General features: G+C 29.0%; 3 protein-coding genes, 1 long non-coding RNA gene and 2 pseudogenes across 7 annotated transcripts; 1 reads left to right on the forward strand and 5 right to left on the reverse strand.

The window, feature by feature from the left end:
• Positions 1-5,900: 5,900 nt before the first annotated feature.
• On the reverse strand, positions 5,901-8,917 carry LOC111277597 (uncharacterized). The gene is made up of 4 exons (XR_016343734.1): positions 8,027-8,917; positions 7,369-7,487; positions 7,199-7,287; positions 5,901-6,252 (listed from the first exon to the last, which is right to left on the reverse strand). It is a non-coding gene; the product is annotated as an uncharacterized LOC111277597 (long non-coding RNA).
• Positions 8,918-15,679: 6,762 nt separating this feature from the next.
• On the reverse strand, positions 15,680-16,636 carry LOC149518267 (uncharacterized). Its single transcript, XM_089763452.1, has 2 exons — positions 16,206-16,636; positions 15,680-16,175 (listed from the first exon to the last, which is right to left on the reverse strand). The coding sequence occupies exons 1-2, from the start codon at positions 16,494-16,496 to the stop codon at positions 15,765-15,767; spliced, it is 702 nt and encodes a 233-aa protein (XP_089619578.1). The 5' UTR covers positions 16,497-16,636; the 3' UTR covers positions 15,680-15,764.
• Positions 16,637-23,100: 6,464 nt separating this feature from the next.
• LOC149518268 (uncharacterized) lies at positions 23,101-33,438 on the reverse strand. The gene is given in 7 exon segments (XM_089763453.1): positions 23,101-24,450; positions 25,491-25,610; positions 28,621-29,112; positions 29,390-30,133; positions 30,256-30,717; positions 30,828-32,509; positions 32,512-33,438. Coding segments are annotated over 7 exon segments (5,310 nt in total). The 5' UTR covers positions 33,344-33,438; the 3' UTR covers positions 23,101-23,472.
• A 4,628-nt stretch (positions 33,439-38,066) lies between these two features.
• LOC111277595 (putative protein S-acyltransferase 17) lies at positions 38,067-40,674 on the reverse strand (annotated as a pseudogene). Its single transcript, XR_016343443.1, has 6 exons — positions 40,509-40,674; positions 39,722-39,821; positions 39,220-39,331; positions 39,081-39,133; positions 38,755-38,880; positions 38,067-38,596 (listed from the first exon to the last, which is right to left on the reverse strand). The product of XR_016343443.1 is annotated as a putative protein S-acyltransferase 17 (transcript).
• LOC111277593 (uncharacterized) lies at positions 38,437-57,003 on the reverse strand. Of its 3 annotated transcripts, XM_089764071.1 has the most exons (17): positions 53,612-57,003; positions 52,345-52,809; positions 51,184-51,648; positions 50,344-51,081; positions 49,226-50,062; positions 48,593-49,036; positions 46,645-47,109; positions 44,060-44,551; positions 42,250-43,086; positions 41,284-41,739; positions 40,955-41,175; positions 40,684-40,874; positions 40,468-40,570; positions 39,877-39,994; positions 39,220-39,796; positions 39,081-39,133; positions 38,807-38,880 (listed from the first exon to the last, which is right to left on the reverse strand). In XM_089764071.1, exons 1-11 carry the CDS (start codon positions 56,147-56,149, stop codon positions 41,065-41,067), a joined length of 7,848 nt encoding a protein of 2,615 aa, XP_089620197.1. In that variant the 5' UTR covers positions 56,150-57,003; the 3' UTR covers positions 38,807-38,880; positions 39,081-39,133; positions 39,220-39,796; positions 39,877-39,994; positions 40,468-40,570; positions 40,684-40,874; positions 40,955-41,064. The 3 variants fall into 3 exon arrangements, with proteins under 3 accessions (XP_089620198.1, XP_089620196.1, XP_089620197.1); XM_089764072.1 differs by lacking the exon at positions 38,807-38,880 and adding an exon at positions 38,437-38,596 and having other exon boundaries at positions 39,081-39,796; XM_089764070.1 differs by having other exon boundaries at positions 38,785-38,880; positions 39,081-39,796.
• A 701-nt stretch (positions 57,004-57,704) lies between these two features.
• On the forward strand, positions 57,705-58,659 carry LOC111277598 (putative CCR4-associated factor 1 homolog 6 pseudogene; annotated as a pseudogene).
• The last annotated feature ends 12,131 nt before the right edge of the window (positions 58,660-70,790 follow it).

The raw sequence follows: 70,790 nt of genomic DNA on the forward strand, positions 1-70,790 counted from the left end.
TATCTAAAAAGAAAATGGCTTTTTTTTTTAGTAAAAAGAGAGATTTCTATCGATCCTTGTTTAGAATCGTTAGCGACCGTATCACCAGATAGTTTTTCTATATGGCATTTAGATCAAGGTTGGAATTGTTTAAACCAACTTGTTTTATAAATCTCATATGGTTTGATGAGTTGTAATTGTTTTAGTTTTTCATCAGAAATAAAATGAGTTTTTCTTATAATATTTTTAAGTTTAACCATTCTGTCTTCATTATTGGTAGTTGTTGGACCTGTAGAAGAGGTTACTGAAACATTATCTTGGTTAGAGTCAGTATTTATCATAAAAATAAAATCTGATTCATCTTCAGAAGAACTATAATCAGTTTTTGAAAAAACTTCATAATAAATTTTTTCGTCAGATAATTCATCAGCAAAATAAATTTGAAGAAAAGTTTTATCAAGTATTTTGATAATTTTCTTCGTAATTTTTCCTTTGTTAGGACAATTGTTTGCATAGTGGCCTTCTTGATCACAAAGAAAATATTTATAGTTATGTTTAGAAGATTTTTTCTTCTTTTTAACAACAAATTTACCTTTTTTTGGTTTAAAAGTTGTTGTAGGTTTCCACTTTTTTCAAAAATATTTTCGTTTTTTCTTAAAACGATGTTTCTTTGAAAAAGACTATTTATTGCAGCCAAATTCAAATTCATTTTCCAAAATCTTTGTACATTGCTTATACGAAAGTTTAGATTTTACCTGCTTGGTAGCTTTTTGCTTGAGGCAGTATTCGTTGACCTGATTCTGAATGTAGTGTATTCTACATCCAAGAGTATCATAAAGTTCTATAATGGGATTTACAGCATGAACTGTTTTGAGTTTTAATTCTAAATAAACAGGATAATTTTGTGAACATAATTAATCCCATGGTGAAGGAAGTTTGAGAAAATATTATTGTAACCAAAAGTTTGAATGTTTTTCATCCAATTTTTGATATTCAGAAAGATATTTTTTAGAAAAATCATCAAGATACTGAATATCACATAATTTTAATTTTGATAAAATAAATTGAGCTTCTTGAGTAGGATTCAGAGATTCTGTACTACCATAAACTCATTTTTTAATATTTGTGTTAAATCTTTTAGAAGTTAAGGTATATTTTCTGTGACTAACAGAGTTGATTTCTGTTATTCTCTGAGGGTTGTAGTTTCTCATTTTTTGATAAATTGAAGGACATCACCTTGTCATGTGCCACAAAAATAATTAAGGAATCTTTCTTTATTCCATTGCTCTTTGTATCCTATGACAACAATAGACATAGATTGTGTCCAATCATCTATGGTTTTTCTATAGTCTTTAAGATGGACTTTTGTTAAGTCTAAATAAGTACCGTCTTGAGAAATCGTTCGTTTGTTTAACGAATCGATAACAGGGGTTTCGATCTTAACCTGACCGGGTTAACCAGAATTAGATGTTTGTTTGATTTCATCCTTGTTTAGGTGAGAATATTTTTCTTTTAAATGAGGAAGATGTTGATTCATTATATCGAGATCAAGTAAATCTGGAAATCTTAAAGTATCATCAATATTTGGGTTAGATATTGCTTCTGCTTTTCTTTTCCCTCGCTCCTCTATTTGAGGGATAAGAATTTCACTTGGTTTTGGATTTGGTTGATCATCAGAACTATCATATTCATCTGATGTGGTTTCATCTGATGAAATTGGTTCATCCTTGACTATTGGGTTAGTAGCAAGAATTTTAAAATTATCATTTACTGTATCATTATTTGCTTCTTCACTACTGGCATTGATTGTGTCATAGTTAAGCATATAATGATATTTATACTTAATAAAGAGTTCTTTATGTTCTTCATAAAGAGTCTCTATTGCTTGAAGATAATCAATCTGTTATTGCAGATCTTCAGTTTTTTCCATTTTATATTTAAAATTTTCAATTATATATTTATAAGAGTCAAAATCAAGTTGTCCTTGTTTTGCCTTTGCTATAGAAGATAAATGTTTATCATTATTCATCATAATATTGCCATAGTAAAGAGGTCTAAAATCTATAGATATATCTGGAGGAACATGTTTTTTATCCATCTTTTCTACAAGCATGTCTACTTTATCTTCTATATTATTTATTTTTACAAAAAATTTATGAAAAAAAGAAGAAGTTAAGTCTATTAAACCATTACAGTTCTACTTATGCTAATATTACTAGATTCATACTTAGGATCTATATATAAGTCATGATTATAAGATATATCTTTACAAATACAAGTATTTTCTTCATAAGCTTTCATGTTTCTGGTGCTTAAAACCGGTGTGTTGTACTGAAAACGCTAGCCAACAAAGGTAACTCAAGCCATAAAAACCAGCAACAACTCAGATATGTACGTATGAGCTTTGAAACAAAGAGCTTAAGAAGAAGATACAAGTAAGAGGAAAGAAAATATTATAAGATGAAATTCAAGTATACCTTTATTGCTGAATCTGTAATACAATTTAGTAAACCTTTGTACAAGCCTAAAGCTATGATACCATTTACAAGGGGGTGCGAAAAGGATCTATGTATAAATGATTACAAAAAGCTATATATATATATAAATTTACAAGTAGAGGACAATAAACAAGAGAGAGAGAAAGGAAGGTGAAGTGAGAAATGAAAGGGAAGAAGAAAGGCATTGGCCTCATCGAGCTTAGATAATAACTTTGTACAGTTGCCGCTATGATTTCAACATGTCAATAGTGATTTATGAATATAGTTTGTCAATTCAAAAAAATATAAGTCATTATTTTTTTTTTTTAGATAATGATATAAATCTTAAAAATAAAATGATCAGTGCTCAAATATATATTGACTTGAATAACTATTGTAGTTATTATTAAAAAATATACATTTGATTTTACATTGACATTTATGAATAATGAAAGTTATTTGTTGTTGAAATATACCAATGATTGTGGATTCTAATATTCAATTTTCATGATCATGTTCTTAAATATTAAAACGATATATTTTTTCAAGGATCCATAAAATATTTTCTATACAAATTTTATCATAACAAGATATCTACACATGATCTTACTTTCAAGTTAATTTCACCTCCTTTACTATTTTTTTTTTGTTATCTTTTTTTTTTTTGGCTTTCAAAGATCTTTCAGATAATGTCAAAACCATGCTATGTATATATAAATAAAGGGTGTAACCTTAAAGGAAAAAAGCCAACTTTTTTGCCTTAATCTGATCTAGCTGAGTCATTAATTTTTTTATAAAATTCACTTAGCAAGATAACCAAAATAAGAAAATGGAAATTGAAAGCTACTGTTATCACTTTATATCTTCTTCATGATCTTTTTCATTCTTTCACATATATTCTTGTACCTCATTATTAAAGTTTAAGCCAAAAACCTTCACACCATATTAGGTTTAAAATTTATATATCAACTCGCAATTTAATTTGAAATTTGGTGCAACTAGCAATTTTAAAAAAATAAATAATGAAAGTCTGCAATCGCCGATAGAATTACTTGCCAACAAATCATGTGAAACATCAATTTTAACTTGCCAACAGAAAAAAGCAATGAAATAGCATTTGGTCAAACCAAAAAAAAAAAAAAAAACAACGTACTTGCTGTAACTTTTCCTATACTCTTTGATAAAAGTTTTTTAATTTATTTGATAATTTATTAAAATTTAAAAATTTTTAATAAATCTATTTTTAATACGTTTGTTAAATCATTTTCAAAAATCATTTAATTAAAGATTTTCAGTAAAAACTGTTAAAAGTGTTGAGTAATTTTTAATTACTTTATGTATTAAGAAAAAAAAGCTAATAGTATTAATTTTATATTCTTTTTTTAACAATTTATTTTTATTTTTTAATTTTTATCAATTGAAAATAATTAAATTTACAAAAATTGTGTTATTTATTGGATTCTAATATATATATATATATATATATCATACATTAATATTAAAAAGTTAAAAAAAAATTTCTTGAACTTACATTTTGTAAGGAGTGAAGCAGTCTTTTGGCTTCAAAAGGATTAAAAGAATGCAACAATTGGGCAACATCTATCTTGCTTGACTGAAAAAAAATCATCTTTCTGCTGGCCAATTATTTCAAGTTATATAGAAAAAAAATATCAATTGCTATTCAGTTATTTTAATTTATACAATAAAAAACTTGAATCTTTTTTTTTTTTGGTACGAAACAAGGAGCCGCATAAATTAAAAAATGGTACGGTACATAAATAAAAGCCCCCAACAAAACAAAAGCTTGGTGGAAGCATAAGGATCCACTCACCATGGAACTTTCCCATCAATCATGAATAACGAAAGCAAAACCACGCAGGTCAAGATTCCAAGAAAAATGAACTTTGCCGGAAGAATAAGGACCCACAGTAACTTTTCCTTTTCACAGCTTACACAAATGCAACATATTTATCTTCAGTCTTCTTTGTATTATACTAGCCTAATAAACATGCGCTTTCAAGTGAAAATTTTTTTATTTTATTATTATTATTTTTCAATTTTTATTATAAAATTTATCTAATAAAAAAAATAAAAAAAATTTAAATAAAATGATACGTAATTATCTTAATTAATTTTATTTTTGATAAAAATTTCTAATTAAAAAAAATTAAAAAAATTAAAAAAGCCTTCTAAAAGATGCCACATAAATACCTTGTTAAACTTAAACATTACTTTCATAGGTTAAGGTATCAAATAAGTTAAGGATGCCAAATTAAAATTTATATATCAACTCCATTTCTTTTTAGCCTCTAAATTATTGTGTGACTTATTTGTTTTGATACATAAAAATATTTATGTCTCCTTTGTAAATTTACTTATTATTTTTCATAATTTCTTAGACCTATTTATATGCTTAGTGTAAATTTTTATGTTTAAGTAACATGTTATGAAATAATTTCAAGCTTTTAATTGAGAAATATTGCTGAATATAAAAAATAAAATGATCAGACAGAACATATTAAATTTTATGCAAGTGCCAATATATGAGCCTAATATTTGATATTGATATAGAATATGACATGCATGCCTTAATTTATTATTTTGGAGCTTTCAATATTCGTCCATTTTGAAAGAATTTTGAAATTGAATTATATTAATAAAATTTTTTAACTTTAATTAAAAATTTATATTTTCTAATTGATGATATATTATATAAAGAAAACTGAATTCATAAAAAATATATATCCCGTGGATTATCATTATACTAATATATTAAAATCAACTCTTTTTTATTTGAATTTTGGTGCAACTTTGCAATTTAAAAAAAAATTAATTAAAGTCTGTAATTGCTGATAGAATATGATTTGCCAATAAATAATGTGAATTAATACTTTTAACTTGACGACAGAGAAAATCATGAAATAGATTTGAGTTAAAAAAAAAATTTACTTGCTGTAACTTTTCTTATACTCTTTGATAAAAGTTTTTTTTTTAATTCATTGAATAAATTATTAAAAAAATTTTAAATCATTAAAAATTAAAAATTTTTAATAATTTTATTTTTAATATATTTGTTAAATCATTTTCAAAAATTATTTAATTAAAGATTTTCAATAAAAACTGTTAAAAGTGCCGAGTAATTTTTAATTACTTTATGTAAAAGGAAAAAAATTAGCTAATTGCATTAATTTTATATTTTTTCTTTTTTAAAATTTATTTTTATTTTTTAATTTTTATCAATTGAAAATAATTAAATGTACAAAAATTATGTTCTTTATTGGATTCTAATGTATATCATACATTAATATTAGAAAATTACAAAAAAAAAATTCCTTGAACTAACATTTTATAAGGGGTGAAACAATCTGTTTAGCTTCAAAATAATTAAAAAAATGAAACAACTTGACAACAAAGTACGAACAAAATAAATACTTGTTGTCTCAATCATTTCTCTTGGTTTCGAGGCTGATAAAGAAAGAAAATCCTGTATAACAAAATTTTTATGTAATGCTTCTTCTTTATTGGTTGGTACTAATGTAATAAAGTTATCCACAGTACAGATTAATAAATGTAATGTTTCGTTTAATTCTCGAATCAACAATTAAACTTTTAAAATTGCATTAATTGAGAATACAACAGGACAAAAAAATTACTTTATTTATAAATTTCACCTTTAACGAGTGGAAATTTTTATTTTGCTTGGTTGAAGAAATGTTTCATTGAGTCCACACGGTGCTGCTAGGGTCAGAACTGAGAATGTAGAAAGAAGACAATTGCTACTCAATTATTTCAACGCCTGCAAACATCAATTACCACTCAATTATTTCAATCTACAGCAGAAAAAGCATTAATTGCTACTCAACTGACTCAGGAAAAAGCATCAAATGCTACTCAATTATTTCCACCTATACGTCAAGCATCAATTGTCACTCAATTATTACGCAGAAAAAAGCATCAATTCCTAGTGAATTGTATGTACCGACACCTGCTAGCATTAATGGCTACTCAATTATTTCAACCTACAACTGTTAGGATTAATGGCTACTCAAACTACACGGGAAAAAGCAGTAATTGCTACGCAACTATTTCAACGTACGGCTGCCAGCATCAATGCTACTCAATTATTTGAACCTACACAGAAAAAAACATTAATTGCTACTTAATTATTTCCACCTATACGTCAAGCATCAATTGTCACTCAATTATTACGCAGAAAAAAGATCAATTGCTAGTCAATTATATGTACCGACACCTGCTAGCATTAATGGCTACTCAATTATTTCAACCTACAACTGTTAGGATTAATGGCTACTCAAACTACGGGAAAAAGCAGTAATTGCTACGCAACTATTTCAACGTACACCTGCCAGCATCAATGCTACTCAATTATTTGAACCCACACAGGAAAAAACATTAGTTGCTACTTAATTGTTTCAACGTACACCTGCAAGCATCTATTGCCACTCAATTATTTTAATTTACACGGAAAAACCATCAATTGCAACTCAATTATTTCAATCTACAAAAAAAAAAAAAAATCAATTGCAATTCAATTATTTTAACCGACATAAAAAAAAGGATCAATTATTATTCAATTATTTCAACTTACACACTAAAAAACATGAATCATGATTTTTGTTTGGTACGAAATAAGGAGCTGCATAAATTAAAAGATGGTACGATACACATATAAAAGTACCCAATAAAAAACAAGGTTGGTGGAAGCATAAGGATCCACTCACCATGTAACAGGTGAAATAGGCTTCCGGAATGCTGAAACATGGCAGCTTGGAAAGGGTTGGTGGTAGAGCAGAGGAGTTCCCCATTCATCCTGAAAGAAAGAAGCATCGCACCGACTATAAAGAAATTGTGACAATATGAGAAGACAAATGAAGTTTCTGCAAAAGAATACCTTTAATCCTCAAAAGAACATGAGGTGAAGTTCTTCACTCAAAAACATAGAAAACATTGTTTTTATCCAGCTCGAGCTTGTGTTAGACAACCTTCCTCTGCTATAGAATTCTGGACATTCTGTCGACATAACAACATATTAATAAAAGCGAAACCAAACACTGTTAAACTAAACACATTTTCAGAGAATTCCATAACAAGGTGGCATATATAACCACTATATTTTGAATATGCAACAAATGTTTAAAATATCATGTTACTTCTAATTACATGATTATAATCTTCCATTCTATATAAATTTTATTAGAATTTTATGAGTAGGCATCAAATAATAATAATAATAATAATCTTCATTGCCAGAAAAAGAATACAGGTGTGTTTAGTCCATCATATATATGTAGTTTTGTTGCATGCTGAAAAACACTTATCCATCAACTGAAATCATAAACTTCTTTTCAGAACGATTAAAGTTAATTAGTCTGCAATTACACTTTAAGACGTTCTGCTTTAGTGTAACATGTCAGAACATAGAAAAGCAATCATAATTAAGCACAATTGCAACTAGTTAGAATGGTTAGCTTTAACAGAGTGTAGAAGCAAAAAGAATAAAAATTTCTGCAATTTTGCAAAAAAAATAAAGTATTTGAACGAACAAATACCATTTCTATGAAAATTTGTTCCATGGTTGTGTTTAGATTGCCATCGCAATGCTCTTTTTCTTCAGCAAATTTCACTCTCTGCAAACTTGGTTCAGTCAACTCTCCTCGGCAGAAAATTTTCATCTTTCGACTGTTTCTCAATAACCACTTCCAAGGAAGGGAATCCAAAGGCATAATTCCCTAAGCAGAGGCTTGATAAGCTCGGAAGACTAACAATCTCCAAAGACTCCAACTGGGAGAACACGATGCCAACCTTCACATCATCAATTCCATGAGCTATGATTTCTTCTATCATTTGGCAATTAGTAATAATCATTTTTGTGAGTACCACCAAGCTTTTTGCCGTTGGGAGTGAAACTAAATTCTTAAGCCCGTGATAATTTGACACTTACAGAGTTGTCAAATTTTTAAAGTATACAGAGGATGGCACTAAAGTCTTTAATCTGTCACATTTCGACACTTCTAGAGTTTCCAGGTTACTGAAAACTTCTCCAACTTGGTAGTCTCCCTTCCAGATATCTGTCAACTCAGGAAGCTCTATCAACGTTAATTCACTCAACCGAGGAGGTGCCTCTGGATGTTCCTCCTCACCCCCAAATCCTTCGCATTGAAATATTTCATTGAAGGGAGCTTCTTTCACATGAAGTGCTTCAAGATTTGGTAATGACTGGGAATTCTTTCAAGGGAAAGAAGAGTTAGTTTGCCAAAATATTGGGTTAGAAGTTGTCCATGCCATATCTTTGTCATAATGCCATTCTCTTCCAAAAATAAGCATTCTGAATTGGAGAATGTATCCTGGGAATCAAAATTAGGAAACATGTTAAACAAAAGCAAAGGATTTGGAATCAGTAAATTTCATTCATGATCTCTAACTTTTATTCTAGTTTTAATCCCTCCTGTAATTTTTGAATTGTTCTATTTAGATTCTTAATCTTTTAAATTTTCATTTTGATTATTTTATCACATTGTTCACTAAAGATTGCAAAAAAAATATTCAAATGGTAAGCTAAGGGAATGTCCACATTGCATGTTACATGGTAAAAACTTTACTTGGCGTAAACGCATAGTGGTGGAAGTGGAACAAAAAAAAGAAAAAGCAAACTAAACATCATGGATGAAATTTATCATGCATATAAAACATACTACTTGCAACCCCAATGATCAACCAACCTAACTTGTATTAACAGAGCCTTTTAGAAGGTCTAAATCTTTGTTGTTTGTTCAAAAAAAGCTTAATCCATAATTTGGTACTAAAAATTCAGTACTCATAGCTAATGTTATTGAATTATCTATTATCAATTATGGATTATGGATTATGGATTCATATCATAATTGAATACATCATTTAGAATTATTAATTATATAAATATTATAAATTTAATTTAATTTAATATCTATATAATTATTACTTTTTATTTTTTTAATTTAATTAATATTTATAACCTTGTTATTTAATATTATATTTAATTATAATATTATTTAAAGGACATTAAATCAAATATAATTAAATAAAAATATTTAATATTATTATCTATCGTAACGGTTTTGGGACTGCCAGATGTAAATGAGTTTAAAAATCAAAATAAATGAAGGGAGTCATCACCAATCTTTGTTAGAGTGTGAATGGCCACCAAAAAGTTTATCTTTTTAATAAAACTATAAAAACGGATTTAAAGTTTATCAAAAAGATAAATTTTGGTTTACAAAAAATCAGATTGGGTCCGAGAGTCGGTTACGTGTAAGAAAGGATTAGCACCTCACAACGCCCATAAATTGACACCATTTAATTATGCGCTATTTTTGGTGTTAGATAAAAATGGTTTTGACTTGAAATTTAATATTAATTCTCTTCATTTTAAAAAATATTTTTGCTAAAATTTTTATTTAGAAATATTGAGAAAATCTTTAAGTTAAAGAATTATCTTAAAATTCTTTAACATCTAGGCAGAATTTAAAATAACTCTTTTCGCTTAAGATTTAATACAATAATCCTTAAAATGAAATAACACTCTTTATAAAAAATTATTGGTGACTCTTCAACATCTAGGCAGAGTACCAAGAATTATTTTTTTTAGAATTTTATTTTTATTTTGTAATATCACAAATTTTTTTAAGTATTATTCTTTTTTTATTATAAAATATTTTATCACCAAGTAGTAAATAAAAATTAAAGATAGAATAGTGCAAATAATTACTGATAATAACATGCTAAAGTATGTATGCCAATGAATGTTATGTAGGATGAGATGCAATTTAAAAGTTGGATTCTTAAGTATAATGAGGCCACCTGACTTTCCAACATCTAGGCAGAGCTTTAGTGCGACTGTTTATATCTAAGATCTCAATTTACTATTATACTTTTTATTTATTAATCTTATTATTAATGCGAATTAAGAAATCGTATGAAAAGACTTAACGAAGTAAAATTTCCTAAATACCCCATCATCTAGGCGGCATTCGGGAACAAATTGCTTTAAATGGGATTTTCACACGTGTCCTTAAGATTTTTAGGATGTTTTGAGTAAGGCTTGAGTAGAGGTTTTAAAGATTAAGTTTCAAGATTTTGAAGATTTGGATTTTAAGGGTTTGGATTTAAGGATTTTGGATTTTAGGGTTTGGTTTTAAGGTATGGAAGGTTTAGGGTTTTGCTTTTAGAGCTTGAAGATTTTAGGGTTTCGGTTTTAAAATTTGAGGTTTGGGGTTTTGATTTAAGGGTTTGGATTTTAGGGGTTTTGATTTAAGAGTTTAAAGGTTTGGGATTTCGAATTTTGGGGAGTTTGGATTCAAAGAATTTTAGATTTTTAGGGGTTTCGGATTTTAGGATTTAGGATTTTAGTATTTTGGATTTTAGGGGATTTTGGATTTTAGGGGTTTTAGAAACCTAGGATTTTAAAAATTAAGAATTAATGTTTAAGGTTTCATTTTTAAGAAAATACAAACATCTCTAAAAATTTCTAACATCTAAGAGGATTTTCGAAGCAAGTTCGATTTTAATAATTTTTGAAAATTAATTAAAAATTTCTTATATATTTCTTTTTATGAAAATTTATTAATAATAATTTCCCAACATTTAGGCGAAATTATTTCTTTAAAAAAATATTTTTTTTATTCCCTCCAACATTTTAGGCAGGGAAAAAAAGAAAGAGAGAAAAAAAATTTTTTATTACGTTTAGATTATTACTATTTTTTTAAGCATTTTTTAGTATTTTTTAGTTATTATCCTATTTTATCCATTTTTATTATTATTAAAAACAATTAAACATTTATTTTAACAAATTTAAAAATTTATCATGCAAGAATAAAAAAATAAAAAAAATATTCAAACAAAAAAATAATAATATAAAAAAATTTAGAAAATTCAAATTTTTTTTTTTTTTATCTGAACTGGACCGGTCAATGGTCCGGTCAATGTTGGTCCAGATCGGTATGATCGGTTCTACGGTTCAGTCAACGGTTCAGGCTAGCGGTTTACGGTTCAATCCGATTCAAATGGACCGATCAGCAGCTGTTGGAAGAACGGGTCTACGGGTCGGGTTGCACGGATCTCGGGTCGGATCTAGGCCAATGCGCGGATCCCCCTTGGTCTAAAACAATGTTGTTTTGCTCATTAGTCTTTTATATATAACTGAAGTTTTTTTTTGTTCATTCTTTTTGTATTTCAAAAAAAAAAAGGACGAGAGCTCTGGGGAGAGCTTTAGGGCTCTCCGTCATCCGATCGTCAGACTGCCCTGTCGGTTGCCGTCTGGATCATCGTCGGCGATCATTGTCGGCGGTCGTCGGTGATCGAAAAATGCCAAAATACTCTCAGAAGCTCTTTTCAATGCACTCTTTCTAGATCTGACCTTCTTTTTTATAGAAAACAGCCTCGATCTATGTTGATCGGGGCTTAAAGTTTCTGTTTCCCCTTTCTTCTTTTTTTTTTTTGTTTTGTTTTGTTAAAACAAGATTGACGTGATTTTTTTTTGCTTTCGCAGGTAGCTTTGGCACTAGGTTCCTCCTTGCGGGGAGGAATGTGTTTGTCTCTTTTTTTTGTTTCTGTTTTTCTGTTTATTTTTTTTTTTTGTGGTTGGTGTGGATTCTGTTTGGGGTTGCTGAAGGAAGAGGTTTGGTGTGGTGTTTGGGGTTGTTGAAGAAAGAGGTTTCGAGGATCTGTTCGAAGGTTTTTCGAGAGGGGTATATTCTTTGTCTGAGAGTTTTCGGAAAGAGGGGTCCGAAGATTTTTTGAGAGGAGGTCCGAGAGAGAAGTTTTAAGGGGAAGAATCTATGAGGTTTTTAAGAGCTTCAAATAAGGGGATTTGGGTGGCTGTAGGGTGGCTAGGTTGAATAGGGGCTGGACAGGGGGCTGGTTGGGGGCGGCAGTAGCGGCGTACACCACCGGCCACCCTACTTTTTGTTTTTTCTTTCTTTTTCCTATTTTCTCTTTCTTTTATTTTTTTAATAATTAATAATTATTTTTTAAAAAAGATATATTTATTATTATTAATTTTAATAGTAGACCTAGACAAAATCGGTGTCTACACTATCAAATCTATTAAATAATATTATGTAAATAATATAATTTTATTAATAAATACATTATTATTAATATTTAATTGGTAAGATTTTATTTTGTGTATTGAATATTACATTTGCAATAATTTAAGTGTTTTTTTTTCATATGTAACAAAATTACTTACCAAACATATTTATATTTTCAAAACAAATTTTTTAAAACAAAAAACTAAAAATAAAAAACACATAGATATTATGGGTTCATACCTCAATGACCCAAAACAAGGGTTGTTGAGAAGAGATAATTTCCTCTTGGCTCTCTCCAAGTGTTTTTGAAATGCTCAGGTACTGCCTAGCAAATATCTCCACATTGTCACATCCTATCACCTGCAATTGTTTTAAAGATGGCCAGCTTGTAGTATGCGACTTGGAGTAGAAATTCTTCAATTTGGGTAGCCAATGAAGTGACGAGAATCTTATTTTAGGAAATATAAACAAGGTGGTTGATTCAATGAAATTGAATCCATGATCAGGTCCAATTATTTTTATCGAAGATTTACAATTCAATATTTGAAGATGTTTGAGTTTGTCAAGTCTTTCCATTATATGAAATAGGAATATATTTAAGAGTTTTTCACAATTTTTTCACTATAAGAAGAATTAGTTCACAAAAAAAACCTAAGGTGAGTTTATTGTCTCATATCTTTTTCCAATATTCACCATCAAGGATTGCCATTTTTCTTAAGTTAGAGAATGCCATCTATAAAAAATTTATTTAATTGCATTAATGAAAGAAAATAAATTACTACTACACATAAGATGAGGACAAGTATCAATTTCAAGTTCTAACAAAATTTAAAAAGGTGAAATTAGTAGAGGAAAGAAAAGCTAGCTGCAAGTATAATTAAATGAAGCATCTAAATCTACTAATTTTTTCTATATTTGTGTTGCTGATGGATCATTTAACACATCAATGTAATAGTTATAATAAAATAATAAGTACTTTAAATGTATATAATGTACAAATTGAGAAAATTAAAGTTATACCTAATCTATTATTTGGATAATTAATTTTTTATGGACTAACTTATTAAAACCCTAAATTAGTGCTAAAGTGTGATGTATTTGTTTTTTTTTTGTTTTGTTTTGTTTTTTGTTTTTTTTTTTGTTTTTTGGTGTAAAAAGAAGATCAAAGCCAAAGTAGAATTGAGAAACAAGAATTTGCAATTATTTCGAACTATGGTCTTGCTGGAATCAACTCCTAAAGGAGATAGGTGATCCATTTAAGCTAAGCACTAGACTCAATGATTTTGTAATTTTCTATCATCCCCTCGCATGCAAAAGAAAAAAGAAATACACACAAAAAGATAAAGATTGTCTTATACAACATTTAAACTAATAAATAAATTTAAATTGGTCAATGTGTATTTTCTGGAGTTATAACTTCATAATTAGTTAATAATATACATATTCTATGAATTATGTTTAATTGCCATCCATTATTTCACTTTTTAATCTTATATTTTCCTTATTTTGTTAAATGATTTTAAAGAAAGTACATTAAAATCAATTTATTAAGCTATTTAAAATTTATTGGCTATTTTTGTATGTTATGGGACATAAATTAAATTTATCAAATAAATACCATAATATCTTCATTAATATTTTTGAAGCATATACTTAATAAAAAAATTAATTGTATTAATAACTTCATCAATACATAGTAGGACATGGTTTTTTAAATTAATAATTTAGTTGTTTTTTGTCTTTTATAGTTGTCAAATAAAAGTCCTAAAATTATCTTCACCCTCAAATTTTTTATTTAAAGCATATAAATATATAAAGTTAATCCATTTAAAAAGACTAGTTAATAATGAAAAACACTAGAAGGATAATTAAAAAAATAGTAATGAGAAAAATAATTAAATTCAAAGGACATTAAATAATAGAAAAATAGACATTCATAAAAAAGAAAAAAATACAATGAAGAAAAAAAATAATCCTTTGGTATCTAATTCAATAACAATATATACAAAAATACATTTTGCAACATTTATTATATATTAATAATAAATCTTATACATAATTAAACTCTTTAATGCTTCAATGGAATAAAGATTAAATTTGATTAAAAATAGTTTAATTTGATAAAGAATTCAAGATTAATAAGGAAATAAAATAGAAAAAATAATTAATATTTAATTCAATAAGAAAATTGTCAATTAAGATAATTTTATTTTAATAAAATTTTGAATGTTAGTAAGAAAATAAATAAATATTAGCCAACATTTCAATTTTAATAAAAAATATTAATTAAGGATAAAATAGTTAATTTAATAAATAAACAAGTAAATAAATATTATCCCACATTTCAATTTAATAAAGAATCATTAATAAGAAAATAAAGAACCATATGCACAAACAAAAACTAACCTCTTCACTGAACAATGCCGCAATACCAGCAATCCCTATATTTTGCTCTTTCGGAGATGAAGTGAATGCAACCATCTTCGGACAATCATCTATCAAAATTTCTGTCAAATATGGACATTCCACTCTTTTACTTCCCAAATAAAAACTTGATAAGTTTGCACATGACGCAAGACTTTGGATTGAAGGGAAGGGAACATGAATGTGTTTGTTGTCGCTTCCTCTGCACCATCATTTTGGATAATTTGCTCCATCATCGGACAATTTTTTACTTTCATCTTCTTCAATAGCACAAGATCCAGAGCCATGGAAGTGTTAAATATATGTGTCAAGCTATTACAGTCATATACTTCCAAACATTGAAGATTTTTTAAATCTAAACTTTTTTGAAGATTGTCTCTCCATATCGCTATTGACTTAGAAAACTCAGACGGTACTAGATAACTCCATTCCTTCATAATCAACCTACAAAATCTAACATATGACTCCAATTATTTTCAAAACAAATAAGAAAAGTAGAAAACTCAAGTATAATCAAACCTTAAAAAATTATAATCAATGGTTGAAAATAACACCCATTAATAAAAACCTAGCCTAAAATACCCCTCACAAGACAAATATTTTCAAAGATAAAAGAAAAAAACTTTTGTAAATAAATAAGTACCTTTTCTGTGTACAAATGTTGGACGGTGCTATTCAGGTCACCACCCCAATATCCCTTCTCATCTTTGCCTATAATTACTTGTTCTCTTTGCAAAATTGGTGCATTCAATTCTTGCAAAAAAATCTCCAATTCAGGACACTTGATAAAAATTACCTAGTCCAAAGATGGGAACCCAAATGTGTGATTGCCTGAACAAAAGCTTTTAAGGCTTGGTAAATGTCGAAGTTCTAGACATTTCAACCTATTGAAAATAACGTCATAGGTTGCTTCATCATCTCCTTCATTTCCAACAATTTCTTTCATTGAAACACAGTTTCTTATCCTCAAAATTTTTAGCTGCAGCAAACTTTGGACAGCTAAGGATGTAATTAAGTTTATCATTGCTTCACACTCCCATACATCCAAAGTCATGAGATTCTGAAAAGGTGTTGAGGACAATCCTAAACTAATCATATTGCCACAACTGAAAACCTCAAGAGTTTCAAGATTGGGAAGAATGCAGTCTAGTCGTGACTCTTGCATCCATATATGTTTTAGATGATGAAGGCTGTTCAGTCTTAAGTTTCTAATTGGTAAAACTATCTAAGCTTTTGTCTCATTTCCAACATCTTCATAAGAGAACACCTCTTTGAATTTGCAGCAAGTTACCTCAAGCATTTCCAGATTGTTGAATCTTTCCAGAAAAGTAATTGGGAAAACAGCAGATGAATCATGGTGGCAGATGATTTGAAGAACTTTAATTTTATGGAAAAGGCCAGTGGAAAACTTGTTATCACATATCATTGCAATGTCATCACTGTTTAAAGACACTTCTTCTAATTTAGGGATGACTTGCAAAACCAATGAAAAGTCAATTACAATTTTGTACTTTATGAAAAAAATCATGAAAAGCTTATTCTACTAGCGTTCAAGGGAAAAATAATTACATTCATACATGTGAGACATGTGAGTCTTTGGATACGTTCAGGTCGTATCTTAAACTTTAGTTCACTTTTTGTAATCACAATTGTTTTAAATTTTCCTAATCCAATTGAAACATATTTGAAATATAGGGAACTGATACGATCACATTTGAATCAAATGAATAATGATATATATTCTAGGTTACAAAGAAAAAAAATCAAGTATATGTTATTGATGGGACCAACTGGCAACTTAATTTTAAGTATGAGGTAGGTTTCATAAATTTTCAACTAAGAAAAGTGGTGGTTGGATTGGGGACTCCAATTGGTCATCCTCAATTCATATCTGGCAAATTAAGACATCCGATGTCAAGTATCTTCACTTCGTTGCAATGGTATGTTTTCAACTTTTTTAACACTGGCCACTTTGTTGTAAGCATCCCTGAATAGAAGCATTTGAGTTTTGGCAGGTTCCAGAGCATAAGGGAGGACACTCGATCAAACTCAAAATTAGTAACAGTCGTTTCCCATCCTTCTGCTTTCGAAACAGTCTCCTTCATCGCGCAGCTAGCTATTGTATGATCTTTCACCTGTGGAAGAACTCTAGCTACTAAAGCTGGAAACACATTCTCCAGATTCCAACAGTTCCAAACAAATACTACATTTAGATTTTGAAATATTAAATTCCTTGGGGATCCTTGTTCCAAACATTCTTCAATTTTGGTAGATTAACAACATACAGTTCTCTTAGTTGAGTAGCCACAGCATGTGTTTCTTTCATATTTAACTTTTGGAGTTCAAATAAATGTTCCACTGTACCACAATTAGATACCTCTAGAGTTTGCAGTTGTTGAAATGTATTTAATAAATCAAATGGAAAAATGGTAAAGATCACATTACAGAAATCAACTGCCATTTTTTCCAGTTTGCAAAAGGAATTTAAAGAGAGTTGATTGTGCCATGTCATCTTTATATTTCTCAAGCAGGAAATACTCAGTCTCTCCAAACTAGGGAACGCAACCTACGTGTAATGCGAAAACAAGAGCAATTAGTTCCGAAAATAAAGGTAAAATAAAATAGGATAAAGCAAGTAGGGCAAAGAACTTTACAGCAATAAATCTACCTTTTCATCAAAGAGAGCTTGTGGAGAGAAATGTTGGTTCTCCTCCATTGTAGATTTATATATGAATCCCCGCAACTGAGGACATTGCTCTATCTCTAGAAACTTCAAGGATGGGAATTCAATAATATAATTTTCCGAACAAAACCCAATGAGATGTTGAAGATTCCTTATCTTTAGAGAGTTCAATTGAGGAAATGAAATCGTAGCTTTGCCTTCTTCTTCTAAACCCTCTGTGAATATCACCTCTCCTAAGCATTTGCATTCAACTATCTTAAAGCATTTAAGACGCACTAGGCTTCTAGCCATGGAAGATGATAATAGATGTTTTAAGTTGTCACAAGCCTCAATAATCAAACTTGTTAGATTTTGAGTGTAGTACTCAGATATATTTGAAAACCGATTGTGCCATATCCTTTCAACATTGATTGAAGACAAATGAAGGTTCTCCAAGCAAGGGAACACTGACTACATTCATGAAATTATACTAAATTAATAGAGAAATTAGAAAATTAAAATGTAACAAAAGAAAAAGACTAGTTTGAGTATAAAATGCTATGACAAAAACTACGAAATGGTATTTGCCAATGCAACGGCAGGCAGTGCATTTGAACAGAAATTACTTCCCTACCTCAAGAGAAACTGATTTCGTGTTATCAATTTTTTATTTGAAGATTTAAATGATTATTCTAATCAATTTTAGATCAGAATCAGATTAATGATGGTCACTAATTTATGATAATAAATTTACTAAAAAAATCTGAATAGAAATAATACGTTAAAGCATCCACATTCAAGTAATGGCCTTATTGTCAATCAAAAAAGGATTGCATTTATGAGCATATATAGTTTTAGGGGAAGTTGGAATTGAGACCAACATTTGAATTAATATATAAACAAAAAGATTTATATTTGATACACTATAAGAATATATATTTCTATATACTATCAATGAATGAAAGGTTTTTTGGATGTTAATGTTATAGTAAAATTTGTGTTAAGGTAGAGATTTGTTTGATATTATCTCAAATCTATTTGAGAATCAGTTTGAATTCCAATAAAATTCTATTAGTTAAAAAATTACTTGGTAATTAATAATAAATATTCTTAATGGATAAGAGTTCTTAATAAATAAGAATTTTTTATGATCAAGTAATGAAGCTTTATAAATATGGAGAGAGTATTAACTTTTAAAATTTCATCGAAATTCAAATTGATTGCCAATCAGAATTTGAGTCAATATCTAACAAATGCTTCCCATCAATGGAAGCAGCTGGATAAAGCACTTAGATGGTTGGGTTACACAGAAAGTCAAGCAGGTGATAAAGTTAGATGGGCTGCAGTGAATACTATCTAATTCTTGCACCATCATAATGAAACTGGATCACGACTGGCAGAGGCAATGGCATTGGGGAATCTAAATGCTGTTCTTACAATTAAAATAAGATGTATCGTTAATCCTTTTACTTGAACAATAATTCTACAGCCAGTGAAGAAGCTGTACAATGGACTTTGCTCCATATGCAACTCTTGAGATTTAAACCTGATCATCTATCTTGAATTTCTGGCTGACATCTTGATGACTGGAGGTGAAAGCCGAATGAATGAATAGCTATTAACAGCTGACAATCTTAGCCAAATTTTGTTACGGTCTGCAAAAATGATGCTTTTGTCGAAACCGGACAAATGACCTCAAAGAAATTGTGAAAGAATCCATTGTCATACGCATTATTCTTTACAACACCTTCAGTCTCCTCTAGAGGGGACCTTCTGAAGAAGGATTTACATTTGCTCTCCAGAGGCTTTCCATTGCTACTCATTCAGGTGATGCTTGCTTTTAATGCTGCAGGGATTGGCTCTTGCTGCACTCAGTTTCTTCCGCCAGCCAAAGTAGTCTTGCCGCTTGAAGGTCCGCTTTTTCAGACAGATGAAAACATATGATTATAGTTTCATGGTTTCAACAACAACTCAATTAGCGTAGCCAGCTATTTGAAGGTTTATGTTCGGTCAAGGCTGGGTTGGCAAATTCATGTAACAAACTACTGGACAAGGTTTTAACGGATCTAACATTGTTTGTTGTGGTGTTTGTAAGACAGATTAGCATGATACGCTAATAAGAGAGAAACTATAGCCATGAAAACCATAAGCAGTACTTGGGTGTTATACAAGCAGAACAGCCACTGCGACAAACCAATAGACAATTTATTGAACTCAAAATATCTACTGCAAGATCCAAAACATAAAGCAGAAAACATTTCAAAATAATGAAGACACTATAGGAAGTTAATCTTGCTTTAGTTGTTTCAAAACAAAAGTTGTAGTCTCACATCAAGCAATAACCCTTGGCAATAATTCAGATTACAGAATATATAAAAACTCACCTGTACAATGTGAGGAGCTGAACTGCCAAAAGAATTATCTACACCATAATAAATTGGTAAAACAAAGAAAATGGCGTGGAACATTTAGTATGTAGAGCATTAAGAAACTAGAAAATCTTAGTACAAATCGATTTACCTGTTAAAATATATACTACTTTCAATTCTTTCAATCGCCCAGCAAGAACCAATCCAATAGCAATTGTCCCATAAATGCAAAGAAGGATATGACTGCAGAATGCTAAATATAATCTTCAGTCTTCTTTAAAATTGTGGGTTTGAAGTAGTAATTAGGATTGACTAATTGAAGGACAAAATAAGAATTGTTGATACAACTAATTACAAATATCATACAAAAATCCACATTGTCAAAGGCTGAACCAGTAAAGCATTAACAGAGGAAATGCTAGCTTAGAATTTGATGTCTATGGTATCCATCTATTGACGGTGGCCATGACAGAACACAAGAAAGATCAATATCATGCGACGAAATTTACGGTTAAATAGATGCTAGGTGTCTCCATATACATATTCGTAAAAGAGATCTTTAGGTAGAGAAAAATCCAAACTACGGTTAAAGTTACCTAGAAATCAATAGAGACAATCCAAATCAATCGAAAATAGAAAAAATTTAAAAACAAACATTGGTAGGTAGCGAAATAGGCTTCTGGAACCCTGAAACATGGCAGCTTTGACAGGGTTGGTGGTAGTGCAGAGAGTGCTCCATTCATCTTGAAACAAAGAATTGCCACACCAACTATAAAGAAATTGTGAGAATATGAGAAGACAAATGAAGTTTAGCAAAAGAATACCTTTAATTCTCAAAAGAACATAAGGTGAAGCACTTCTCTCAAAACCATAGAAAACATTCTTTTTTATTCAGCTTGAGCTTGTGTCAGACAATCTTCCTCCGCTATAGAATTCTGGACATTCTGTAAACATAACAACATCATAAGAAAAGTGAAACCAAACTCTGTTAAAAGAACCACATATTTCAGAGAATTCTACAAACAAGGTGACATACATAACCACTAAGTTTTGAATATGAAACTAAAAAAATATTTAAAATATCTGATTACTTCTGATTGCATGGCTGTAATCTTCCATTCTATAAAAATGTTACTATGGATTGTACACTTTTATGAGTGGGCATCAAATCTTCATTTGAATAATGATAATCTTTATTATCAGATAAAGAATACAGGAGTATCTACTACATCCTATATATGTAGTTTTGTTATCTGCTAAAAAACACTTATCCATAAACTAAATCCATGAATTATTGTCAGAAAGATTAAATTTAATTAGTCCGAAATCACACTCCAAGACGTTCTGCTTTAGTTAACATCTCAGAACATAGAAAAGCAACCATAATTAATTAAGCAAAATTGCAAGTATTTAGAATGGTTAGCTTTAACAGAGTGTAGAAGCAAAAGGAATAAAAAATTCTAAAATTTTGAAAAAAAAAAGGTATCTGAATGACCACATACCATTTCTATGAAAAGTAAGAGTGTAGATTGCCATCCCAACGCTCTTTATCTTCAGCTATCTACTGTAAGATCTTTAAGTTGTGGAAGAACTCTGGCTACTAAAGCTGGAAACACATCCTTCAGACTCCAACAATTCAAAACAAAAAATAAATTTAGATTTTGAAACGTTAAAATTCCTTGGGGGTCCATGTTCCAAACATTCTTCAATTTTGGTAGATTAACAACATACAATTCTCTTAGTTGAGTAGCCACAACATGTGTTTCTTTCATATTTAACCTTTGGAGTTCAAATATTTGTTCCACTGAACTACAACTAGATATTTTGAGAGTTTGAAGTAGTTGAAATGTACTCAACAAATCAAATGGAAAAATGGTAAAGAGCCCAACAGCCACTGCGACAAACCAAAAGACAATTTATTAATCTCAAAATATCTACTGCAAGAAGCAAAACCTAAAGCAGGAAATATCTCAAAATAATGAAGATAATATAGGAAGTTAATCTTCCTTTAGTTGTTTCAAAACAATAATTGTAGCTCACATCAAGCAATAACCCTTAGCAATAATTCAGATAGCATATGACACTCACCTGCACGATATGAGGAGCTAAACTGCCAAAAGAATCATCTACACCATAATAAACTGGAAAAACAAAGACAATTACATTAATTGTTTAGTCGATGGATCATTAAGAATCTAGAAAACGTTAGTCCAAATCGATTTACCCCTTAAAATATATACAACTCTCAATTCTTTCAATTGTCCCGCAAAAATTGTCCCGTACATGCAAAGAAGGATATGACTGCAGAATGCTAAATATGATCTTCAGTCTTCTTCAGAATTGTGGGTTTGAAGAAATAACTAGGATTGACTAATTGAAGGACAAAACAAGAATTGTTGATACAACTAATTACAAATATCATACCAAAATCCACATTGTCAAAGGCTGAACCAGTAAAGCATTAACAGAGGAAATCCTAGCTTAGAATTTGATGTCTATGGTAGCCATCTATTGACAGTAGCCATGACAAGAACACAAGAAAGATCAATATCATGTGATGTAATTTACAGTTAAATAAAATATACATATTCGTAAACAAGATCTTTAAGAATATCAAAATCCGAACTACTGTCAATGTACCTAGAGATCAATACAAAAATCCAAATCACTCAATATTGCAAAATTTTAAAAACAAACATTGTTAGGTAGAGAAATAGGCTTCTGGAGCCCTGAAACATGGCAGCTTTGACAGGGTTGGTGGTAGAGCAGAGGTGTGCTCCATTCATCCTGAAACAAAGAAGCACCACACCAACTATAAAGAAATTCTAACAATATGAGAAGACAAATGAAGTTTTGCAAAAGAATACCTTTAATTCTCAAAAGTACATGAGGTGAAGCACTTGTCTCAAAAACATAGAAAACGTTTTTTTTTATTCAGCTTGAGCTTGTGTCACGCAACCTTCCTCCGCTATAGAATTCTGAACACTCTGTAAACATAACAACATCATAATAAAAGTGAAATCAAACTCTGTTAAAAGAACCACATATTTGCAGAGAATTCTAAAAACAAGGTGACATATATAACCACTAAGTTTTGACTATGCAACTGCAAAAAAGGTTTAACATATCAGATTACTTCTGATTTCATGGCTATAATCTTCCATTCCATAAAAATGTGACTGCAATTTTATGAGTGGGCATCAAATCTTCATTTCAATAATAATAATCTTTATTACCGGATAAAGAATAAAGGTGCGTCTACTCCATCCTGTATATGTAGTTTTACTGTCTGCTGAAAAACACTTATCCATCAACTGAATTCCTGAATTTCTTTTCAGAAAGATTAAACTTAATTAGTCCGTAATTATTCTCTATGGCATTCTGCTTTAGTATAATATGTCAGAACATAGAAAAACAATCCTAGTTAATTAAGCCAAATTTCAACTATTTAGAATGGCTAACTTTAACATACTTTAGAAGCAAAAAGAACAAAAAATTCTGAAATTTTGTAAAAAAAAAAAAAGAAAAGAAAAGAGAGTATTTGAATGAACACGTACCATTTCTATGAAAATTTGTTCCATGGTGGTGTTTAGATTGCCATCCCAACGTTCTTTATCTTCAGCAAATTGCACTCTCCGCAAACTTGGTGTAGCTAACTCTCCTCCGCAGAAAATTTCCATCTTTGGACAGTTTCTCACAATGACCTCTTCCAAAGAAGGGAATTCGAAGGCATAATCCCCTGAGCAGAAGCTTGATAAGCTCGGAAGACTACAAAGTTCCAAAGACTTCAGCTGGGAGAAGACGATGCCATCCTTCACATCATCACTTCCATAAGCTATGGTTTCTTCTATCATTTGGCAATCAAGAATTCTCAATTTTGTGAGTGCCACCATGCTTTTTGCCGTTGGGAGTGCTACTAAATTCTTAAGCCCTTGACAATTTGACACTTCCAGAAATGTCAAATGTTTAAAATACACATAGGACGGCACTAAATTCTTTAATTTGTCACATTTCCACAGTTGTAGTGTTGAAAGGTTGCTGAAAACTTCTCCAACTTGGAATTCTTCCTTCCAGATATGTGTCAACTCAGGAAGCTCATGCAGCGTTAATTCACTCAACCGAACAAGTGTTCCTGGATGTTCCTCCTCACCCCCAAGTCCTTCGCATTGAAATATGTTACTGAAGGGAGCTTCTCTCACAACAAGCTTTTCAAGATTTGGTAATAAATGAGTGAAACTGTTTAAGATAGTAACTGATCTATTGGGAACTCTTTCGAGCCAAAGATCTGTTAGTTTGCAAAAGTATTGGGTCGGAAGTTGTCCATGCCATATCTCCATCATAATGTCATTCTTTTCCAATAGTAACCTTTCTAAATTGGGGAATGCATTCTGAGAATCACAGTTACAAAATATGTTAAAACAAAAACAATGATTTTGAATGGTAAATTTCATCTATGATATTTAACTTTTAAGTTGCTCTATTTATATCCTTAACCTTTGAAATTTCCATGTTGATTATTTTGTCACATTTTTTCAATAACAATTGAGACAAATGTTCACATGGCATTCAAAGGGAATGTCCACGTGACATGTTACATGGTAAAAGCCTTATTTGGTGCAGTGGCGGTACCAAAATAAAAAAAAAAAAAATTAAAAATCATAGATGAAATTTATCATGCATGTAAAACATATTATGTTTAACCAACCTAACTTGTATTAACGAAACTTTTTTAGTATTACATCTATATATAAGAATTTTTTTTTTGAAATTACAAGTAAAAGAGAAATTATAATTATAATAAAATACTACACCTATATATAAGAAATCATTGAATAATCAAATAAATAAATTAATCAGCAAATTAGAACTTAACTAAACAAATTCTACAAAAAGTTAAAACTTTTGAAAGGTTTAAATCCTTTGTTGTTTCTATAAAAGGATTTTATGTCACTAAAAATTCAACAATCGATAGCTAATATTATTGAATTTTAATTATGGGTTATAGGTTCATTTTATTATAGAATATATCACAATTAGAATTATATTAATTCATTTAAATATTATAAATTTAATTTTATTAATATTAGTCAAATTATTATTGTTTAAATATTAATTTAATTAATATTTTCTAATTTTATTATTATGTATATATTCAATTATATTGTTATTAAAGGACATTAAATTCTAATATAATGAAATCAAATATTTAATATTACTATCAAATGGTAATAAAAATATTATGCAAATAATATAATTTTATTTAACAAATACAATATTATTTTTATTTAGTTCAAAATTTTATTGCGTATTGAATTATTATTATTATATTTGTGATGATTTAAGTATTTTTTTATATTTAACAAAATTACTTATCAAATATGTTTTATGTTTTCAAAACAAAATTTTCGAAAACAAAAAAAATGAAAATAGAAAAGAATAGTATAACAATCTTTAAATGCTTACATTGTACATAAATATTAGGGGTTCATACCTCAGTGACGCAAAACAAGGGTTGTTGAAAAGAGATAATTTCCGATTGGCTCTCTCTAAGTGTTTCCGAAAAGCTTAGGTACTGCCTAGCTAATATCTCCACATTGTCGCATCCTTTCACCTGCAATTGTTTTAAGGATGGCCAGCTTGTAGTATGCGGCCTGGAGTAGAAGTTCTTCAATTTGGGCAATTGTTGAAGTAACAAGTTTCTTACTTTAGGAAATATAAAATTAGTGGCTGATTCAATGGAATTGAATCCATGATCAGGTCTAATTATGTCTACTAAGGATTCACAGTTCACAATTAAAAAATTTTCGAGTTTGTCAAGTCTTTCCATCATATGAAATGGAAATATATTCAAAAGTTTTTCACAATTTTGCACTAAAAGGACAGTTAGTTCATAAAATGAACCCAAAATGAGTTTATCCTCCCATATCATTGTCCAATTTCCAGAGCCAATGATTGCCAAATCTCTTAAGTTAGGAAACACCACCTATAAAAAAATTTATTTGATTGCATTAAAAAGAAGAAATAAACTATACTACTAAATTGATAAGATACACAAAAGAGAAGGAAAAATGTCAATTTCAAATCTTAACAAAAATTTAAGAAAGATGAAATTAGTAGATGAAAGAACCACTGTTTAAAGGATTCTGATTAAGAGCATAAAAAACTACTAATTTTTTCTGCAATTGCATTGCAAGTAGATAGCACATCATTGCAATAATTATAATAATAAAATAACTAGTGTTTAGCCCTTGCGTTGCATGGGGTTAATTTTAATATATTAATTACTTATAACTAGATAAAATTAAGTAGGATATAGAGGATAATAACACTTGAAATGTAAATATATTATTTTAATTTTTATATATTTTTTCTTGTTTTTAAACTATTATATATACAATTTTTATGATTGTTTTATTTTACTCCCTTTTATTATGTATGTACTTCTAATGTTGAACATATATCAATCTTACAGTAGTGTTGGAAATTTTGTATATAATATAAATTTTTATATAGTAAATATATAGTTACTATTACTACTAATAGAGTAGATATTTGTAGATATTGTAAGTAGGAAAATTATCTCATCTATTATTTGAGAATTTTTTAATTTTATCACATTTTAATTTTTATTAAAAAATAAATATTATGACTATTTCTCTATCATTCTCTCTTTTTAGATTTTTCAATATCTTTTTTCTATAAGAAAATCAAATTAAAATATTGAATTTAACATAGAAGAATATATAAAAAAAAAAGAAATAAATATAAAAAATTGCAACATTAAGGAGACCATTTCAAAAAAAAAAATAATTTAAATTTAAAAAATAAAAAATAAGATAACTTATTAAGAAGATGAGGGTTCCACTTATATTAGTGTGAGTATTATATATTTTTTACCTTTGAATCAAAATGACTAAATATAAGTGTTATAAATTTAATTTTGATATAAGAGCAAAAAAAGTGTAACTCTTATACTAGTGACAACAGATCCCTTCTCTATTAGTAATATTATTATTTATATTCAATAAAGATGAAATTTAAAAGAAAAAAGCTTGGGACATGCCAAGCTCTTGTGAGCCAAGTAGCAAACAAAAAATATATCTCACATCGGAAACAAAAGGTATTAAAGTAAATTTATATGTACCTAACTTTAATATATAACAAAACCCTTTACTTCAAAAAAAAGTTTTTATTTGTATTCCGTGCTTATTCTTCATGCCTATTCTTTTTTTCAAAGCTATTTTAGGTGAAATTATTTAATTATTTTTTTTTAAAAAAAAGCTTTTATAAACTTTAGGATTCTCTATCCAAAAATTTTTAAAAGATTTCAAATTCTCATATTTGAAAACTTTTAAAAAATTTGGATTCTCATTAGAAACATCATTTAAGTGGCTTAAAAATTTCATAAAAAAACATTGGTCATTTCCCATCTCTTAGATCATTAAAATCAAGAAGAAAATCCAAAACTTATATGTTGTAATCAAGTCCTATTTTTATTAAAGCTATAGTTTTTATCAGTCAGTGTTACGTAAATTCTTCAGGGATTTTTTTTTCTCAACTAAATTTTTAAATTTAGGATTTACAATTTAAGATTTAAAGTTTTTTAAGTTTAAATAATTTATCATATATAAAATTTCGCTAAATTATATAAGTTACCAGACATGCATATCAGGTAACTTAATCTAGTAACTTATATAAGTCATCGGATATTCCGATAACTTATATAACTTACCAAAAACATATATTTGGTAAGATATTTGACTTATAGATATGAATATTCAAATCTTTTAAAGGTAAGAAGAGTAATTAAATAATTTCACTTAAATATGATTTTAAAAAAATAAAATAGGCATCGAAAGAAAATAGAGATGCATTTAGAAGCACCAAAAAAACAAATCCCTTTAACATCCTCTACAATTAAAAGATTTTCAATGGATGTCAAATGCAAAATCCTTTGGAAATTCTTTTAATAGTAAGGTATTGATAAGTAATTAAAATGTATATACATATTAAGGTAATTAAAGGTATACCTCATCTATTATAATAGAAATTTATTGTATTATTTTTTATAATTAATTTTTTATAGACTAAGTAATTAAAATCCTAAAGTAGTATTGAAGTTCGATATTTTCTAATTTGCTATCATCCTTTTGCATGCAAAAAGAGAAAAAAAAAATACACAAAGTGAAAGAGTGCTAATATAATACACAAACTACTTATAAAAATAAATTTAAATAGGACATTGAGTAACATGAGGAATTATCACTTTATAATTATTTAATAATATACATATTCTATGAATTATGTAACATTGTCATTTCATTATCTGGCTTTCTAATATTATGTTTTCCTTATTTTGTTAAATTATTTTCAAGAAAGTACATTAAAACCAATTTATTATGCTATTTAAAATTTATTGACTATTTTTATATATTACGAGATATAAAATAAATTTAAATAACTAACATAAGATATATATATATATATATATATATAGAGAGAGAGAGAGAGAGAGAGAGAAAGAGAGAGAGAAAGACAGAGGCTGCTTCATCATCTCCCTCATTTCCAATAATTTGTTTCATTGAAACACAGTTTTTTATTCTCAAATTTTTGAGTTGGACCAAACTTTGGACTGCTAAGGATGTAACTAAGTTTATCATTGCTTCACATTCCCAAACATCCAAAGTCATGAGATTTTGAAAAGGTGTTGAGGACAATCCTAAGCTAATCAAGTTGCCACAATTGGAAACTTCAAGTGTTTCAAGATTGGGAAAATTGCAGTCAAGTCGTGACCCTTGCATCCATATGTGTTTTATATAATAAAGGCTGTTCAGTCTTAAGTTTCTAATAGGTAAAAGCGTTTGCGCATTGGTCCCCTTACCAAAACCTCCTTCGGAGGAGAATAAATCCATAAATTTGCAACAAATCACCTCAAGCTTTTCCAAATTGCTGAATCTTTCAAGAAAGATAGTTGGGAAAATAGCAGATTCATCGTGGTAGCATTCCAAATAAAGAGCTTTTATTTCATGGAAAATGCCTTTGGAAACCTTGCTATCACATATGATTGCAATGTCATCGCTGGTCAAGGACACTTCTTCTAATTTAGGAACCACCTAAAAAAGCAAAGAAAAATCAATTAGAATTTTGTACTTTTCTAGTGAAAATGGAAAATTTATCTACTAAGAGATATATTACAGCATCTAAGCATTTGGCTAATTGGTACATAGGTGCTTGTGTCTCTTTGCTTAAAGTCTAAAGAGCTAGTGAATTTCCATTATAAGACTTTTAGAAATGATATAATTCAAATTTGAATGAAATGATCAATAAAAAAAATCAGGTACATGGTATTATTAACAAGGTAGCTTTTTAAGTATGTGCTAGAGGTCATACCTTTTCAACTAAGAAGAGTGGTGGTTGGATTGGGGACTCCAAACGGTCATCCTCATTCATTTCTGGCAAATTAAGGTATCCGATGTCAAGTATCTCCACTTTGTTGCAGTGGTATGTTTTCAACTTTTTTAACATTGGCCACTTTGTTGTATGCATTCCTGGATAGAAACATTTAAGTTTTGGAAGGTTCCATAGCACTAGGGAGGACACTTGATCAAACTCAAAATTAGTAACACCCATTTCCCATCCTTCCGCTTTCGAAACAATCTCCTCCACTGCGCAGCTATCTACTGTAAGATCTTTAAGTTGTGGAAGAACTCTGGCAATTGAGGCCGGAAACACATACTTCAAACTCCAACAGGCCCTAACGTATACTACATTTAAATTTTGAAATGTCAAAATTCCTTGGGGGTCCTTGTTCCAAACATTCTTCAATTTTGGTAGATTAAAAACATACAATTCTCTTAGTTGGGTAGCCACAACCCGCGGGTCTTCCATATTTAACATTTGTAGTTCAAATACCTCTTCTAGTGAACCACAATGGGATACTGACATACTTTGCAGTAGTTGGAATGTTCCTCCCAACAGCATAGTAGATGGAAAAATAGTCAATAACTCATCACAGTGTCTAACCTCCATTCTTTCCAGTTTGCAAAAGGAACTTGCAGACAGGTGATTGTGCCATATCATCTTCATATTGCTCAAGTGGGATAGTTTCATCTTTGCCAAAGTAGGAAATGCAACCTATATGTAATTCATACCATTAATAAGTAATAAATAAAAGTTAGTTCCAACAATATATCAAAAACCTTAAAAGCCATACACAGGGTAAGCAAGTTTACAAAAGAAAATATTAACTGTAATACCTTTTCACTGAAGAGAACTTGTGGAGAGAAACATTGGTTCTCCTCCATTGTAGATTTATATACGAATCCCTCCAATCGAGGACAGTTCTTTATCTCCAATAACTTCAAGGATGGGAATTCAATATTATAATCTTTTGAACAAAATCCAATGATATGCTGAAGATTCCTTATCTTTAGAGAGTTTAATTGAGGAAATGAAATCGTAGACTTGTTTTCTTCTTCTATATCTTCTGTAAATATTATCTCCCTCAAGCACTTGCATTCAACTATCTCAAAACATTTGAGATGTGCTAGAATTGTAGCCATGGAAGATGATAATAGATGTTTTAAGTTGTCACAACCCTTAATGATCAAACTTGTCAGATTCTGAGTGTAGTCAGATTTATTTGAAAGCTGGCTCTGCCATATCCTTTCAACATTGATTGAGGACAAATGAAGATTCTCCAAGCAAGGGAAGACCATCTACATGTGTGTAATTACTCTAGAATTAAAACATTGAAAAGAAAAGGAATGATGTTTTCCAACACAAGAATAGGTTCAAAAAACTTTACTACTCAAGAATACATAATTACCTTTCGACTGAAAAGTGGCAACTGATGTTGAGGTATGAAAGCAGAGCCCGGTTTGTTCTCAGAGCAGAAGCTAACGAGCTTTGGTAGATCTTCAAGTGTCAAAGATCGTAATTGGAGAAACTCAATTATATCAACTGCATCATGATCATCAACGATATATTGGATCTCCAAACCATTTTGGATATGGAGATTCTTCAAATATCGAAAACAATGCCAGTCATGGAATTCAGGCAGGACAATCTTGGCACCTTTCATTTCTTCAAGGTACAGATCTTCAGTGTTCATCAACAACCTTTTAATTCCAGGATCCAAATGATGAATGCTTGTGTTTAGCTTCAAGTTAAGTGTTCTCAAGCATTCATTCTTAAAAAACCTATCCCTTGCCTGATGTCCTATGAAAATCTTATATCTTTTCAATTTCGCTGGGAACAAGTCTTTTGGAATAATCTTAGCATCAAAAATATGAACATTTAAAGTGGTCAAGCAAGACAAAGCCTTCAATTCAGCAAGACTAGCATTGACTTGTCCCTCTATTTCCCAATGAACAAAACTATTGGCCATAAATAATTCTTCTAATCTGGAAAAACTTGATAAGAGACCTCGTGGTATTATCTTGAGTTTGGTACAGTCACTCAGATCTAACAACTTTAGTTTAACCAGTTGCCCAATTTCCTTAGGCAGCATTTCAATATCAGAACTCAAAAGGCTAAGAATTTCTAAATTCTTAAGCTCTCCAATAAGGGTAATATCTCCCAGCACACATTGATCTAGGCACAATGTTCGAAGATTTTTTAAAAGACTAATTGATGAAGGTAAGTACGAAAAAAGCATCTTAGTCAAATCTAATACTTCAAGATTTTTCATTTCCATGAAAAAGCTGGTTGGTATTTTCACAGAAGAATCCTTGCTACCCACGAAGAAAAAGGTAAGTCGCGGACATTTCAACTCTTTCGGAAAATAGCTAATATTAGCATATCTCAAACCAATCATGGTGCATTTTTCCATTGTCTCTCCATTAGGCCAATCTTTCAGAACATCTTCGTCTTTTAATGCAAACACATTGTTGTCCCTAGAAGCAATTGCTAACGCCACATCACAAATGAGATCATGCATATCAACACGCACATTGGTGTAACTATCATGCAACAAACAAGAGGATTTGAGGTCACTCACCACTGTCAGCAATCTATCTCGGGTTTCTTCTACTGTGTTGACACCATGAAATAAACCCAAACCAATGGTATATTTCAGCAAGTCTCCAATGGCAGTGTTATGACCTAGTAGACCACAAAGCAAGAATGTCTGTTTGAGTTCTTCGCTTTCCAACTGGTTGTAACTCAACTCTATCGCTGAATAAATATGTGCTGGTATTCCAGTGAAGTTTGTTGGGGAAGGCCTTTGTAGTTTTCTCAAAGCATCATTCCACGAGAATGACCCTTTGTTTCTTAAAGCCTTTGCAACTGTTACAATGGCGACAGGCAGTCCTGCACATTTTTTCGCTACTTTGATTGCTGTAGATCGCAACTCAGGACTTTCAGCATCGTCCCCAGCCATCTTCTTAAACAGGTCCCAAGCTTCTTTACCTTCTAAAACAGATAGAGCAAAATTTTTCTGAGCATCCATCTCATTCCTTAGAACATTTAGATCTCTTGACGTGAGCAATATGTTGCATCCCTTCCTAAAGGAATCCCCACATCATTCAGATCTAGTTTCTTCCAAATATCATCTAAAATAACGAGAACCTTCTTCTCTTTCTTCAATCTTTCGCGCAATCGACCTGCTCTTACAACCGTACTCGTTTCTTCTAATTTTAGACCCAATAAATCTGCAAGTTGGTCTTGAATTTTTTGAACGTCAGGAGTCTGATTCACAACTGCCATAACCACCAAATCAAATAACTTATCTTCTTTGACTTGTCTAGCGACTTCTTTGACTAGAGTGGTTTTGCCCACGCCAGCCATCCCATACACCCCTATCACGTTGATAGTATCATCTTTCAATGCCTCCGTGATGTCTTTAAAAACCATTGCTCTTGATTCGAAGTTCTCAAAATCTTTAGGAGTTGCATCAACTATTTCTGGCGGAGGAGCAGGGCATGAAACACTGTTGAATTCACCTTGTTGAAGGTGTTCATTAACAGCCGCGACAACTTCTTCTGCTTTCCTGCTAAGTTGGTAGCGAGACTTAATGTTAGGACACAAGCCAATGAAGCACTTGGTGGTTGCTTTGTCTTGAAGATCCTTCACACTTTTCACCTCGTCTTTGATGACCTTGTCCACAGTACTGCACCAAAGCTCGACGTGCGGTTTAATCTTCTCCACGTTCCTTTCTGCAACTTCGATCTCTTTCTGAACACTTTCTCTTTTCGCCAACAACATCTTCATTTTCTCCTCAAAATTTTCAACGTTTTTCTTATAGATAGTTACATATCTCATATGACGTTTGATTTCATGAAAGACGCCTTTCCCAGCTTCCGAAGAAAGTCTGGCTGCAGTGCCAGTTGCAATTGGTTCCATGTTTATTTTTTGGTTGATTGTTTAGTTTCAAGCAAACAAGCAAAGCAAATGACAGAATAAAACAGAGACAACAGGAGAGCAATTAACAAGAAAGATAATGACAGCGAGGAATATATGTAAAATCAGTTATGGGTAAAGACTGGAAATGGTTTAGACAGACTCGTCTTCCGAACCGTTAGCAATCAATGAGAGAAACAGAGAGGAAAAAAAGAGAAGAACAAGGGGATTAAAAGCAGGTTAGAAAAAGACAAATGCAGCAAGGAGGGAAGTAGGGAAAAGGGTTTTTTTAAAAAAGAGAAACTGAATTTAAGCAAAAACTTAAGAGTGGAAAACGATTAAAGGGATGAGATGAGTTTAGGAGAAAGGTTGAAGCCTTATTTATGGGGAGATAGAAGAAAGCGACCCATGATGAAAAAATTGAATCAGTCATCAGATTGCCCAAAGTTCTTTGCTTTCTATTAAAGGAAGAAATTAAGAAACTGTTTCACATTGCGATTTGCTTAGAATTTTGAACATAGAAATAGCAATTATAATGAAAGACTGACTTTCGAAAATAAAGCTTCCAAACTGTTTCATGCGTCGCTATCTAAATGCAGTCCCAATCCAAATAGGAAAGAGCAGTTTTGATGAAAGACAAAAATGCCTTAGATAGCTATATTAAAAATATATATATATTATCACTTCAACTAAATAATAGAAAAACTCCAGCATCGTACAATATTTTTTCATTACCAAAACAAAGTCATTTTTTTTTTAATTTCCCATAGAAAATAAGCCTTCATATTTTTTTTGTTTTTTAATTATATGAGCAATGTAATTCACAATAGAAATATTACTAATTAAGTAAAGAAAGCTTGGTTACTAATTTTATTAAATAAATCAGGTTCTGTTTGATTTACATTTATATCTTTTAATAAATATAAAAAATACCAACCAATCAAATGGAGTCTAAATAATACATCAGTCCAAAAGCATAAGACAAGAAAGTAGCTCCATTCACCAACACTAACAAATAAGAAAGAAAAAAACAACTCTGTATTTGGATTATATATATATATATATATATATATATATATATATATATAGAAAGGGCTTGAGAGAAAGAGAGATAAAATCAACTTTTTTTTCGGTCAAACAAAGTTTAGGGTGCTTTCCATGCACCACCAAAGATAAATAATTGATAATATGATTGGAATCTAAATTTCATCTACGAAATATTTCAATTTTATTGATTCATTTAACTTTTATGGCGATAAAATCAACTTCTATGACAATAAAATCATCTGATTTTAGTGCAACTTGCAATTTTTTTTTTAAATTAATGAGAGTTTGCAATTACTAATAAAATATGACCGGCCAACAAATCATGTGTTAACACTTATAAATCTACAAAAATTGATATAGACAAAAAAAGAAGACATTTGGAAGCGACAAGCAAATAAGGTAGTTGTTATAACAATGTTTTTCTATGCTTTTTAATAACTTTTTTTTAATTCATTAAGTTAATGTCATACATTATCATGATAAGGACAATAGAAGCTACAAGCAAATTTTAATGAAAGACTATCCCCATAATTAGTTGGTCATTATTTTTTTAGCCATGACAACTACTATCCAAATATAAAACAAATTAATAAATAAATACATACTAGCTACAATAATACTTTACCGCTTACTTCGTGTTACAGGAAATATAAAAAAAATTATAAATAGAAATGTAAAATTATAAACTCTATAAACTTAAGATTTAATTTATTTGATTCTATTGTATTATCGTATTCAGTAAATTTAAAATTCAAATATTAATACTTACAACCACTTTTCTTTACTCTTTATCTTCATATTACGAATTTTTTGTTAAAAAATAAGAAGAAGAAGAAAGAGATTAAAAGATGTCTTTTTTTTTTTTTTGTAAAATTTTGTTGATATCCGTAAATATGAATATATTTTGAGCCAAAAAAAAAGTGAATTCAAAAAGATATAAAAGAAAAAAATATATTGAGATTTTCTAGTAAAAGCATATACAACATCGAGAAAATAATAGATTAAATTAGGTAAAAGATTATATTTATTAATTATTTAATTATGAACCATAAAAAAAAACTTATTATAAATGTAAAGAAAAATTAGTACGTACATGCAAAAGAACAAACAGTGAACTTGTAATCCGACACTAATCTCATCATTTTCACTAGTATTTAAATCCATATAATAGCTCTTATTCCATACAAGGCCTATGTTTTCCTTAGTTTTTCTTTTTATAGAAAACTCATGTCTCATGTTAAAATCACATATATTTTCTCTTGTACAAGGTAGATGCATCCTCTCTCATGATTCTAAAGGTTAAAACCCTTCCTCCCTAAAGTTGTGTAATAATAATAATAATAATAATAATAATAATAATAATAATAATAATAATAATTATTATTATTATTATTATTATTATTATTATTATTATTATTATTACTACTTGCTTTTGTCCAAACTCATAAAATGGATCATTGAATCTTTAAATAATTGTGATTTATTTTTTGAGCTTAATTAAATTTTAATTTTTCTTAAATCAAGAATTAATCTAATTCACAGTTGAGTTTGGGTCAAGCCCAAATTCCAATAATGAATCCAAAATTTTAAAGCTTGTTGGAAATTAATTTGGTTTTATTTTTATTTTTGTGAATAAAAAAAAGAAAAATTTGTAAAAAAGTTGGAAAAAATCAAAATGAAAATCCAAAAAATAAAAAATTTTGAAAAAAAAAAACAGTTAAAAGAATCAGAAAAAAATGGTAGAAGCTAAATCAACTGGTTTGTTAATCCAAATTCCAACCGCCTGCCATCTTAGTTTCACACCATTGGTCTTTATTAGCAGTTGAAATTCAATTGATAATGGAGGCTGGATCCCTGAAAATAAGGGAATTGAACTCCCAATTTTATTCATAAATGGAGCCTTCAAACATGAGAGCCGAGAGTAGGGGGATCAATCACACAAGCAATAAAACACCTTGATCCTTTAACATGTTCTCTACTACCTACAGTTTTCATCTACAATCTTTCACAGCTTACAATTATCACCATTGAGTCCAGAGATACACTCTGCTAAATTTTCCTTTCTGGTCGCCTACCATCCAGACACCATCTCCTCTCATCACTAACCTCCGGCAATAATCACAGACATCATTCACGCCACCTTACAATACTCATAACAATCACAATCCCTAACTTAACATAAACTCCATTGAGATAATAATTCAAATTTCATAAAAAATTTGATTAAAATTTTTTTCGAGATTAATTAGAAAATATTTAATAAGTAAGAAGATTTTTAAAAAAATTTAAGAAAAAAATTTTTTTTGATAGTCAAATTAATAAGCTTATAAATAGTGAGGTTTCTATAATATGATAAAAATATAAATGAATTTTAAAATTTTATAAGATACACAACTCATAAAATTAGAAAAAATTAAAAGAATTTTTTATGAATACGTATGTTTAAAAAGATTAAAAGAGAATAAAAGGATATCATAGAAACATGAGTGCACATCGAAATTTTTAAATAAAAGGTGAGGTAGAGAGGAGGAAGATAAAAGAAAATAATTGGCTGATATTTTTAGTCTCAGGTTGTTGGAATTTTTAATGCAGCCCAATTTCATTTGGGAGTCCAATATCAAATAGTTCAAGGTTCCAATTCAATTGGAAGTCCATCAAATTTGGCCTAAGATTTTAAGGTATGTATTTTCTTTATTTTACTTTTTTATATTTATATTGTTTAAATGAGTTGTGTAAATTATTGTTGTAAATAAATATTGAATAAATAATTCAAAAATATTGTTTAAATAACAGTTTTATTTTTTTTATTATTGACAAGTCAAAATATTTTTGGATTTCACCAAAATTTGGGATAATTTAAAAATTATTTTTATTAAATATAGATTTATTTAAATAATCAAAATAAATAAATAAACAAAATATAAAATAATAAAAATAAAAAGTGATTAGTTGATCAAAATCTGTTGAAAAAGGGGTTGTTAGAGAAAAATAAAGGAGTCTTATTTTTCTTAATTATAACTAAGTAAAAATGATTTTTTAAATTACACCAAAGATTTGGGAAAACCTTAAAATCAATTTTTACAAATAAAGATTTTATTTAAATAATCACAAAATATTAAATAATTGCAAAATTTTACATAATAATTAAATTGTAATTATTATTTGTTTAAATTATATATGTTTTTTATTTCATTATATTTGTGAATAAAAATTCTCATAAAAAAATTTTAAAAATATTGTGAAATGGTCGAATATTTTTCTCAAAATTTTACAAGTGAAAATATTTTCTATAAATTCCACAAGAAAGTTGGAAAATTTATAAAATTTAAATAATAAATTTTTTAAATAAAATAATAAAAACGATTTTTGTTAACATTAGATTTTTGGAATAAATTTCAAATATTAAAAAAGATCATATATCAAATGAAGGATAACATTTGTTTCAATTAGATGCTAATACCTTTCTCAAGTGCAATTATATTTTCAAACTTAGTTTTGATTGTCATAAAACAAAATTATTTTTTGATAAGCTTTAATTAATTTTAGAATTTTATTAAATAAAAATTTAAATGATCAATCACATTAAAATAAAAAAAAAATTGATAATGATTCTATATTTTTTTCAAGGTCGAAGGACCTAGTCTCCTTGACTAAAAGGACAATAATAACCCGAGATGTAAGAAAATGTACTGCTCTGTCCAATTACTGTAGTCTCAAATGCTGTTCTTACAATTAAAATAAGATGTATTGTTAACTTTTTTACTGAACAATAATACTGCAGCCAGTGAAGAAGCTGTACAATGGACTTTGCTCCACATGCAACTCTTGAGATTTAAACCTGATCATCTATCTTGAAGTTCTGGCTGACAACATGATGACCGAAGGCGAAAGCCGAGTGAATGTATAGGCATTAACAGTTCACAATCTTAGCCAGATTCTGTTTTGGTCTGCAAAAATGATGCTCTCGTCGAAACCGGACAAACGACCTCAAAGAAATTGTGAAAGAATCCGTTTTCGTACACATTATTCCTTACAACACCTTCAGTATTCTCTAGAGGGGACCTTCTGAAGAAGGATTTACATTTGCTCTCCGGAGGCTTTCCATCACAACTCATCCTGGTGATGCTTGCTTTCAATGCTGCAACATTTGCTCTTGCTTCACTCAGTTTCTTCTAGCTGCCAGCTTAAGTAGTCTTGCCACTTGAAGTTCTGTATTTTCAGACAGATGAGAACATGTGATTCTAGTTTCATGGTTTCAACTACAACTCAATCTGCGTAGCAAACTATTTCATGGTTTATGTTCGGTCAAGGCTGGGTTGGCAAATTCAGGTAACAAACTAAATGGGCAAGGTTTAAACGGCTCTCACCTCGTTCATTGAGGTGTTTGTGAGACAAAGATTAGCATGATACCCAAAGAAACTCGCCAATAAGAGAGAAACTAAAGCCATGAACATCATAAGTGGTATTTGGGTGTTATATGAACCCAACAGCAACTGCGACAACCAAAAGACAATTTATTGAACTCAAAATATCTACCGCAAGATCCAAAACATAAAGCAGAAAACATTCAAAATAATGAAGGCACTATAGGAAGTTAATCTTCCTACAGTTGTTTCAAAACAAAAATTGTAGTCTCACATCAAGCAATAACCCTTGGCAATAATTCAGATTACAGAATATATATGAAACTCACCTGTACAATATGAGGAGCTAAACTGCCAAAAGAATCATCTACACCAAAATAAACTGAAAAACAAAGAAAATGGCACGGAACATTTAGTATATATGTAGAGCATTAAGAAACTAGAAAATCTTAGTACAAATCGATTTACCTGTTAAAATATATACTATTTCAATTCTTTCAATCGTCCAGTAAGGACCAATCCAAGAGCAATTGTCGCGTACATGCAAAGAAGGATATGACTACAGAATGCTAAATATGATCTTCAGTCTTCTTTAGAATTGTGGGTTTAAAGTAATAACTAGGATTGACTAATTGAAGGACAAAACAAGAATTGTTGATACAACTAATTACAAATATCATACAGAAATCCACGTTGTCAAAGGCTGAACCAGTAAAGCAATAACGGAGGAAATAATAACTTAGAATTTGATGTCTGTGGCTGCCATCTATTGACAGAAGCCATGACAGGAACATAGAAAGATCATTATCAGGTGATAGAATTTACAGTTAAATAAATGCAAGGTGTCGCCATATACATAGTCGTAAAAGAGATCCTTAAGAAGATCAAAATCCAAACTAATGTTAAGGTACCTAGAAATCAATACAAACAATCCAAATCACTCGAAAATAGCAAAAATTTAAAAACAAACATCGGTGGGTAGTGAGATAGGAACATGGCAGCTTTGACAGGGTTGGTGGCAGAGCAGAGGAGTTCCCTATTCATCCTGAAGCAAAGAAGCACCAGACCAACTATAAAGAAATTGTGACAATATGAGAAGACAAACGAAGTTTTGCAAAACAATACCTTTAATTCTCAAAAGAAAATGAGGTGAAGCACTTCTCTCAAAAACATAGAAAATATTGTTTTTATTCAGCTTGAAAATGTGTCCGACAACCTTCCTCCGCTATAAATTCTGGACATTCTGTAAACAAAACATCATGATAAAAGTGAAAACAAACACCGTTAAAAGAACCACATATTTTCAAAGAATTCTATGAACAAGGTGACATATATAACCATTATATTTTGAATATGCAACTGAATAAAATATTTAAAATATCAGATTAATACTCATTGCACAGCTATAATCTTCCATTCTATAAAAATGTTACTATGAATTGTAAACTTTTATGAGTGGGCATCAAATCTTCATTTCAATAATAATAATCTTTATTACCAGATAAAGAATGTAGGTGTGTATACTACGTCCTATATACGTAGTTACGTGCTAAAAAACAGTTATCCATCAACTAAATCCACGGATTCTTTTCAGAAAGATTAAATTAATTAAGCAAATTGGAAGCATTTAGAATGGTTAGCTTTAACAGAGTGTAGAAGCAAAAAGAATATAAAATTCTAAAATTTTGAAAAATAAGTATCTGAATAAACATATACCATTTCTATGAAAATTTGTTCCATGGTGGTGTTTAGATTACCGTCCCAACGATCTTTTTCTTCAGCAAATTTCGCTTTCAGCAAACTTGGAGGTAACTCTCCTCTGCAGAAAATTTTAATCTTTGGACAGTTTCTCTCAATAACCTCTTCCAAGGAATGGAATCCAAAGGCATAATTACGATATTTTACTCTGTAAAGCAAGTTCATTTGGTGCACCTGTTCGATGGAGGTGAAAGCTTATCAAGGTATAGCCCTGGTTATAAGTTGTCATGGAATGCCATAGCCACTATGTTTAAACAAGGTAGCTAAGTACTCTTTGACTGGCTTAAACTCCTCCCAGGTGATTCAGGGTAGATCCTAACATATGCATGCATCAAAATTCATTTCTGAGCTGTGTGGATTTTAACCTATAAAATTTGGTAAACGGTCAACAACGAAGTGTGTGAGAAAAAATAATGAAGGTTATGGAAGTAAAAGACTTACTCACCATCTGCTTTCTCACTTCAACTGAAGGAACATGACTAAGCCTCAAGTATCTCACAAGTTTAAATGAAAAAAAGTATTCAAGTCTTTTACAATCAAACACCTATAGAAGATTTAGTGATTTGCAAAATGAACCCCCACGGAGTTGGTTGCCTCGTTATGCCATATCTTTCTCCAGTTTCCCACACCTATGATGCTCAATTCCTTTAAGCAAGGGAATGCCACCTATGAAATTTGTTTGATTGTGTCAATAATTGCATAGAATTTAAGGTAAGATTAATGGAGAGAGAGTAATGACACAGAGAAAACAAAGTAATGGAGTATCACTATCACCTTTTCATTGAAAAGAGTTGGAGAGGCAATCTCTGAGTTGTTTCCTTCTGCATCAGAGACGAACGTATCTAATGTAAGACAACTCTCTATCCTAACAGTTCTCAACGAGGGGAAATCAAGGTAACTTCCATGGCAGAATCTCGTCAGTTTGGGAAGGTATTTGAGCAATAGGAATTCTAGTTTACCGAACAACTTTTGGCTCATCAGTTCTTCTTTCGCTAATCCCTCTATCAAGATTACTTTTTCTACATTCTCACAATTCTCAATGTTAAGAATCTTGAGTTGCGCAAAACTTTCCATCATTGAGGACGAAAATAGACAGTTTAAATTGTGACAGCCCTCGATAGTCAAGCATGTTAAATATTGGGCACAAGAAGCTGTTGCCAGAAATTTTTTATGCCAGATTCTCTGAATGTTGATTGATGACCGTTCCAAATCCTCCAAGCTTGGAAAAACCTGCATACGGTATATATATTCCTTAATGCATGAAAAACTTTCCACTCTTTAGCTGATAAATAAATAAAAGAAAAAGAACACATGAATGCCGGTACTAGAGAAGCATGCAAATGATAAGAACGTGTTTTTCATTTCCTCGATCACCAAATAAGAACAAAAGATTTTAACTAGAAGAAAATTTTAACTTAATCAAAACTCTATAATGTGATCAGTTGCGTTGGCAGACACATCAAACTGTCTGTATTTGTGCCCAACTTACTTGTTGATAGGTCTGCATAAATGTCTGGTGTAAATCTTGCTGCATTTGAATCAATGAAATTTTTAAGGGAGCCAAAAAGCAGAAAAATCTATTGTTACAACATTCTTAAAAGTCATATAACCATTAACAGAATGTTCAACATGGAAAGTTGGAAAGCCAACAATCGGGCAATGTTGCAATTCAAGTGGAATATGATCATGCACATAAAACAATTTAACAGTGGTAAGGAAATCATTTGAATTGATGCATACCTTTTCTGTAAACAACTGTCGAACAATGGCATTGAGGTTCCCTTCCCAATGCCCTACATATTCACCTTCAGTTGATTGTATTCCCTGCAGCATTGGTGTGCTCAACTCTCCCGTAGTGAAAATTTCCATCTTTGGACACTGTCCCATTATTAACTCTTCCAAGGAAGGGAATCCAAAGGCACAATTCCCTGAGCAGAAGCTTGATAGGCTCGGAAGACAACTAAGTTCCAAAGACTTCAGTTGGGAGAACACGATGCCATCCATCACATCATCACTTCCACGAGCTATGATTTCTTTTATCATTTGGCAATCAGTAATACTCATTTCTGTGAGTACCACCAAGCTTTTTGCCGTTGGGAGTGTTAATAAATTCTTAAGCCGGTGACAATTTGACACTTGCAGATTTGTCAAATGTTTAAAGTACACAGAAGACGGCACTAAAGTCTTCAATTTGTCACATTTCCACACTTTTAGAGTTTCCAGGTTACTGAAAACTTCTCCAACTTGGTATTCTTCCTTCCAGAGATGTGTCAACTCAGGAAGTTCTATCAGGAATAATTCAGTCAACCGAACAAGTGCTCCAGGATGTTCCTCCTCACCCCCAAGTCCTTCGCATTGAAATATTTCATTCAAGGGAGCTTCTTCCACTTTAAGTGTTTCAAGATTTGGCAATGACTGAATGAAACTGTTTAGGATAGTAACTAATCTGTTCGGAATTCTTTGGAGCGAAAGATATGTTAGTTTGCAAAAATGTTGGGTTGGAAGTTGTCCATGCCATATCTCCGTCATAATATCATTCGCTTCCAAAAATAACTTTTCTAAATTGGGAAACGTATCCTGAGAAGAAAATAAAAAATACGTTAAACGAAAGCAAAGATTTTGAATCGGTAAATTTCATCCATAGTTTCTAACTTTTATTCTAATTTTAATCCCGCCCTTAACTTTTGAATTATTCTATTTAGATTTCTAACCTTCTAAATTTTCATTTTGACTTTTTTGTTACATTTTTCACTAACAAATGGCATGTTACATAATATAAGCTTTTTTTGGCGTAAACGCGTGATGGTGGAAGTGGAATCAATATAAAAAATAAAAAATTATGGATGAAATTTATAATGCATGTAAAACATTTTATTTGCAATCTTAATGATTAACCTTTTAAATTTTAGAAGGTCGAAATCCTTTGTTGTTTGTACAAAAAGAGTTTAATCCATAATTTGACATCGAAAATTCAACAATCAATAAATGATATTATTGAATTTTCAATAATTGATTATGAATTCATATTATTATAAAATATATCACTTAAAATTATATTAATTCATATAAATATTAGAAATTTAATATTAAAAAATTTATTTAATATTTATATAATTTTTAATTTTTAATAGTACTTTAATTAATATTTTCGAATTTTATTATTTATTTATCTATTTAATTTTAATATTATTTAAAGGAAATTAAATTCTAATATGATTAAATGGCAATATTCAATGTTACTATCAAATAGTATTAAATAATATTATGCAAATAATATAATATAATTTTATAAATGTAATATTATTTTTAATTAATTTTTAAAATTTTATTTTGTGTATTGAATTATTATATATGCAACGATTAAAGTATTTTCTTTTCATATGTAACAAAATTACTTACAAAACATGTTCTGTAACAAAATTACTTACCAAACATGTTCTATGTGTTCAAAACAAACTTTTCAAAAAAAAAAAAAAAAAACTGAAAACAGGAAACTATACCAAACAAATTATAAATACTTACATTCTACATAGATATTAGAGGTTCATACCTCAGTGACCCAAAACAAGGGTTGTTGAAAAGAGATAATTTCCAGTTGGCTCTCTCCGAGTGTTTCTGAAAAGCTCAAATACTCCCGAGCTAATATCCCCACATTGTCGCATCCTATTACCTGCAATTGTTTTAAGGATGGCCAGCTTGTAGTATGCAACCTGGAGTAGAAATTCTTCAATTTGGGTAGCCAATGAAGTAACAAGTCTCTTATTTTAGGAAATATAAACATAGTGGTTGATTCAGTGGAATTGAGCCCATGATCAAGTCCAATTACTTCTACCAAAGATTCACACTTCACTATTTCAAGATATTCAAGTTTGTCAAGTCTTTTCATCATATGAAATGGAAAAATATTCAGAAGACTTTCACAATTTTTCACTCTAAGGAAAGTAAGTTCACAAAATGAACTAAATGTGAGTTTATTATCCCATATCGTTGTCCAATATCCAGTGCCAACGATTACCAATTTTGTTAAGTTAGGGAATACCACCTACAAAAAATTTATTTGATTGTGTTAGTAAAGGGAAATAAATTATACTACTAGCTTAACGAGATACACAAAAGAAGAGCAAAAGTATCAATTTCAAATCCTAACAAAAATTTAAGAAAGATGAAATTAATGAAGAAAAGAAAAGCTAGCTACAAGCATAACCAAAGGATTCTAAGAGCATTAAAAACTACTAATTCAATTACAAAATAGGATGATTTAACTCATAATTATAATAACAATAATAATAAAATATTAAGTAATTAAAATGTATAACGAATTGAGGCAATTAAAGGTATTCCTCATCTATTACACTAGAAATTTGTTGCATTATTTTGATAATTAATTTTTTTATGGATTAACTTAGCAAAACCATAAAATTTTTTGCTCACTATCAAAACTCTAAATTAATATTAAAATTCGATATTTTTTAACTTGTTATTATCCTCTCGCCCGCAAAAGGAGAAAAAAGAAAGACATACACAAAGCTAGAGTCTGCTATATAATAGATAAACTACTTATAAATAAATTTAAATGGGTCATTGAATAATTTGTGCCGCTATGAATTCATAATTATTTAATAATATACATATTCTATAAATTATGTAAAATTGCCATTTCATTATATGGCTTTTTGATATTATGTTTTGCTTATTTTGTTAAATTAGTTTAAAGAAAGCACAGTAAAATTAATTTATTGAGCCATTTAAAATTTTCTAGCTATTTTTATATATTATGAGACCTAAATAAATTTAAATCAGTATTTTAAAATATATATAAGTCATATCATTTATCAAATAAATATCATAATGTTTCATTGATACTTTTGGGAGCATAAATATAATAAAAAATTTAAATTCATATTTTAATTGTTTGATCTTTTATAGTTACCAAATCAATATCTAAAAGTTCCAATCGCCATCAAACTTTTATTTTGATCATATAAATATATAAAGTTAATCCATTCAAAACGATTAGATAATAATGGAAAACACTTGAAGGATAATTAAAAAAATAACAAAAAAATCATCCAAATTTAATAACAATATGACATTAAATAATACGAAAATAAACAGCCCTAAAAAAGAAAAACAATGTAAAGTTGAAAAGCAATAATCATTTTAAATCTAATTCAATTAGAGTATATCAAACAATCCATTTTGTGGCATATTATATAGGAATAATAAATCTCATAGATATTTAAACTTCTTAATGATTTAATAGAATAAAAAAATAAATTTTACTAAAAATAATTTAATTTGGTACAAAATTTAAGATTTATAAGGAGATAAATAGATAAAATAGTCAATTATTTAATTTCATATGAAAACTATCAATTAAGGATAAAGTTTATTTAAATAAAGTTTTCAATCATAATAAATAATAAATAATAGCCAATATTAAAAAATCATTAGTTAAGGATAAAATAATTAATTTAATAAATAATAAGTTGTTCACAATTTAAACTTTTGAACTTAATAGTTTTATAAATAAAATAACAATAAATATAAAGATACCATCATGAAATAAGAAACTAAAACAGAAGGAAAAATGATTCTGAATTTAGAAGGTGATTTATATTTTTTTGTTCAAACTTTATGATTATTTATTGAAAATTTTCAAAATATTGAAATTTTCAAATTTTCAAAATAACAAAAATTTAAAATTTTCAATGATTTATTTTTTTAATACGTTTGATAATTCATTTCAAAAAAATTTAATAAAATATTTTAATTTAAAAAGTACCGAAGATCTTAAGTACTTTTTACCTACTTAATGTATTAAGTTAATTTTAAAAAAATTATTTAATTACATTACTCTTATAATATTTTTTTAACAATTTATTCTTTCCTTTTTGAACTTTTTTTATTTGAAAATACTTATAAAACCACCTCTCTTTTATACAAAAGATTCAATAAAAAAGCTACTAACTTTTAGTAGCACACCAAACATTTTTATATGACAATTCCATGCTTAAATCTTCAAAACTAAAAATTTAGTATTTAATTTTTTGGTCTTGAATTTATTAAATCTAACAAACATCATCTTAGAAGCATTTGCTATGTAAAGATCAATATGCACAAACAAAAACTAACCTTATCACTGAAAAATGGTGCAATACCAATAGTCTTTATGTTCTGCTTTCTTGGAGACGAAGTTGCGAATGCAACCATCTTTGGACAATCTTTTACTGCAAGATTTGTCAAACAGGGATATTCCACTGTACCATGCCCCCAATAAAAACTTCTTAAGCTTGAACATGACTTAAGAATTAGGGATTCAAGGGAAGGGAACATGATTGTGTTTGTTGTTGCCTCCTCTGCTCCATCATTTGTGATAATTTGCTCCATCATCACACAATTTCTTACTCGCATCCGCTCCAATTGCACAAGATTCAAAGCCATGGAAGTGGTGAATATGTTTTTCAAGCTATTACATCCATAAACGTCCAAAAATTTAAGATTTTTGACATCTAAACTTTTTTGAAAATTATCTCTCCGTATCTCTATTGCCTTGGAAGAGTCAGAGAGCACCGGGCACTCTATTCCTTCACAGTCGACCTACAAAATCCAATTTATGACACCAATTATACATATTCTATGAATTATGTAAAATTACCATTTCATTATATGGCTTTTTGATATTATGTTTTACTTTATTTTGTTAAATTATTTTAAAGAAAGTACATTAAAATCAATATATTAAGCTATTTAAAATTTATTGGCTATTTTTATATGTTATAGGACCTAAAATAAATTTAAATCAGTATTATAACATATATATTATGTCATATCATTTATCATATAAATATTAAACTATTATTTTGCTCATATAAATATATAAAGTTAATCCATTCAAAACAACTAGATAATAAAAGAAAACACTTGAAGAATAACTAAAAAAAATAAAACAGCAAACAACAATAAACTAAACTTTATATCCTGTATTGTAAAGTTGGCTATATGAAAAACCAAAAAAAAAATAATAATAATAATAATTAAAAAATAATGAGAAACAAAAATCATCCAATTTTAATAGCAACTTGACATTAAATAATATGAAAATAAACAACCTAAAAAGGAAAAATATGTAAAGTTGAAAAGCAATAATCCTTTTATATCTAATTCATTTAGAGCATATAAAACAATCTATTTTGTGACATACTACATATTAATAATAAATCTCATATATATTTAAACTCTTTAATGATTCAATGGAATAAAGATTAAATTTTACTAAAAATAGTTTAATTTAGTACAAAATTCAAGATTTATAAGGAAATAAATAGATAAAAATAGTCAATTATTTAATTTCATATAAAAATTATCAATTAAGGATAAAACTTATTTAAATAAAGTTTTCAATGTTAATAAATAAAAAATATTAGCCAACATTAGGAAAACCATTAATTAAGGATAAAATAGTTGATTTAGTAAATAGTAAGTTGTTCACTTTTTAAACTTTTGAAATTGATAGTTTTATATATAAAATAACGATAAATATAAGATAAAGATGCAATCATGAATTAAAAAACTAACATAGAAGGAAAAATGACTCTAAAATTAAAAGGGGTGTGATATTTCTTTGGGTCAAACTTTGTGATAATTTATTGAAAGTTTTCAAAATATTGAAAATTTTAAATTTCAATATTTAATTTTTTCTATATGTTTGATAATTCAATTAAAAAACGACTGAATAGAAGATTTTAATAAAAGATTGTTGAAAATCTTATGTACTTTTTAACTACTTAATGTATTAAGTTAATTTCTTCAAAAAAAATTATTTAATTATATTACTCTTATAATATTTTCTTTTAACAATCATTTTTCTTTTTTAACTTTTTTTAATCGAAATACTTATAAAATCATTATCTCTTTCATACAAAAGATTCAATCAAAAAGCTACTAATTTTTAATAGCATACCAAAAAATTTTATATTACAATTCAATAGTTAAATCTTCAAAACTAAAAATTCAGTATTTAAATACATCATCTTAGAATCATTTGCTATGTAAAGAACCATATACATATATAAAAACTAACCTTATCACTGAAAAATGGTTTCTGCTGTCTTGGAGACGAAGTCGCGAAAGCAACCATCTTAGGACAATCTTGTACCGTAAGTCTTATCAAAGACGGACATTCCACTGAATTACTTCCCAAATAAAAACTTCTTAAGTTTGAACATGACTCAAGGGTTATGGATTCAAGGAAAGGGAACATGATTGTGCTTCTTGTTGCTTCCTCTGCCCCATCATTTGTGATAATTTGCTCCATCATCACACAATTTCTTACTTGCATCTCCTTCAATTGCACAAGATTCAAAGCCATGGAAGTGGTGAATATGTTTTTCAAGCTATTACATCCACAAACTTCCAAAACTTTAAGATTTTTTAAATTTAAACTTTTTTGAAGATTATCCCTCCATATCTGTATGGCTTTAGAAGTGTCAGAGAGCACCAGAAACTCTATACTTTCATAGTCAACCTACAAAATCCAATTTATGACACCAATTATTACCAAAAAAAAAAAAAAGAAAGAAAATTATAAGACTTAAGTAGAATTAAACCCCCCAAAATTCATAATAAATGGTTAAAAATAACATCCACCAATAAAAAGCTAGCCTAAAAAGGCATTTATTTCAAAGATTAAAAAATTCTGTAAATCAAGAAGTACCTTTTTTGTGTACAACCGTTGGATGGTAACATTAAGGTCACCATCCCAGTGTACCTTCTCATCTTCACCTGCAATTACTTGTACTCTTTGCAAAATTGGTGTATTTAAATCTCCCTTGCAAAAGATCTCCAATTCTGGACAGTGGCTCACTATCACTTGGTTCAAAGATGGGAATCCAAATGTGAGATGGCCAGAACAAAAGCTTTTAAGGCTTGGTAAATGTCGAAGTTCTATACATTCCAACCTATTGAAAATAATGTCATAGGTTGCTTCATCATCTCCCTCATTTCCAACAATTTCTTTCATTGAACCACAGTTTTTTATCCGCAAAATTTTGAGTTGGACCAAACTTTGGACTGCTAAGGATGTAACTAAATTTATCATTGCTCTACACTCCTGGACATCCAAAGTCATGAGATTTTGAAAAGGTGTTGAGGATGATCCTAAACTAATCATATTGCCACAAAGGACAACTTCAAGTATTTCAAGATTGGGAAGAATGCAGTCAAGTCGTGACCCTTGCATCCACATGTGTTCTAGGTAATGAAGACCACCCAGTGTTAACTTTCTAACTGGCAAAAATGTCGGAGCATTTGTCCCCTTGCCAACACCTCTTTCGTAGGAGAATAAATCATTAAATCTGCTACAACCCACCTCAAGCTTTTCCAAATTGTTGAATCTTTCAAGAAAGGTAGTTGGAAAAATAGCAGATTCATCGTGGTAGCAGAGCAGATTAAGAGCTTTTATTTCATGGAAAATGCCTTGGGAAACATTGCTGTCACATATTATTGCAATGTCATCACTGGTCAAAGACACTTCTTCTAATTTGGGAACCACCTACAAAACCAAAGAAAATCCAATTACAATAAAATGGAAAATCTATCTACCAAGAGAAACATTACAGCATTTAAGCATTTGGCTAATTGGTACAGATGTGCTTGTGTCTCCTAGCTTAAAGTCTAAAAAGCTGGTGAATTTCCATTATAAGACTTTTCCCAAATTTAGAAATTTAGAGAAATGATAAAATTCAAATTTTAACTAAATGATCGATTAAAAAAATCAGTTACATGGTATTATTACAAATAGGTAGCTTTTTAAGTGTGATCTAGAGTTCATACCTTTTCAACTAAGAAAAGTGGTGGTTGGATTTGGGAGTCCAATTGATTGTCCTCATTCATATCTGGCAAATTAAGCCCTCCAATGTCAAGTACCTTCACTTTGTTGCAATGGTATGTTTTCAACTTTTTTAGCATTGGCCACTTTGTTGTATGCATTCCAGGATAGAAACATTTGAGTTTTGGCAGGTACCATAGCATAAGGGAGGACACTTGATCAAACTTAAAATTAGTTACACTCGTTTCCCATCCTTCCGCTTTTGAAACAATCTCCTCCACTGCACAGCTATCTACTCTAAGATCTTTAAGATGTGGAAGAACTCTGGCAACTGAGGCTGGAAACACATTCTTCAGACTCCAACAGTACCTAACAGATACTACATTTAGATTTTGAAATGTTAAAATTCCTTGGGGGTCCTCGTTCCAAACATTCTTCAATTTTGGTAGATTAACAACATACAATTCTCTTAGTTGAGTAGCCACAACATTTGTTTCTTTCATATTTAACCTTTGGAGTTCAAATATATGTTCCACTGAACGACAACTAGATACTTCCAGAGTTTGAAGTCCTTGAAATGTAGTCAACAAATCAAATGGAAAAATGGTAAAGAGCTCATTACAATGTTCAACTACCATTTTTTCCAATTTGCAAAAGGAATTTGCAGAGAGTTGATTGTGCCATATCATCTTCATATTTCTCAACCAGGAAATGCTTAGATGCTCCAAACGAGGGAACGCAACCTATGTGTAACGTGTAAAGATAATAAGAATAATTAGTTCCAAGAATAAAGACAAAAGAAAGAAAAGCAAGCATAGTCCAAAACTTTATAACAATAAATCTACCTTTTCATCGAAGAGAGCTTGTGGAGAGAAATGTTGGTTCTCCTCCATTTTAGATTTATATATGAATCCCCGCAATTGAGGACATTGCTCTATCTTCAGAAGCCTCAAGGATGGGAATTCAATATTATAACTTTCTGAACAAAACCCAGTAAGATGCTGAAGCTTCCTTATCTTTAGAGAGTTTAATTGAGGAAATGAGATCGTAGCCTTGTCTTCTTCTTCTATATCCTCTGCAAATATCACCTCTCTTAAGCATTTGCATTCAACTATCTCAAAGCATTTAAGATGCGTTAGACTTCTAGCCATAGAAGATGACAATAGCTGTTTCAAGTTGTCGCAACCCTCAATGGTCAAACTTGTTAGATTTTGAGTACCGTACTCAGATATATTTGAAAACCGGTTGTGCCATATTCTTTCAACATTGATTGAGGACAACCGAAGGCTCTCCAAGCAAGGGAACACCAACTACATTAATTTAATTATACTACATTATCAGAGATATTAAAAAATTAAAATATAACAGAAGAAAAAGACTAGTCTTTTAGTGTAACATGTTCCGACAAAAACCAAGGAATGCTGTTTGCCAATGCAACGGAATACAGTACATTGAAAGAGAAATTACTTCCGTCTCAAGAAAAAGTGATTTAGTGCTATCAATTTTTTATTCCAAGATATAAATAACTATTTTGATTAATTTTAGATCAAAATCAGATTAACAATAGTCACTAACTTATGTTATCAATTTCTATTTATTAAAAAATCAAAATTGAAATAAAACGTTAAATTCTCAAGTGAAAAATCATGTGCAAACTATGATTGAATTTTAATTCTGACATTTAGCCCCCGAACAATAAAGCATCTACATTCAGGTCCTGGCCTGATAGTCAATCACAAAAGCTTCCATTTGAGAGCATATATAGATTTAGAGGAAGTCGGAAATAAGACCAACATGATATGCATGAATGAGCATTTAAACAAAAAGGATTTATGTTTTGATTAAAGAGTATATATTTCAATACACCAGGAAATGCTTAGATGCTCCAAACGAGGGAACGCAACCTATGTGTAATGTGTAAAGATAATAAGAATAATTAGTTCCAAGAATAAAGACAAAAGAAAGAAAAGCAAGCATAGTCCATAACTTTATAACAATAAATCTACCTTTTCATCGAAGAGAGCTTGTGGAGAGAAATGTTGGTTCTCCTCCATTTTAGATTTATATATGAATCCCCGCAATTGAGGACATTGCTCTATCTTCAGAAGCCTCAAGGATGGGAATTCAATATTATAACTTTCTGAACAAAACCCAGTAAGATGCTGAAGCTTCCTTATCTTTAGAGAGTTTAATTGAGGAAATGAAATCGTAGCCTTGTCTTCTTCTTCTATATCCTCTGCAAATATCACCTCTCTTAAGCATTTGCATTCAACTATCTCAAAGCATTTAAGATGCGTTAGACTTCTAGCCATAGAAGATGACAATAGCTGTTTCAAGTTGTCGCAACCCTCAATAGTCAAACTTGTTAGATTTTGAGTGCCGCACTCAGATATATTTGAAAACCGGTTGTGCCATATCCTTTCAACATTGATTGAGGACAACCGAAGGCTCTCCAAGCGAGGGAACACCAACTACATTAATGTAATTATACTACATTATTAGAAATATTAAAAAATTAAAATACAACAAAAGAAAAAGACTAGTCTTTTAGTGTAACATGTTCCGACTTCCAACAAAAACCAAGGAATGGGGTTTGCCAATACAACGGAATGCAGTACATTGAAAGAGAAATTACTTCCCCTCTCAATAAAAAGTGATTTAGTGTTATCAATTTTTTATTCCAAGATATAAATGACTATTCTGATTAATTTTAGATCAAAATCAGATTAATAATAGTCACTAATTTATGTTTATCAATTTCTGTTTATTAAAAAATCCAAATTGAAATAAAACATTAAATTCTCAAGTGAAAAATCATGTGCAAACTATGATTGAATTTTAATTCTGACATTTAGCCCTCGAACAATAAAACATTCACATTCAGGTCATGGCCTCATTGTCAATCACAAAGGCTTTCATTTAAGAGCATATATAGATTTAGAAGAAGTCAGAAATAAGACCAACATGATATGCATTTGAATGAGCATTTAAACAAAAAGGATTTATGTTTTGATTAAAGAGTATATATTTCAATACACCATCAATGAATGAAAGGTTGAAACCTCGTTCATTAGTAAACCTAAAAGCTAAAATGTCCTTGAAAATAGACTACTTCAAATTTTGGATATTTGTTCAGACTTTCCTTGATAGATGCTTTTTCCTTTTTTTTTTTTCTCTATATCACTGATTTTTTTTTTATTTTTTGCCTTTTTCTTTCCATTCATTTTTTTTTAAAGCAAAATCATTTAGCAACTGACGCAAAGGAAAGCATACCTTTTCACTAAAAAGCGATAACTCATTTTGACATGAAGAATTAGAGCCCTTTTTGTTTTCAAAGCAAAAGCTAATGAGCTGTGGTAGACCATAAAGTGTCAAGGATCTCAATTGAAGAAATTCATTTTCATAAGCTGCACCGTCATCACTAATGATATATTCGATCTCCGAACCATTTTGGATATGGAGATTCTTCAACCGCTGAAAGCCGTCCTCATCCATTAAGTCATGCAGTGCAACCTTGATACCTTTCATGTCATCTAAATATAAATCTTCAGTTTTGTTAAGAAACATCTTAAATCCATGATCCAACTCATCGACACTTGTATTTAACTCGAGTTTCAATGTCCTTGGGTGATTACACTCACCAACCCAATCCCATCCTTTTCCTATGAAAATCTTGTATCTTTCCAACTTCTTGGAGAACAAGTCCGCTGGCATAATCTTGGCATCAGGAATATGAACATCTAAAGTGGTCAGATGAGACAAAAGCTTCAATTCAGCAAGACTAGCATTTCTTTGTTGGTTGGCTTGACTCTCTACTTCCCATTGAACAAAACTGTTACCCATATACAATTCTTCCAATCTAGACAAACTCGATAAGACCCCTGGTTGAATTATATTGAGTGTGTTACAACCACTGAGATCTAATAACCTTAATTTAATCAATTCCCCAATTTCCTTAGGTAGCCTTTCAATATCAGAACCAAAAAGGCTAAGAATTTCTAAATTCTTAAGCTCACCAACCCCAGCAATATCTCCCAAAATACATTGGTCCAGGCACAAAGTCCGAAGGTTTGTTAGGAGACTAATTGAGGAAGGCAAGGACTCAAACTGCATCTTAGTCAAATCTAAAACTTTAAGATTTTTCATTTCCTCAAAAAAGCTGATTGGTATTTTCACAGAAGAATCCTTGCTACACACATAGAAAAGGGTAAGTCGCGGACAGTTCAACTCTTTGGGAAAATAGCTAATATTAGCATAACTCAAACTAATCATGGTGCATTTTTCCATTGTCTCTCCATTAGGCCAATCTTTTGAACCATCTTCGGGCTTTAATGCAAACACATTGTTGTCCCTAGAAGCGATTGCTAAGGCCGCATCACAAATAAGATCATGCATATCAACTCGCACATTGGTGTAACTATCACGCAACAAACAAGAGGATTTGAGGTCACTCACCACTGTCGACAATCTATCTCGTGTTTCTTTTACTGTGTTGACACCATGAAAGAAACCCAAACCAATGGTATATTTCAGCAAGTCTTGAATAGAAGTGTTGCGACCTAGCAGCCCGCAAAGCAAGAATGTCTGTTTGAGTTCTTCTGTTTCCAAATGGTCGTAACTCAACTCTATCGCTGAATAAACATGTACTGATATTCCTGTGAAGCTTGTTGGGGAAGGCCTTTGTAGTTTTCTCAAAGCATCATTCCACGCAAAAGAGCTTTTTTTTCTTAAAGCCCTTGCAACTGTTGCAATGGCGAGAGGCAGTCCTGCACATTTTTTGGCTACTTCAATTGCTGTAGATCGCAACTCAGGACTTTCAGCGTCGTCCCCAGCCATCTTCTTAAACAGGTCCCAAGCTTCTTTATCTTCTAAAACAGATATTTCAAAAATTTGCCGAGCATCCATCTCATTACTTAGAACATTTACATCTCTTGACGTGAGCAATATGTTGCATCCCTTGTTTTCATCTCCAAAAGGAATTCCCACTTCCTTCAAATCTAGTTTCTTCCAAATATCATCTAAAATAACAAGAACCTTCTTCTCTTTCTTCAATCTTTCGCGCAATCGGGCTGCTCTAACCACCACATCCTTTCCTTCTAATTTTAGACCCAATGAAGCTGCAAGTTGATCTTGAACTTTTTGAAGGTCAGGAGTACTCTGATTCACAAATGCCATAGTCACCGAATCAAATAACTTGTCTTCTTTGGCCTGTCTATAAACTTCTTTAACTAGCGTGGTTTTGCCCACACCAGCCATCCCATACACCCCTATCAGGTTGGTACTGCCATCTTTCAATGCCTCCATGATGTCTTTAAATACCTTCGCTCTTGATTCGAACGCCTCAAAATCTTTAAGAGTTGCATCCACTATGTCTAGAGGAGGAGCAGGGCAAGAAACACTGTTGAATTCACCTTGTCGAAGGTGTTCATTAAAAGCCGCGACAACTTCTTCAGCTTTCCTGCTAAGTTTGTAGCGAGACTTGATGTTAGGACACAAGCCAATGAAGCACTTGCTCTTTGCTTTGTCTTCAAGATCCTCAACATTTTTCCTCCCCTCTTTGATTACCTTGTCCACAGTACTGCACCAAAGCTTGACGTCCGGTTTTATCTCCTCCACATTCCTTTCTGCAACTTCGATCTCTTTCTGCACGCCTTCTCTTTTCGCCAACAACATCCTCATTTTCGCCTCAAACTTCTCAACGTTTTTCTTATAGATGATTGCATATCTCATATGACGTTTGATTTCTTGGAAGATGCCTTTCGCAGTTTCCGAAGAAAGGTTGGCTGCAGCGTCAGTAGCAACGGCTTCCATTTTTTTTGGTTGATTGGTTTGTTTGAAGCAGACCAGCAAAGCAAATGACAGAAGAAAACAGAGACAAGAGGGGAGCAATTAACAACAAAGATTAAGACAGCAAGCAATATATGTAATCATCTATGGGCAAACACGAGAAATGGCTTGGACAGACTCCCTTCCGATGAGGGAACCGGAGAAAAACAGAGAGGAAAAACAGAACAAGAAGGAAACTAAAACAAGGCTAAAAAAACAAAAAGAAAAGCAGAAAGGTGGGATGTAGGTGAAATGGTTTTTGGGGAAAAAAGAAAGAGCAACTGAGATTGTGGAGAAAGTTAGAGTGGAAATTGATTAGAGACAGATTAGTTGAGGAGAAAGTTTGAAGCTTTATTTATGGGTAAAAACTAGAAACGGTTTGGACAGACTCGTCTTCCAATCCGCTAGAGGGAACCAAGAGAAAAACAAAGAAGAAAGAAAGAAAGAACAGCAAGGGGACTGAAACCAGGCAAGAAAACACAAAAGCAAAGCAAGGTGAGGAGTAAGGGAAAGGGTTTTTTGAAGAAAAGAGCAACCGAGTTTGAGTAGAAAGTTAGAGTGGGTACTGTAGAGGCCTAGAGGAAGATCAGTTGGGAAGAAAGGTTGAAGCTTTATTTATGGGTGGAGAGAAGTTGAATTCAGTAATCGCATTGCTCAAAGTCTTCTCTTTTAAATAGTTTTTAAGTATTTTCCTTTTCATTTAAGGAAAATTTTAAGAAATGGTTTCACATTGCAATTTGCTTAGGATTTCGAACGTTGAAATAAATTGCAATTACAAAGAAAGACAGACCTTCGAAACTACAGCCCCAGCTTCCAGACCTTAGAAAATTACACAAAAGCTTTTGAAAAGAAAAATCAACTTCCTCTATTTGGATGTTAGAGCAACTGGTTTTCGGTTCCTTTGTGACGCATGAATTATTCACCATTTTCTATTGGCTACTTGCTTTGAAATTGCACTTATGAAGAAAGACTGATTAAAGATCAAAAAATTGCACAAATAATAATAATAATAATAATAATAATAATAGATCAAAGAAAAATTTTGATTAAAGATAAACGCATGAGTTTTCTCTTGACAACTGTTAAGTTTTAAAATAATTATTTTATCCTTTCAGTTAAAATAAAAACAAAAAGTAAGTTATCATGTTGTCTCTAAACTATTATATTTTTTAACGTACTATTTAAATAAAAATATTTTAATCAAATATTTAAATTATATTTTTGTAATTAAATTGTCTCGATCTTTAATATTGGTAAAAAAAAATTGATGTGAGATGAATATTTAATACTAACACATGTTAAAAAATTTTAATTAGTACTTTATTATTATTGTCATATCAATATTAAAAAATATATATTTTTTGAAAAATTCTAAAAATTTTAAAAAAATTTAAAATTCAAAAAATATTCAAAAAGTTTTTAAAATTCAGAAAAAATCTAAGAAAATTATAAAAAAAAATACAAATTAAGGGAAATTAAGAATTTTTTAAAAAATCAAAATTTTAAAAAAATCCAAAAATTTTCAAAAAATTTTTGGAAAATTCTTGAAATAGTCGATGATTACCCTTACATTGCCTTGAACACCGAGTTTCCAGGCATTGTATTGCGTCCTGTGGGTAATTTCAAGAACAACTATGACTATCACTACCAAACTTTGAAAGACGATATTAATATGTTAAAGTAGATTCAGTTGAGTCTTACGTTTTCGGATCATGAGAAAGGAAACTTGCCTACTCATGGAACTGATAAGTTTCACATATGGCAATTTAATTTCAGTAAGTTTAACGTCAACGAGGATGTATTTGCTAATGATTCTGTCCAGCTTTTGAGGCAAAGTGGGATTGATTTCAAGAAAAACAACGAGAAGGGCATTGAAGCAATGAGGTTTGGTGAGCTTTTGATGTGTTCAAGGATTGTTTTGAATGATAATGTGCATTGGGTTACTTTCGATAATGGTTATGATTTCGGTTACTTGCTTAAGCTCTTGACTTTGCCATAATTTGCCAGATACCCAAGTTAGGTTCTTTAGTTTGATCAGTATTTATTTTCCTACCCTTAATGATATTAAGCATTTGATGAAGTTTTGCAACAGTTTGCAAAGTGGATTAAACAAACTTGCAGAGTTGTTGGAAGTGGAAAGAGTTGGGATTTGTCATCAAGCAGGTTCAGATAGTTTGCTCGCATCTTGTACATTTATGAAATCGAAAGAGAATTTCTTTAGTGGCTATTTGGAAAAATATTCAAGTGTGTTGTATGGTTTGGGTGTTGAGATCGACAGGGTACTCTTTGATAATGAAAAGTAATAAAGACAAAAAGAAAAGGAAAGGAAAAAAAAATTTGGACGACTTATTGTTTGTTTTTACGAGTATGCTTTATATCCATAGTTAAATGTCGAAGGTTTTTTTATTTTAAATATATTTTACGTTTTTTTGATTTTTTTAATTTTAAGAAATTTTTATATTTATTAAAATATTCATTTTTTGAATTTTTCAAAATTCTTTTGAAAATTTTTGGATTTTTTTAAAATTTTGATTTTTTTGAAAAAATTTAATTTTCCTTATTTTTCTAATAACTTTTAAATAAAATTTAGAATTTTTTTTAAAATTTTAAAATTTTTATAATTTTAAAATATTTTAAAATATTTTTTTGTATTTTTCAAAAATTTTTAGAATTTTATAAATTTTTTTAAAATTTTATTTTAATGCTGATATGGTATTAACTGAACTTTCTTTTATGTATGTTAATATTTTATTAGATATTTATGTTAAATCAATTTTTTAACTGTGTTAATAGTTTAAGTAATTTAATTTATGAAAATATAATTTAAGTATTTTATTAGAAAATTTTTATTTAAATATCACACTAAAAAATACAATAATTTAGAGATCAATATTATTTAAAAAATAATGAGATAAAGTTTTACGTAGGGAACAAATAAGTTAGAACACTTTAGAAGAAGATAAAGAAGTTGACGGAGCATAAACAATGAGAGAGACGAGGGAGAGAGACAAGAATGATGGGAAACAAAGATTTGGTAGTAGAGAAAAAGTGGGTGGCTGTTTAATCTTTACTCTTTCACTGCCTCCAATTATTCTCCTTGTTTTGTCTTATTCTTTCATTCATTTTTTTTGTCTCTTTCTTTTGTTCTTTAATATTTTTATGTTTTCCTTTTATTTTCTTAGATTGAGCTTTAAAATTTTGACTTTTGTTATTTAAAACAAAGCTTCTCCCAAATAATCGAAAAAAAAAAAACAAAAAAGGGAGAATCAAAATTAGAGAAAGTAAATTGAAGGTTTTTCTAAAAGATTTCAAAAACAGATGGTGTTTAGAAAATTTTAATTATGGGAAAACCAAATTGAGTAATGAAAATAAAATAAAAAAGTTTGAATTAATTTTTTTATATGTATTTTTAAAAAATTAATTCTAGGGCTTTCAATAAAGAACTTAATATCTACCTACTAAAAGAACTCTTAGAAGAGTATAAGAGAAGAGAAAAGATTTATAAAGAGAGAAGAATTGGGTATATTTAATTAAGTTGTAGACACCAAATTTATTCGGATCTTAATTGAGTCTCGTTTTAAAATTCATTTGGTGTATTTGGTTCTTAGACCCAAGTCTAGTTTCGATTAAATTGGGCTCTAGGCTCGATTTCAATTCAATTAGGTTTTAGGCTCAATTCGATTCAATCAGGCCCGAAACCTATTTCCTTTTAAGCCTAAGGTCTTAAAATTTTTTTGTTATTTTATTGTATATTATTATTTTTTATATTAATTTATTAATTAAAAATAACAATATTAAAAAATTAAAAATTAAAAAAAAATAAAAAGTAGGGGGTAGTGTACGACACCACTACTATCCTTGTCTAGTCCCATCAAATCAGTCACCCTCACCAACCACCCAACTAGCCAACCTATAGCCTACCCTATAGCCACCACCTGCTCCACCCTGCACCATCAGCCAGCCCTATAAAGCATCAAACTTTCTCCCTTTTCAGCTCTCTCGGACACAGACTCGGACAAACCCAAAAAACCCTAGTTTTCACACCCATAAAAAACTCCAATTCCCGCACTCAACGAATCCCCAACCTCAGACATCTTGCCCTTCACCTACTAAAAACCCAGAGACCTCCATGCTTAAGGAACCTAGGTTCCCATACCTCGAAACCCAAGCATTCCTAAACTCATACCCAGAACATAAACAAAAAAATAAAAAATAAAACACAATCATTGCCTACGACGAGGAACTCAACGCCAAAGGGGTACTTGCAAAAAAATATATATCAGTTGCAGTTAAAAAAAAGCAAAAAAACAAAAAAAAAGAAGACAAAAACTTTAAACCTCTATCTACGTTGATTGAGGCTATTTTTAATAAAAAGAAGGTCGGAACCAAAAAAAGGGCATCAAAGAGGATTTTTTAGAGCATTTTGGCATTTTTCACCATTGACAACCATCGATAATGATCGTCGACAATGACCCAGTGACGATTGGCGTAATAGTCCGGAGGCCAGATAGTGGCCGAGCTCTAGAGCTCTAACTTTTTTTAGAGGGGTAGAAGGGGTAAAATGAACTAAATTTTTTTTTGATTTTATATAGAAAGCCAACGCCCAAAATAAGGTCATTTAGATCACGAAAGATCTGCGCGTCAACCCGGTCTGATCCAAGGTCTGCATACCCGACCTATAACCCACTTCTACCTCAACTTAAGACTAGTCCAATTGAACTGGTAATAAATCGCTGAATTGCCAAATCGTCAAACCAATCAGATCGGCCCAGACCGATGTTGACTGGACTGTAGACCGATCCGGTTTAGGTATTTTTTAATTTTTTTATATATTATTTTTGTTATTCTAAATTTTATTATTAATATTTATGTATGTTAAAATGTGTAAATTTGCTAGAATAGATTTTTGTTGTTGTTTTATAATAATAAATAAATAAATAAAAGAGAATAATAACAAAAAATGCTAAAAATGTTTAAAAAAAAATAAAATAATTAAAAAATGATGATTGATAATGTAATAAATTTTTTCTTTCCCTACCTAGATGTTGGAGGGAATCAAAACATTCTTTTAAAAATAATTCTGCCTAGATATTGGGGAATTATAAAAAATATATAAAGAAATATCGTATAAAAAATATAATAATAATAATAATAATAATAAATAATTTTTGTAAAAAAGAAATATATGAAAACTTTAATTATTATTTTGAAAATTATAAAAACTAAACTTGCTTCGAAAATTCGACCAGATGCTAGGATTTTTAAAGATGTTCGTATTTTCTTTAAATCCTAAAATCCAACCTTAAACCCTCTAAACCTTAAAATCCAAATCTTCAAAATCTAAAACCCTAACCCTTAAAACCTTGATCTAAACTCTAACCAAGACCATCTCAAAATCCTAAAGACACGTATTAAAATTTCACTCGAAATAATTTGTTCTTGAATGTTGCCTAGATGATAGGATATTTAAGAAACTTTATTTCATTAATTTTTCATACCAATCCTTAATTCGCTTTAACCATGTGATTAACATCAATAAATAAAAAGGGTATAATAATAAAATAAGATATTAAATATGAATAGTCACACCTAAGCTCCGCCTATATGTTGGGGAGTCAATGTGGTCTCGTTATATTCAAGAATCCAATTTCAAATTTACATTTTATTATCATACGCAACACCTATTGGCTCACATGCATTTATTTATTATTGTTTGCATTCGTTTGCATCTCATTGTCTTTACTTTTTACTTACTATCTAATAATAAAATCATCTACTTTTTCGTACAAAAATGTTTTTTAATTTACTTACTTTTAAAATTATGATATTATAAAACAAAACAAAAATAACATTCTAAAGGAAATAATTCTAGGTACTCTACCTAGATGTTGGAGAGTCACCAATAATAATTTGTTACAAGGAGTGTTATTTTTATTTTAAGAGATATTGTATCAAATCTCAAGTGAAAGAGTTATTTTAAATTATGCTTAGATGTTAGAGAATTTTAAAATAATTCTTTAACTTAAAGATTTTCTTGATACTCCTAAATAAAGAATTTTGATAAAATTAATTTTCTTTCTTTTAAAATAATAAAAATGGGTTATTATTAAATTTTAAATCAAAATTATTTCATCCAACACCAAAAATAATGCATAATTAAATGATACCAATTTATGGACGTTGTAGGGGTGCTAATCATTTCCCACATGTAACCAACTCCCGAGCCAACTTGATTTTTCATAGACTAAAATTTATCTTTTTGATAAATTTTAAACTCACTTTTATAGTTTTATTAAAAAGATAAATTTTTGGGTGGACAATCACACTAAAAAAAAAAGATTGGTGGCCATTTCCCTTTTATTTTTTTTATTTTAAAATTCTCTATGTCTGACAATCCCAAAATTGTTACTACATAAGTTTTGTAAGCTAATTTTACAATCTTGATGAAATCCATAAAAAATGTATATAAAGTTCTTATAACATTTTTCTTAAACTTTTTTTTACTATTTTATACTATCTTTTGTTGCGTAATTTTGCATCAAAGTTAATTAGATTCCTTAATGTTTGCAAAAAATTTTTTTGTTTGCTTTGTCAAGTGAAAATAAAAATAAGTTTTTTTTGTAGGTAATGATATTTAAAGTCTCTAATGCTTTTTTTTATATATGATTTCAACATGTTATAGTGATTTATGAATATAGTTTGTCAATCCTAAAAATATAACTCACTATTTTTTCTTTAGGTAGTGATATTAATCCCAAAAAATATAATGATCAGTGCTCAAATGTCTATTGACTTAAATAACTATTGTAACTATTGTTAAAAAATATACATTTTGTTATACATTTACATCTATGAATAATGGAAGTTGTTTGTTGTTGAAATATACTAATGTTTGTGGATACTAATATCCAATTTTCAAAACCATTTTCTTAGAGACTAAAACAATATCTTTCTTCAAGTGTCCATGAACCATTTTCTATACCAATTTTATCACAATAAAACATATACACATAATCTTACTTTCAAGTTAATTTCACTTCTTTTGCTTTTTTTTTAATATTTTTTTCTTGACTTTCGGCTAAAAATCTTTCAGATAATGTAAAAACCATGAGGTGTATATATAAATAAATAGTGTGACCTTAAAGGAAAGGGTGTGATCTTAAAGGAAAAAAGAAAACTTTTTTATTTTAATTTGATCTAGCATGCTGAGTCATTAACTCCTTTATAAAATTTACTAATCAAGATAACCAAAGTTAGAAAGTGGAAGTTGGATACTTTTGTTACCACTTTATATCTTCTCCATGCCTTTTTAATTCTTTCTCATTTATTCTGGTAGCTCATTATTAAAGTTTAAGCTAAAAGCCTTCATGCTATATTAGATCTAAAATTTATATATCAATTCCATTTCTTTTTAGCCTCTAAATTATTGTGTGGCTCGTTTGCTTTGGTACAAAAAAAAACAATTGTATCTCTTTTGCAACTTTACTTATTATTTTTCATTATTTCATTGACCTGTTTATATGCTTAGTATAACATTTTATGTTTAAGCATCATATTATGAAATAATTTCATACTTTTAATTGAGAAATATTGTTGAATATAAAAAATAGAATGACCTAATATAACAGACTAAACTTTTTGCAAATGCATAGATATGAGTCTAATATTTGACATTGATATAGAATATGGCATGTATGCCTTAATTTAATATTTTTGAGCTTTCAATGCTCTTTCATCTTGAAAGAATTTTGAGATTGAATTATATTAATAATTTTTCTAACTTAAAAAAAATTTATATTTTTTAATTTAAGATTTATTTTATAAAAAAATTTGAATTCATAAAAAATATATATTCCCTGAGTTATCACTATAGTAATATATTAAAATCAACTTTTTTTATTTGAAATTTGGTGCACCTCGCAATTAAAAAAAAAATTTAATGAAAGTCTGCAATTGCTGATAGAATGGCTTGCAAAGAAATAATGTGAATTAACGCTTTTAACCTGCCGACAGAAAAAAGCATTAAATAGCTTTTAGTCAAACCAAAAAAAAAAAAAAAAGAACGTTCTTGCTGTAACTTTTCCTATACTCTTTGATAAAAAATTTTTTTATTCATTTGATAAATTATTAAAATTTAAAATTTTTTTAAAATTTTATTTTTATTACGTTTGTTAAATCATTTTCAAAAATCATTTAATTAAATATTTTCAATTAAAACTGTTGAAAGTGTTGAGTAATTTTTAACTACTTTATGTATTAAGGAAAAAAAATAGCTAATTGCATTAATGTTATATTCCTTTTTTTAACAATTTGCTTTTACTTTTTAATTTTTATCAATTGAAAATAATTAAATGTATAAAAATTGTGTTATTTATTGGATTCTAATATATATCATACATTAATATTAAAAAGTTAAAAAAAAAAAATTCTTGAACTTACATTTTGTGAGTGAAACAATCTTTTAGCTTCAAAAGAATTAAAAGAATGAAACAATTGGGCAAAGTCTATCTTTTTTGACTGCAAAAAAGGCATCTTTCTGCTGCTCAATTATTTCAATCTACCCAGGAAAAAGCATCAATTGCTACTCATTTATTTCAACTCGCACCATAAAAAGCATCAATTATGAATAATGAAAGGTATAATCACACAAATAAAATACCCAATTAAAAAAAAAAGGTTGGTGGAAGCATAAGGACCCACTCACCGTCTAACTTTCCCCCATCAATTATGGATAAGGAGAGCAAAAACCACACAAGTAAAGAATCCAAGAAAAATGAACTTGATGGAAGCATAAGGACCCACGGAAACCTTTTCTTTTTATAGCTTACGCAAATGCAAGATATATATCTTCAGTCTTCTTTGTAATTTACTGCATAACAAACGTGCGTTTTCAAGAGTCGAAATATTATTATTTTATTAATTTTTATTGTAAAATTTATTTAATTAAAAAAATTAAAAAATAAAGATAAAAAATCCAAACAAAGTGATACATGAATATTTTAATTTATTTTATTTTTCATAAAATTTGTTTAATTAAAAGGATAATAATTAAAAACAAAAAAATTAAAAAAAACTTATAAAGGACGCCACATGAATATCGCATTAAACTTGAAATATTAATTTCATAAGTTAAGGTTTTTTTTATATATTTGACTTGTCTCAATTTGATCTCTGACTTAAAAAATAGTCCTTAGTAGATTCAGATGAATACTAATTAGATACGAATTATTTTAGCATTTTTATCAATTGACATATTTTATTATAAAATTTATTTAATTAAAAAAATAAAAAAATGAGATGCCTTGTGAACACTTTCATTGGTTTTTTTTTTTTCACAAAATTAATTTGCTTAAAAAGAGCATTAAAACAAAAAACACAAAAAATGAGAAAATAGAGCATATAGGAGAATTACATAAATATCTTAGTTGAGTTTAAAATATTAATGTTTTATATTAAATTATAAAATAATAATTTAATTAATATAATATATATAAATAAAAAAAGGGATAATAAAATATATGCTTTTATATATACTATGCGGTGATTTGAGGTAGAGCACTTTAAATATGCTTTTAACTCATTCCTGATTTCTTAAATAAAAAACCTATTTGATTTAACTGGATATTAATTTTTTACAAAAAATACTTAATCCAAAATTCATATTATTTTTATTATTAATGAGTATATTTAACATCCAACTCAATCCAAAATTTTATATAATATTATTAATAGATGTTAACAATTGATATATATATATATATATATATGTATGTATATGCTAATCTTTTCAAAAACATAGCATTTTTTAAAAGAACACATAATTTTTTTTTTATAATCACAGAAAAGCACATAATTAAATGTACAAAAATTGTGTTCTTTATTGGATTCTAACATTATAACATGTATCATACATTAATATTAAAAAATTAAAAAAAATTCCTTGAACTAACATTTTGTAGCAAGTGAAACACTCTTTTTAGCTTGAAAAGGATAAAAGGAGTGAAAGGCTGAAGAAAATGCATCATTCAGTCCACAATGTAGTATTAGGATAAGAACTTCGAATATAGATCGAAGTAGAATTATAAATGAATCGAATATAAATGAACAAATATATATTTGTGTTTGTTAATTTATTTTTGAACGTGCTCGTATTTGATTCGTATTCATTAAAAAAATTATTTTGTTTATTTATGTTCATTTGTTTATATAATAAGTTAATTATGCTTTGTTTATATTCATTTAATTAAATTAAATGAGCTCCTTTATTAATATTAAATGAATATATTCACGAATATATATAAATAAACATATTTATTAATAATAAATAAATTATAATTAAATAAATTTAAACAAACAAACTTTAAATGAATATAAATGAACCCAAACAAACATAAATAAATCTTAAAAGAAGATTAAAATAAAAGATAAAAATATAATTTTAGTAATATTATTATAAATGAACAACAAATGAATAGCCAAGGAATAATAAATAAATAATAAATGAACAAGTTTTAAACAAACTGTAAATAAGTTTATTCATGAATATAAATGAACGTATAAACAATTATTCATATTCGATTTATTTAATAAACAAACGTATAAATAATATTCAAAATTATTTGTTAAACTTAACAAACAAATATAAACATATAAAAGTAAAATATATTTATAAAAAATTCGTCAAAAACCCTATCTACTTACACTCTTAGATAAAAGAGAATTTATTTGCTACTCAACTATTTCAAACTATACAGAAAAAAGCATCAATCGCTACTCAATTATTTCAATTTGCACAGTAAAAAGCATCAATCTTGAATAAATGAAAGGTTAAACATCACAGATAAAGTACCCAATAAAAAAATATTTTGCTGGAAGCATAAGCTACCCACTCACTGTCTGGCTTTCCCATCAATCAAGAATAACGAAAGTGAAACCACACAATTAAAGAATCCATGAAAAATGAACTTGGTAGAAGCATGAGGACGCGCGGAGATTTTCCCTTTTACAGCTTAGACGAATGCAAGATATGTATCTTTGTAATATATTTTTTCATGTGTGAAGTAACGACAACTAGGAATGACAAAATAATGGGGAGATCAAGAATTAACTCCGTGTGTAATATCTGCAGATAGTTTACTTACATCTTGTACATTTATGAAATTGAAAGCGAATTTCTTTAGTGGCTCTTTGAAAAATATTTAAGTGTGTTGTATAGTTTAGGTGCTGAGATGGACAGAGTAATCGTTGATAACGAAAAATAATAAAAATAATAAATTTGGATAACTTTTTGTTTGTCTTTACGAGTGTGCTTCGTACCCACAGTTAAATGTCAAAGGCTTTTTTTATTTTAAATATTTTTTAAGTTTTTGTGATTTTTTTAATTTTAAGAAATTTTTAATTTTATTAAAATATTCATTTTTTGAATTTTTCAAAATTCTTTTGAAAGATTTTGGTTTTTTTTTTTGAAAAATTTTAATTTTCCCTTAATTTTTAAATAATTTTTATAATTTTATAATTTTATATAATTTTAGAAATTTTTTAAAAATTTTTAGAATTTTACAGATTTTTTTGAATTTTTTCTTTTAATGTTGAAGTGAAGTTAATTGGACTTTTTTTACACGTGTTAATATTTTACTAGATATTTATATTATATTATTTTTTTTTAGTTGTGTTAAGAGTTGGGATAATTTAATACATAAAAATATAATATAAAAATCTTATTAGAAATTTTTTTATTTAAATATCATATTTAAAAAAATATAATAATTGAGGGATCGAATGAGATATTATCTAAAAGAAACGAGATAAAATTTTAGGTAGTGAAAACAAATAAATTAGAAGACTTTACAAGAAGATAACGAACTTGAGAGAGTATACAGAATGCGAGGGACGAGGGAGAGAGACGAGAATGATGGGAAAAAAAGATGTGGGAGTAGAGAAAAAGTAGGTGGGTGTTTAATCTGTACTTTTTCACTGCCTTGAATTGTTCTCATTGTTTTGTCTTATTCTTTCATTCTTTTTTTTTTTTTATCTTTTTCTTTTGTTCTTTAACATTTTTATGTTTTCTTTTTATTTTATTGGATTGAGCTTTAATAAACTTGGTTTTTGTTATTTAAAACTAAGCTTCTCCCAAATAATGAAAAAAAAACAAAAAAGAGAGAATTGAAATTAGAGAAAGTAAATTGAAGGTTTTTTTTTTTTTAAATTTAGAAAAGACAGTGTTTAGAGATTTTGGACTATGGAAAAATCAAATTGAGTAGTAAACATGAAAAAAAAAGTTTGAATTATTTTTATATGTATTTTTAAAAATTAATTTTAGAGTTTCCAATAAAGAACTTAATATTTACAGATTAAAATAACTCTCACAAGAGCATTAGAGAAGAGAAAAATTTTAAGAAGAGAGAGGAATTGGTTATATCTAATTAAGTTTTGTAAACTAATTTTACAATCTTGATGAAACCCATAAAAAATGCATACAAAGTTCTTATAACATTTTTCTTAAACTTTTTTTTATTATTTTATACTATCCTTTTTTGCGTAATTTTGCATCAAAGTTAATTAAATCCCTTAAGAATTGCAAGATATATTTTGCTTTTTCAAGTGAAAATAAAAATAAGTTTCTTTTTTTTCTCTTAGGTAATGAAGTCTCTAATGCTATTTTTTTTATATGATTACAATATGTTATAGTGATTTATGAATATAGTTTGTCAATCCCAAAAATATAACTCATTATTTTTTTTTAGGTAGTAATATAAATCTCAAAAATATAATGATCAGTGCTCAAATATATATTGACTTAAATAACTATTGTAGCTATTGTTAAAAAAAATACATTTGATTTTACATTTACATTTATGAATAATGGAAATTGTTTGTCATTGAAATATACTAATATTTTTGGATGCTAATATCCAAATTTCATAACCATGTTCTTAGATACTAAAACGATGTCTTTCTTCAAGAGTCCATGAAACATTTTCTATACCAATTTTATCACAACAAAACATATACACATAATCTTACTTTCAAGTTAATTTCACCTCTTTTACTTTTTTTTTTTGTTTTAATCTTGTTTTTCTTGGCTTTCAGCTAAAAATCTTTCAAATAATGTCAAAATCATGCGATGTATATATAAATAAAAGGTGTGACCTTAAAGGAAAAAGGTAAACTTTTTTATTTTAATTTGATCTAGCATGCTGAGTCATTAACTCCTTTATAAAATTTACTAATCAAGATAACCAAAGTTAGAAAGTGGAAGTTGGATACTTTTGTTGCCACTTTATATCTTCTCTAGGCTTTTTTCATTCTTTCTCATATATTCTTGTAGCTCATTATTAAAGTTTAAGCCAAAAAACTTCACGCTATATTAGGTCTAAAATTTATATATCAATGCCATTTCTTTCTAGCCTCTAAATTAATGTGTGGCTCATTTGCTTTGGTAAAAAAAAAAAAAAAACTTATGTCTCTTTTGCAAATCTACTTATTATTTTTCATTATTCCATTGACCTGTTTATATGTTTAGTATAAAATTTTATGTTTAAGCATCATGTTATGAAAAATTTTCATATTTTTAATTGAGTAATATTGTTGAATATTAAAAATAGAATGACCTGACATAACAGATTAAACTTTATGCAAATATCAAGATACGGGTCTAATATTTAGCATTGACATAGAATATGGCATGCATGCCTTAATTTATTATTTTTGAGCTTTCAATGCTCTTCTATCTTGAAAGAATTTTGAGATTGAACTATATTAATAATTTCTCTAACTTTAAAAAAAAATTATATTTTTTAATTTAAGATATATTGTAAAAAAAATTTTGAATATTCATAAAAAATATATATCCCCTCAGTTATCACTATAGTAATATATTAAAATCAATTTTTTTTATTTGAAATTTTGTGCAACTCGCAATTTAAAAAAAAAAATTAATGAAAGTCTGCAACTGCTGATAGAATGACTTGCCAAGAAATAATGTGAATTAACACTTCGAACCTGCCGACAGAAAGAAGAAGCATGCAATAGCTTTTAGTCAAACCAAAAAAAAAGAAAAAAAAAAAGAGAAGAAAAAAAACAACGTTCTTGTTGTAACTTTTCATATACTCTTTGATAAAAGTTTTTTAATTCATTTGATAAATTATTAAATTTTAAAAATTTTATTTTTAATACGTGTGTTAAATAATTTTCAAAAATCATTTAATTAAAGATTTTCAATTAAAATTGTTAAAAGTGTTGAGTAATTTTTAACTACTTTATGTATTAAGGAAAAAAATAGCTAATTGCATTAATGTTACATTCCTTTTTTTAACAATTTACTTTTATTTTTTAATTTTTATCAATTGAAAATAATTAAATGTACAAAAATTGTGTTGTTTATTGGATTCTAATATATATCATACATTAATATTAAAAAGTTACCAAAAAAAAATTCTTGAACTTACATTTTTGTGAGGAGTGAAACAATCTTTTAGCTTCAAACGACTTAAAAGAATGAAACAATTGGGCAACGTCTATCTTGCTTGACTGAAAAAGAGGCATCTTTCTGCTACTCAATTATTTCAACTTGCACGATAAAAAGCATCAATTATGAATAATGAATGATAAAATCACACGAATAAAA

Source organism: Durio zibethinus, chromosome 7 (genome assembly GCF_047325235.1).
Source record: "Durio zibethinus cultivar Kanyao isolate XHJ-2024 chromosome 7, ASM4732523v1, whole genome shotgun sequence".
Classification (NCBI taxonomy): domain Eukaryota; kingdom Viridiplantae; phylum Streptophyta; class Magnoliopsida; order Malvales; family Malvaceae; genus Durio; species Durio zibethinus.

What these genes read in the sequence shown, in the direction of transcription:
- LOC149518267 (XM_089763452.1), bottom strand. Translation starts at nt 16,496, where the DNA reads ATGATTTTTTTCATAAAGTACAAAATTGTAATTGACTTTTCATTGGTT. An exon ending in ATGAAGATGTTGGAAATGAG is followed by an intron (nt 16,176 to 16,205) that starts ACAAAAGCTTAG and finishes TTACCAATTAGA; the next exon opens with AACTTAAGACTGAACAGCCT.
- LOC111277593 (XM_089764072.1), bottom strand. Translation starts at nt 56,149, where the DNA reads ATGGAAGCCGTTGCTACTGACGCTGCAGCCAACCTTTCTTCGGAAACT. An exon ending in CACTTTTCTTAGTTGAAAAG is followed by an intron (nt 50,063 to 50,343) that starts GTATGAACTCTA and finishes TTGGTTTTGTAG; the next exon opens with GTGGTTCCCAAATTAGAAGA. An exon ending in AACCATTTTTCAGTGATAAG is followed by an intron (nt 47,110 to 48,592) that starts GTTAGTTTTTAT and finishes TGGATTTTGTAG; the next exon opens with GTCGACTGTGAAGGAATAGA.